Source organism: Nicotiana tomentosiformis, chromosome 7, assembly GCF_000390325.3.
Source record: "Nicotiana tomentosiformis chromosome 7, ASM39032v3, whole genome shotgun sequence".
NCBI classification, from domain to species: Eukaryota; Viridiplantae; Streptophyta; class Magnoliopsida; order Solanales; family Solanaceae; genus Nicotiana; species Nicotiana tomentosiformis.
The window spans coordinates 87,369,623-87,441,711 of record NC_090818.1 but is presented as its reverse complement, the minus strand read 5'-3'; the positions used below and the strand labels follow the sequence as shown (position 1 = coordinate 87,441,711).

Genomic DNA, 72,089 nt, shown 5'->3' with positions numbered 1-72,089 from the left:
GAAGAAGAAGAAGAAGAAGAAGAAGAAGAAGAAGAAGAAGAAGAAGAAGAAGAAGAAGAAGAAGAAGGAGGAGGAGGAGGAGGAGGAGGAGGAGGAGGAGGAGGAGATGGAGAAGGAGATGGAGAAGGAGAAGTATGATGAGGAGAAGCATAAGAAGAAGGAGGAGGAGGAGAAGGAGGAGGAGGAGGAGGAGGAGAAGGACGAGAAGGAGAAGAAGGAGGAGGAGGAGGAGGAGGAGGAGGAGGAGGAGGAGGAGGAGAAGCAGAAGGAGGAGGAGGAGGAGAAGAAGAAGAAGAATAAGATGATGATGACGATGATGATGATGTAATAGAACATAAAGATCACAAAGATCCATCCTTCATACCTTGATGCTTGCAATTAGGAGTGAAAATGAGGGAGTTTCAAAGTTGGGAGAGTGAAGAAGATACCAGTCGTTCAATTTTAGGGCCTCAAAAGATTTTTGGATTTTCTTCCAAGTGTTCAGCAAAACCCAATATAAGTGTCTCAGAGGTCGCAATTGTGACTGAGAGTTGGCAATTGCGAATAATAAAAAGTTAGTAGTGTTCGCAATTGCGACTGCTTCTTCGATTTTGCGGTGGCCTCCCAGTTCGCAAATGCAGACCTTTGTTCGTAATTGCGAAATCAGAGGCCTGGGCCTGATTTTTCTCACTGCCCAATCTCCCTACTCTGTGTCCCGAACACTTCCAAACTTCCTGAAACTTGGTAGATTGATCAAAAATAATACAATAAACTATTCTAAAGAGGAAATTTGAAAAACAAAAATAACAATTTTAAAAATGACAAAGAAATTGAAAACGATGGGTTGTTTCCCACCAAGTGCTGCATTTAACGTCGTGGCACGACGCCAATCAACTTTACCACTTTTCTCTCCACTTAGAGGATATGAATTGGGTACCTAACTTCGAATCAAAATTGTTACCACGAGCGATGGGGGGTTGTAAGTAGATGATCAAGCCAAATGCCATTTGCTTCATTTTGCATTTCTTGGCTTTCATGTGAGGAATGTCATTTTGCCTTCTTGTACATTCAAATTGTACGATGTATGGACCTTGCCTCTCCTCTTCGCAATCCCTCATTGACTCGTGTAGTTCAATTTCCATATCACCACACAATTCCAATGTTGAGAAATTCTTAGAATGTGACATCAAGCCTCCAAATTGCAATTCTTTCCACATCATCTTGGTCCCCCGAATTAGGGTCAAATTCAACCATCTTTTCAACTACACCGGTTGAATATAATTTCATATTTTTCTTGGTATCACCAACAAGCATGGAGTCGGTTGGCGGATGTTCAATTCTTAATTTCTCAAAATAAAGCTCACTTTCTTCCTCGAAGTTGGACTCTTCTTGACTTCTTTCCATACTCTCAAGTTGGTGGGCATAGTGAGACTCAACCAATATTTTTATCTGATCTTCCAGAGTGCAGATATTCTCATTATTTTGAGTCTAAACGTATTTCAAGTCCTCGAGTGCCAAGTTTTGCTTCTCCTTATTTTCAGGAATGGCCTCCAACATGAGCAACATCCTCTCATTTTGAGCATTTGAGAGTTCTTCTTGGTTTTGATCAAGTGCTAAAGAAGGATTTTCGGCTTCAACCTCTAAGGAAGGTTTTTGGCTATCATTCACTTCCGAGGCGTTTTGGACCTCTAAAGCTTCAAGCATTTCTCTCATTTGTAAGTTCAACCTTTCAAGCGCCAGATCATTTTGGAGACTATTTTTCAAAATCTCCTCCAAGGCATTTTGCTCTTTGTTTCCTCCTTCAAATAGGCATTCCACCATGAGCTTGAACTCTCCATTTTGACCATGTTCAATTTCTTCCACTTCCATATCCCTATAATTATTATCACAAAAAGTAGAATCATCATAGCGGGTGTTTGGGGAAGGGAAGGATAAATAAGCACAATTATCCCAATAGCCATTTTGACAACAACACTTATTACATATACTCCACTCATGGGTTCGAGATAGTGCGCACAATTCTCCCCCGGGAGAATTTAAACAATTTTGCCACGAGTATGGTCCTCCATAATAAGGACAAGGGTCATCAAAGTATGAAAAATTACCATCCGACCAAGTAAATAACTAATTGCGAAAATGTAAACTAACCTAGAAAGCAAGTAAAATGATCAATGGCTACAAGTATGGATGCATTAGAAATTACACGCAAGTAACGATCCAATGTATTTTACCATTTTACAAATATATGCGAGTTTATGTTAATTAACCTCGGGTAATAATTCTATATTAGCTTCTTCCAAATACTAACAAGACTTCCTAATTGAATTATCCCTAAAAAAATTAAGAGATTAAGCACACCCGAATATGGATGCAAGTAGTTCAATCCTATCCCTAGGTAGAATATATAAAGTGAGTGTTAACGCTTCAAGTTCTTGTTAATTAATCTTTCCCAACCCCAAATTATATTTCCCAAAATTAATTTGAAGTGAATGGGCGAGTCCTAGGGTTAGCTAATCCCTTTGGAGACATTAAAGAACAAGAATAATTAAAGAAACAATAACTCACTTCAGAATAAATAAAAATCGTTCAATACATAAGCACAACAAGATATTTAGTCCACACTTTTAATATAAATATTCCCATAACCAAATTCACGTGATGGAAAAAATATTACACACTTAGATATTCAATACAAAGCAAGGAAATGAAGAAATGAACATAAATGGGTAAGAAATTCTCAACCAAAAGCTTCAAATATTTAAGACCCAAGTGTGTGTGCAAGAACCCTAGCTATAAAACTTGTGTTCTCTAGTCAAGTGATGTCAACGATATCTTTCCAATAAGCTAGGTCGTGTATTAAAGGGTTTGGGATAAAAAAATGTAAAATTATAGAAATGCCTAGAACTGAAGCGTGACCTTCGCATTTGCAAAGGAATGTCCGCATTTGCAAACCTTGGATTTTCTGCTGAAGATCGCATTTGCGATGGGGGCTTCGCATTTGCGAAGGTTGACTGTCTGGTTTGACTTCGCATTTGCGGCCTTCATTTCGCATTTGCGAACATTGATTGACTTGGTTGACTTCGCAATTGCGAGCTGCTGCTCGTATTTGCGAACGTTGACTGGCATGGTTGACTTCGCAATTGCGAGCTTCTGAGGCCAATTTCCATATTTGTGCTTGTGAGCCCCTTTTTGACTTGTTTTTGCTTGGTTTCTTTCCGATCACTTTTAAATCATATAAAAACCTGTTAAGTATAAGTAAACAATATTAAACACACTATTTTATAAATCAAACATAGCAAAAATTTAAGATTAAATACGAGATAAGTTGGTAAATTATCAGCTTATCACAAGCTCGCCGCGGTACGGACTTTTTGTGTTGTAGAATGCATTGAAGAGTTGGTGGAAATATTTTCCATAAGAAGGTGATTCTACGATCTAGTTCGCGACCGCAGAACCATTCCGCGGGCCGCATTGTAAGGCCTCATAAACTTTCGCCAAGGAATTTAAGGCATCGAGGTATTGGTGGGAAAATTTGCTGAAGGGCCAATTATTCAGTCAGATTCGCGACCGCAGATCCATTTTGCGGGCCACATACCCGTCGCAGAGTTGAACAGAAAAATTGTTGAATTTTGAGGGTCGTTTTACGGTCCATTATGCGATCGCATATCCATTTTGCGGTCCGTACTTCCATCGCAGATTTTGTATAAAGCATTTTGTTGGATGATTCTACGGTTGTATAAGTGGTCTGCGGACCGCAGACCTGTCGCAGACCGGTCCAGACCAGCCTAGTTCTTGGCATCATTTTTGTGACCCATTTTGCGGGCCGCATATCTATTATGTGGCCCATTCTGCAACCGCAGACCTGAGTTTGGAGGGTCCATTTTTCTATTTTTATAACCCAACCTCATTTTGATAAATAGCCTTAGGGGCTCATTTTGAAGCAAATGTATGATGATTTTAGCGAGGTAAGAGTATTTTAGAGAGAGAAGGAGGAAATCTAGCATTCTAATCACTCATTCTTGCACCAATATTCAAGAATTAAGGAAGTCAATCACTAGATTATCATCTATCCGGGTAAGTCCTACTCCTAAGCTTTCATGCAAAAGGTTATGAGTTCAAGTATATTGTGGGGATGGAAATAGGCCATGCATGTGACAATAGCTTGTAGTATGTGGGGTTAATGAACCATTTTGGTTAGTTTCTTGTTGACATTGGTTGAGAGAGGAAGGGATTAGCATTATAGAGCTTTGTAGTCTATTTTGCATACTGGGTGTTTGGAAAAATTCTTAAGAGAGTTACACCATGAGAATCCTTCTAATTATTAACTGATTTTCGCAATCTTCCTATAGATTGTTATTGCTAGACGTGTTGGGGTGTTGTAGTAACTTAAGGAAAGCTCAAACAAGGTATGGTGTCTAAACTTCTCTTTTAGAATCGACTTCCATGATGTTCCCATAAGTTTCTTATGTGGTTGGCCCAAGTTCCTAATTCCCATGTTCCGAGTTGTTCCTAATAATTTTGATTATCCCAAGTAAGCGTTATGTTGAAAGATGTACATACTAAAAATGTGTCCCAACTATTCCTATCTCATTATGATTTCCTTCGGGAATGTGTTCGAGTGTGGTTTAGGTGTTAAAATGTTATAACTTCAATTCATCTTTCAAATGAAAGTTTACTATGCTCAATTTGGAAAGAAAACTCAATGTGCTAAGACTCTTATTGTTATATACACATTAAATATCGATTTCCAAGTGTCCTTATTGTTGATAAATCATGACTAAGTTTGGAAGTGGAAGAAGTAAGAGTGAGGTATAAAATGTGGCTATGGTTGTTGTAACTAGAGCACTTGAAATGAATTTTTGTTTCAATCGTAAATCGCCATGCTCTCCTATATAAGTAATTCTAATGTGACTCGAGTTCTCACCTACCCAGGAGCTGAAATTATGTATTGCCCTTTTGGAAAAAAGTATTTTAAAAATAAATGGTGTATTGCTGGTTTATGATTTTAACGTGTGTTTCTATTGTTGGTCTGTTTACCCCATTCTTTGGGAAGAAACCTATTGTGTTTAAAGTTTCCATTATTAATGAATTTGAAGTTATGTTTCTGGAATATTCTATATGCTGATGTTGAGATGATGATCCTTGAAAGTAATGAAATGAAAGTATGGAACACGAGTTACAGCCATCGTGCCTTGAATGGGGAATCATATGAATGTGGTTGAAATTATTAATAAAACTATATATGGTGTGAGTATTAATAAAACTATATATGGTGTGAAAGGTCATGAGGTGAATGTCTTCGTATTTCTATTTCCTTTGTGTGCAAAACAAAATGTTCTTTTTGGGAGTATCGTTAGCCATCGAGGAAGGGTAGTTGACATAACCAAACCTCGGAATACACCTCCACCCGCACACATTGGGGTGAGGCGGCAGGGCCGCTTTGTATAGAGATTGTGATTGTGAATACACCCCCACTCGCATACATTGAGGTGAGGTGGCAGGGCAGCTTTGTGTAGAGATTGTGATTGTGAATACACCTCCACCGGCATACATTGGGGTAAGGCGGTAGGGCCGCTTTGTGTAGAGATTGTGATTGTGAATAAACCTCCACCCGCATATATTGGGGTGAGACGGCAAGGCCACTTTGTGTAGAGATTGTGATTGTGAATACACCTCCACCCGCATATATTGGGGTGAGGCGGTAGTGCTACTTTGTGTAGAGATTGTGATTGTGAATACGCCTTCACCCGCATACATTGGGGTGAGGCGGAAAGGCCTCTTTGTGTAGAGATTGTAACTGTGAATACACCTCCACCCACATACATTGGTGTAAGGCAGCAGGGCTGCTTTGTGTAGAAATTGTGATTGTGAATAAACCTCAACCTGCATACATTGGGGTGAGGTGGCAGGGCCGCTTTGTGTAGAAATTATGATTGTGAATACATCTCCACCTGCATAGATTGGGGTGAGGCGGCATGGCCACTTTGTGTAGAGATTGTGATTGTGATTACACCTCCACCTGCACACATTGGGGTGAGGCGCCGAGGCCGCTTTGTGTAGATTGAATGTCTTTGGGTGAGACGGCCTAACTAATTGGGTTGTGATCGGACTCCGTGCTAAAACACGGTGGTATATCAGTACTAATGATCTCCCAACCAAAAATATATATTATATCCGTATTTTGAAAATTGTTATGTTTTAAACTTGGCATTTGGATATTGTTGATTGTTACTTGTTGTTTCCATAGTTTTTCCCCCTTCTTATATTCGCATTCTATTTTGAAAGAGGACATTTTAGCTTTTCATACTAGTACTATTCCATATGTACTAATGTTCTTTTTGCCGGGGGCGCTGCATCTTCAGTGGATGAAGGTTGTTCATCAGCGGGCGGTCGTGATCCTCATTTGTAGTTACTCTCTACTGAGCAGGTTTTGGTGAGCCCTACTCTGTTCTGAGCTTTATGTCATTTAATGTTCTATTTTATGCTTTGAGGTATAGCCGGGGCCTTGTTGCCGGCACATCCATTCATCACTTCCATTATACTTAGAGTCTCCGTAGACAGGTTGTGGGTGGTGTCTGTTGTTGGGAGTTGAACTAGAAGTGTTGGTATTTGGCAAACCTGTTTTTTATCATATCAATAAACTTGTAATATTTTGGAAATCGTAAATGGATATCTTTTGAGTAATGGGTAAAGAATGTGGAACACTTTATTCACCTCATGTATATCTCTTGATGACGATTTATATTGGTCATGTGTAAGATTGGATAGAAGGCATCAAGTAGGTTTTCTTGACCGGGGTATCTCGGTTGAGCGTCGGTCGTGCTCCCCAAGGTCGGGGCGTGACACGCATACCCATCGCGGAGTTGAGCAGAAAAATTGTTGAATTTTGAAGGTCGCTTTGCGTTCCATTATGCGATCGCATATCCATTTCGCGGTTCTTACTTTCGTCGCAAATTTGGAATGAAGAGTATCATTGGGTGAATTTTCGGTCCATTATGCGATCGCATATCTATTTTGCGATTCGCACTTCCGTCACAGATTTGGCATGAAGAATATCATTGGGTGATTCTGCGATCCATTCTGTGACAGTATAACTAGTCTGCGGACCGCAGACCTGGCCGCAGGTTTGTTTAGGGCAGCCCAATTTTTTGAGGTCGATTTCATGGTCCATTATGCGGACCGCATACCTGTTCTGCGGTCCACTCTGTGGCCGCAGAGTTGAGTTCAGAGGGTCCATTTTTTATTTTTATAACCTGAACCCATTTTGATTAAAAGCCTTTGGGGCTCATTTTGAAGGCAAAATCTGATGTTTTTAGAGAGAAGTGAGAGTATCTTAGAGAGAGAGGCAGAAGACCTAGCAATTCTAATCATCAATCCTTGCCCCAATCTTGAAGATTTAAGGAAATTACTCACTAGACCATCATCAACCTGGGTAAGACCTTGTCCTAAAATCTCCATGCAATTGATATGGGTTTAAGTAGGTTATGGAGTTGGAGATAGGCCATGCATGAGACAATATGTGGTAGTATGTGAGGTTGTTGAACTATTTTGGGTAGTTTCTTGTTGAAATTGGTTGAGGGAGGAAGGGATTACCATTGTAGAGCTTTGTAGTCGATTTTGCATAATAGGTGTTTGACAAAATTCCCAAGAGAGTATATCATGAGAATCCTTCTAATTATTACACAATTTTTGCTATCTTTCCATATAGTGGTATTTCTAGAAGTATTGGGATGTTGTAGTAATCTAAGAAAAGCTCAAGAAAGGTATGTTGGCTAAACTCCTCTCTTAGAAATCGAATTCCATGATGTTCCCGTAAGTTTCAAGTATGGTTGGCCCAGGTTCCTAATTCCCATGTTCCGAGTTGTTCCTAATATTTTTTATTATCCCAAGTAAGCAAAGGGTCGAAAGATGTATATATTCCAAACATGTTCAAATTACTCCTATCTCATCATGATCTCCTTCGAGAATGTGTTCAAGTATGGTTTAGGTATCAAAATGATATAACTTCAATTCATGTTTGAAATGAAAGTTCTTTATGCTTAACTTGGAATGAAAACCCAAGATTCTTAAGACTCTTATAACTCATATAAATATCAAATCTCTATTTCCAAATGCCCTTATTGTTGATAAACTATGACGATGTTTGGAAGTGAAAGAAGTGAGAGTGAGATATAAAATGTAGTCATGGTTGTTGTAACTAGAGTGTATGATTTGAATTTGTGTTTCCATCATAAATCACCATGATCTCCTTTGTAAGAGTTTCCAACGTGTTTTGAGTTCTTATTTACCCATGAGTTGAAACTGCGCATTGCCTTTTTAGAAAAGTATTGCAAAACGAAATGGTGTATTACTCATTTATAATTTTTAACTTGTGTTACGATTGCAAGTCATTTTGCTCCATACTTTGGAAAGAAATCTATTGTATTTAAAGCCTTCATTACTAATGACCTTAATATTATGATTTTTCGAAATATTCTATATGTTGATGTTTATAATGATGATCCTTGAAAGTGAAGAAATGAAAGTGTGTAATATGAGATACGGCCATCGTGCCATGAATGAAGAATCATATGTATGGCCAAGAGAGTCAATGAGATAATGATATTGTGAGTGGTTGAAAGTACTAATGAAGTGATATATGGTGTGAAAGGTTACGAGGTGAATGTATTTGTATTTTTGTTTCCTTTGTGGGCAAAACAAAATGTTATTTTTAGGAGTATCATTAGCGAGCCGAGGAAGGGTGGGTCGTAAGGCCCACGCCCGAAACTACACGTGCTGGTATAGAATTAGATTGTGATTGTTGACGGCCAATTTTGACCTCCGTTTTAAAAATTAATTTATTTATACTTAATAATTTACAATAAATATTTTGAAAATATTTTCTATCAATAAATACCTATTTCTACAAATTAATTTAGTATTAGTTTTTGAAATTAATCACTTAGTATTAGTATTATGTAATTACAAATATATTTACTATTTTAGTATTATTAAAATAATTTCTATACGTAAGTTCTATAATTAATTTAATAAATTTCTCTTTAATTTCTGGTTAATTAGGTTACTTGGTTAATAATTTAAAATTTAGTGTTACAATCTAGAAAAACAAAGTATTGTTATAAGTAATTAATTACAATAATTAGTAGTGTATTTGATAATTATAATTTTTACTACATTTTATTGGAATAATTAAGTTTATTTAAATTAATTTCAAAAGGGATAAAGACTAAAAGGCTACGATTGCAACTCCTTAACTAATTACAAAGTGGCTATTAGTTAAATTATTTTTGCCTAAAAACAAAGCCCACTCCGGACCTCACCCAGTTCAAACACCCATCTCATTTGCCACCTTGGTGATCCGTGACATCTCTTTGAGAGCGCACCATGTCACTCGCCTCTCTCACTCACGGAACAAACACAAAGTCATCTGGGTCGTTCATTTCTTTGATCAATGCCCCACGACTTTCACTCCATTTTCTCTTTAATTGCTAAACACTCACACCATTTAATCCTAACCGTTGGATCACAGGAATCCAACGGACACCGAAATTCCCCACAAAGAATTTTTAAATCCCTAAATATCATAACCGTCGATCTAAAAGATCAACGGCCCAAAATAATTCCCTCATTCTTAACCTAGAGACCAACTGGTCTAACACCCAAAACCCTAATCATTCTCTATTGACCCTGCCGCCCCCCTCCCCCTCCCCTTTTCTTTTTTCTCTGTTCTTTCTCTCATCTTTCCAGCCTCCATCAATCACAAAACCTTGCACAAATCCGTGCAAGGTCAACAAATCAGCCATGAATTTGCTCATTTTGTCTTCCCCAACCGCGAATCTCACCGATTTCATTCCCATTTCATCACACAAATTCGAAATCCCCAAAGCTTAACCCTAGACTGAAAAATAAAAGTTCAGATCACCAGGGTTCTACTATGATCTTTAAAATCGGAGCCTGAAATTACCTTTTGCCTCCTGAAGTCCATGAATCATGCTGCAAATTTCCTTTTTCAATCACAAAATTCAAACATCTAAATCCTAAAACCCTAGACCGAAAGACGCAATATCAAATCTCTGATTTTCCTTCGTGTCTTGTCAAATCGGTGCATGTATGGAGTTCATTCTCAGAGTTCATCATGAGGATTTGATGTCGAAAGGTCAAACTCAGTGACCTCTAGACAATAGAGTTTAACCGATGGTCCTCTGCCTTCAACGATTCAATCTTCCTTCTCATATAAATATCATCACTATTTTTTCCTTTGTTCTCTTTCAATTTCACTCAATCACACTCATATCATCTAGTAATCATCACCTTCCACTATCTGATTTGAATTCCTTAAAACGCTAGAGCCTTAAATGGCACTATAAATAGGAGCCCTCAATGCTCTTACCTAACAACGAAAAAACATGAATCAACCACCTAACATTGAAGAGAGACACACACACAAACATTAAGAAGTTTAGGATTCCAACCCTTAGGTTTTCTTACTATTTGCTTTTCTTTTGTTAAGTACTATCGCTGGTCTAAACTTGAGATTTCTGGGGTCTTAAGCAACTGAAAAGAGCTCTCGTTCGGTCTGCTGCTCTAAAAAAGGTCAGCACATCTCTCATTTTTCTCTTTTGTTCATCTCTTTTGAATGCTACAAATATATTAGTTATATTCTGAGTATTACAGTTGTTTTATGGTGTTTAGTATGTTAATGCTTGTGTTCTATTAGTTTAATGGCTACTTGTGATTAGTTGTCTTGCTATGAGTCTTTAAATAATGATTGATTGAACTATTAATTGATTATTACTGATCTTATTTCCTGAGTTTCCAACAGTCTACATGTTTGAGTCATTCTCTGTTCATGTTCACATGAGTTTCATAGCCTTTTCATTGATCTGCAGTGATCTTTATCCTTATATGTTACATCTCTATAGTTTGTGAGTTTTGAAGTTGAGCCTATTATTCAATAACCATGACTGAATGAATCGGAAGGTGTTAAGTTTATATCATCTTTCCTTTAACCTTAAGCAGGAACCCTAAGTGTTTATATGCTTTCTTCTCTACTTATGTTTGTTAGACTGGTTTTGAGTTGCCACTATGGTCTTTCATTTTGTTTAGTTGTTGTTGTTTCTGTTGACCTAATCCTGTTTGAACTAAACCTCTCTTCTCTTTCGCAGTTGTCCTATTATAACACATTTGTTAAAGACTAATTTATCCTCCCTCGTGACACAATCATAATCCCGTTTCTTTTCCCTGATAAAAGACTGATAACTTGTTGGGATAATCTTAATGGTTTTCTTAATTAGTCAATGTCCTCAGTTGCATGCTTACTTGGTATCACGCTTATCTCTGATCTTCTATGGTTATCATTAATCTTTAAAAAGAGTGACATGCATTTTTATCTTTTAAGATTATTTTCCCTAAAATGACCTAGTTACTCTACTATAACCAGGTAATTACTTGTATAAACAAAAGAATGATCTTCCTTGTATTCATGTACTAACCTAGACTTAAGTTCGTGTTAAACCTGTCCTGATACAATGTCTTTCCCTTATCTGTAACTTTTGCTTGATCTAATTCTACAAAAATGTGTAAGGTTTCCCCTGTCTATATAAGATCATTATTGATCTATAATGTTTAAGCAGCTAACTGAATACTGCAAGCTCTTGCTCAGCTCCTGATTTTATATCTTATCCAAAACTATCCTAATCCTTGCTCTCCTAACAATTTTAAAACCACATCTAATCCCTAAGTCTCACAAAGATCCTTGCTAATACTATTTGAACTTAATGGTTTGTTTGAAGCTAACACTATTAGGAGCATGATTCTGTAGAAAACCTTAGGGATTCCATGTTACGGTATACAAACTTGCATACCTATTCAAAGGCTTGATCATGTCATAGATGCCTTTGACAACCTCTGTAAATGATTAAGTCATGACTGTGTTGCCTAAATATTCATTGTTGACTCTCTTTAAAAATGTTAAGATAGTAGTATCAACCTATGGATGTGGTGAAAGCAAAACCAATCATCTCACACTAGGTTTGCCACACATAAGAAACCTTTGTATATGATGAGTTGTTGATGTATAGCTTTTCCTTTCTTAGAATATTACTCTGCCCTAAATTTAGACCTTTGTAATATGCTTATGATGCTCACCTGTATGTGTTTCAGAATTAGATCTTTAGAACTCATGTGATATATGTTTGGTAATCCAGTATAGACTATATGTTCTTATGTTAGGTGGGAAAGTATATATTTTTTTGGTAGGTAATGCTATATCATTTAATTACATTGAAAGAGCCTCATTGTCATTTAAACCCGTAAGGAAAACATGTTGTTAGTATTTAAGGGTTTTTGGGAGTGGAATTCGACTCTAGGTTGGGTTGCTCTCCCCGACACAAACATTGCCCTGGGCCTTGAGTCCCTTGGGAACTTTGAAGTATCGGGGGATCCAAAGGGACCATCGACCTTGAGTGGAATTTCTTCTTAAGCCCTTAATTCATTGACACATTTAGTTCTTTGGGGGTTTAATGTTTAATGACAACGAAAGGTTTTTCAATGTGAATTATGTGCTAAGTAGAACCATCACATTAATATAATTTTGTAATGACCCAGCCGGTCGTTTTGAGAGTAATAGCCCCAATCCCCTATTAACTGCTTTTCCCCAAAAAAATTTTGCTATTGTGACTTGCCGGGATAATTGGTTTTGAGTTTCGGAGTATTTTGGGACACTTAGTCCCTAAATGAGAGCTTAAGCCTTAGGATTTCGACCATAGTCGAAACTATGTGAAGATGACTCCGGAATGGAATTTCGTCAGTTCCGTTAGCTCCGTTAGGTGATTTTGGGTTTAGGAGCGTGTCTAGATTGTGTTTTGGAGGTTCGTAGCTCATTTAGACTTGAAATGGCGAAAGTCAAATTTTTAGAGTTTTGGGCCGGTAGTAGAATTTTTGATATCAGGGTAGTTTTCTGATTCCGAAAGTTGAAGAAGGTCCATAATGTTGATTATGACTTGTGTGCAAAATTTGAGGTCAATCGGACGTGATTTGATAGGTTTCGGCATCTGTTGTAGAATTTTGAAGTTTCAAGTTCTTTAAGTTTGAATTGGAGGGTGATTCGTGATTTTAGCGTTGTTTGACGGGATTTGAGAGCTCGACTAAGTTTGTATGGTGTTTTAAGATTGGTTGGTATGTTTGGTCGAGGTCCCGGGGGCCTCGAGTGTGTTTCGGATGCTCAACGAGTCATCTTTGGACTTAGAGAAGTGGCAGATTTCTGGTGTTTTATTGCAGAAAAATCCTTCATCGCATTCGCGAGAGGTGCCTCGCGATCGTGTAGTGCATTTGGGAAAGGCAGCAAATTTGTTCTTCGCGTTCATGATATTGTTCCCGCGTTCGCGAAGGTGTGGGACCTTAAGCCTACGCGTTCACGATATGGTCCTCGCATTCGCGTAGAGGAACGGGGCAGAGGAAGCTTCGGGCATTAAGCTTACACGTTCGAGAAGAGGTTCCCGCGTTCGCGAAAGGTCCGTCAGCGGAAGGTACGCATTCGCGAGAGTCCCCTCGCATTCACGAAGGAGAAATTTTGGGCCAGTGGAAGATTTTTCATCACGTTCGCGATCGTGATGTCGCGTTCGTGGAGAAGAACGCACCTGGGCAGAATTTAAAGTTCAAAAACGAGGGTTGAGTTCATAACACAAAAATTTGATTGAGAGCTCGGTATGAGGCAAAATTTGGAGAGATTTTCTGAGGAAGTTTTTGGGTAATGATTCCTAACTCCTTTATGGTTATATTCCACTAATTTATGGTTGATTTCATCATTTAATTTCGGATTTGGGGTGAAAATAGAGAAAGATTCTTAGGCCGAATTTTGGGGTTTTGATCGAGATTTTGGTATTGGATTTGAGCAATTTTGATACGAGTAAACTCGTGAGTGAATGGGTGTTCATATTTTGCGACTTTTACCCGAATCCGAGATGTGGGCCCGGGAAGACTTTTTGGTTGTTTTTCCTAATTTCACGATTTAGCTTTGAATTAATTAGCTAAATTAGTTACTCGTAGTTATATTTACATTATGCAATTTATTTGAATAGATTTGGGCCATTTGGAGTCGGATACTCGTGGCAAGAACGTGTTTTCGAGGTGATTTGAGCGGTTCGAGGTAAGTGGCTTGCCTATCCTTGTGTTGGGGACTTCCCCCTTAGGATATCTTGATATTATTTGGTGTGTGGGCGCCGTGTACGTGAGGTGACGAGATGTACACGGGCTATTATTGCAAAAAAAAATCATGTTTAAGCTTTTTAAATCATAAATTGTTTCTCTTATTAAGTCGTACTAATATGTTTAATTGTGTAGTTTAGACTAGAAAAGCATGTTTACGTGTTTTAACTGCCTAATTGACATTTTGTGCATCACGTTTAGCTAAGTCCTCATTTTCCTTATCTGTGTCCAGTATAAACTGTATAACTCGATGTCATACCTCTCATTTCATCTTGCGTTGCATATTTACTTTGGGACTACAGACGTATTCCGGGAGACCCCCTGTACTGCATATTTACTTTGGGACTACGGACGTATTCCGAGAGATCCCCCTGTACTGCATATTCATTTGAAACTATAGGACGGTATCCCGAGAGATTTTCCCACTGTGTTTACCTTGTTTTCGGCCGAGGGCTCCCTTAACTGTTAAATTTTCGAGAATTTCTCTAACTATGTTACCGTAAATTTCACTTATATCTTTTACTGTTTAATTTATTATATTTACTCCGATAGGGCCTTGACCTGACCTCATCACTACTCGACCGAGGTTAGGCTTGGCACTTACTGGGTACCATTGTGGTGTACTCATGCCCTTCCCTGCACATGTTTTCATGTGCAGATCCAGGTGCGAGCTATCAGCCTCGGGGTTAGTACGTGCTGCTGATTCTAGGAGACTTCAAGGTACTTCTGCTTGCGTCCGCAGATCTTCGGAGTCCCCTTCTACTCCCTCGCCTAGATACTTTCTTTATTATCCTCAGACTTTTGTATAGAGCTACATAGATTATAGCAGCTTGTGACTTAGTGATATTCCAGGTCTTGGAAAATTATTTTGTATATGCCGAGTGGTACTACTCTTGGCTATTTATAATAGGTTGTTTATCTTTAAAATGTTGTGTTTCTTTATATTTTTCGCAATATTAGGCTTACCTAGTCATAAGGACGAGGTGCCATCACGACACCTTACGGAGGGATAATTTGGGGTCGTGACAAGTTGGTATCAGAGCACTAGGTTCGTAGGAGTCGCGAGTCACAAGCCGGTTTATCAGAGTCTCGCGAATCGGTGCGGAGACATCCGTACTTATCTTCGGGAGGCTATGTAACTGTTAAGAACAATCATATTTCTTGATTTTCTTGTCGTGCGAGTTATTGACACCAGAAATTCTAAGATTCTATTCTATTCTTTCTCACAGATGGTGAGGACCCGCAATGGGAGGACCGATGATCAGGCACCTGAGCCCCCTGCCAGAGCCGCCAGAGGCCGGGGTCGGGGTAGAGGACGACCATGCGGTGCAACCCGAGCACCTGCGAGAGCTGCGTCAGAGGAGCCCCTAGTAGCTCCAGCTGGAGGGCCAGCGTCGGAGATCCCTATTGCTACTCCAGCCCTCCAGGAGACTTTAGCTCAGTTCTTGAGCATGTTCAGCACTCTGGCTCAGGCTGGACTATTTCTGATAGCTCCCGCTACATCTAAGGCCGGGGGAGGGGCACAGACTCCCGCAGCCCGCACTCCTGAGTAGAGGGTCCAGGTTGATCACGCCCCAAAGTATATTCCTATACCCCCAGTGGCTCCGGTTCAGCATGAGATCAGGGTAGCTGCTTCTGAGGCAGAGCAGCTCAGACTTGAGAGGTACAAGAAGTACCACCCACCTACTTTCAGCGGACTAGCTTCAGATGATGCTCTAGGTTTTCTTGAGGAGTGTCATCGTATTCTCCGTACTAGGGGCATTGTGGAGACGAGTGGGGTTTCTTTTACCGCTTTCCAGCTGAGGGGAGCAGCATATCAGTGGTGGCGTGCCTATGAGCTGAGTAGTCCGGACGAGGAAGCCTCACTCACTTGGACTCAGTTTTCAGAGATGTTCTTGCGTGAGTATGTTCCTCAGAGCCTCAGGGATGCTTGGCGCGCAGAGTTTGAGCAGTTGCGTTAGGGTGTTATGACTGTGTCGGAGTATGCAGTCCGTTTCAATGAGTTAGCTCGCCATGCTCCGGCTCTGGTTGCTACAGTCAGAGAGAGGGTTCGTCGCTTCATTGAGGGACTCCACCCCAGTATTTAGACCAGTATGGCCAGGGAGTTGGAGATGGACATCACTTATCAGCAGGCAGTGAGCATTGCCAGGAGGGTGGAGGGCATGTTTGCCCGGGACAGAGAGGAGAGAGAGGCCAAGAGGTCTCGAGAGACTGGTCATTATTCAGGAGCTTGTGCACCAGCAGCACGCTATGGTAGGGGTTTTGTGAGTCGCCCTGTTCATTCAGCTCTTCTAATAGCCAGCAATGTTCCAACTCCTCCTAGACCTCAGGAGCCCTATTATGCACCGCTAGTATCCAGTATGCCTCCTACTCGAGGTGCTATTGTCGGCCAGTCCAGCAAGCCAGGTCCGAGTCAGTCTCAGCCGCCGCATCCTCCGAGAGGTTTTTTTGAGTGTGGTGACACTCGTCACCTGGTTAGAGATTGCCCCAGGGCCAGGAGGGGTGCACCTCCACAGACTTATCAGCCTCCATGTGCTCCACCGGGCCCCCCGGCCATTCTTTCAGCACCAGCTGCTACCCCACCTCCTCAGCCAGCTCGAGGTGGAGGTCAGGGAGGTCGAGGTCGCCCTAGAGGGGGAGGCCAAGCCAGGTACTATGCCCTTCCAGCCCATTCAGAGGCCGTTGCTTCAGATTTAGTCATCACAGGTATCGTCCCTGTCTGTCATAGGGATGCATCAGTATTATTTGACCCAGGCTCTACGTATTCATATGTGTCTTCTTATTTTGTTCCATATTTGGGGATATCTCGGGATTCTTTGAGTTCCCCTGTTTATGTATCTACTCCTGTGGGAGATTCTTGTCACGCCCCGAACCTAGGAGCGAGACAAGCACCCCGTGCCTCACCTAACCTGGCGTACCAAATTGCGACTAAGGGACTCTGAACACATAATGTCATACTGTGGCCATGGGGCCACCTTGCAAGACAATTTGCGAAGCAAAATATAAAACTGAATGGAAACTAGCACTAACTAAATATCAATATAAAGCTAGGCCGACAAGGCCGTCATAGCTACTACAGCTGACAAACCACCAATTTATACAAACCCAACATACTGCACTAACCAACAGGATATGCCTACAAGCCTCTACTGATAGATGTACTGTGATCGGAACAGGGCCCCGACCTACCCATAACATATATACAGATATACATAAGATGTACACAAAACTCTAGTCCTGGCAACTCCGAAAGACGTGGAGCTTACCGATCAGGCGGAACTCGGAAAACACCTACTGAGGAGGTCTACCCGTCTGTCTGTCTGAACCTGCACGCATGAAATGCAGCGCCCCCAAAAAGGGACGTCAGTACGAAATAATGTACCGAGTATGTAAGGCAATAAAATAACTGAAATCTGAAACTGAACTGATAATATGATAACTGAAATTAACTGGGAGTCAAAGATGATCTGGAGATATACTTACCTGCTGATACTGACTCAACTCCTTCAATATAGTAAGTAAAATAATTGTACGGCCTTATAAGGCTCGATATATATAACTGCTCTGCCATAGTAGGCTCGCTTATAGGCGCTCGGCCATACTAGGCTATGTATCTCGACCATGCTGGGCTCGCTCATAGGCGCTCGGCCACAGTAGGCTCGGTATATAACTTTTCATCTGATCAGAGGTTGCCCAATAGGGGCCTGCCCATCGATTATAGCTCGATGGTAATGAAAATACTGTAATACTGTATATATAGGCTTGCTGCTCTCTTGACTGGAAGAAGACAATACTAAAATTGAATATAGAGTCTCGATAAGGAATAATATTGTAACTTATGAGACTAGAATAGTGTGAATAAATTCATGAATATGAACTTCTCTTTTTGTCTCATTACTAACACATGTAGCTACGAGATCATGCCAAAATGAAGGAAGGCTTAGCCTTAACATACCTTATCACAATCTTTTCAATCACCAAGTTGAACTCACCTCTTCGCACCTTAATCTACAAGAATGATAATAATACTATCGTTAAGTTACGAAAGGTACAACTATCGCACAACGAACGACAAACCTATTTTGTATTAAAACGGGCAGCATCTCCCCTATAATATGCCCTTCCTCCAACTTCAAGATAACACCAACAATACAAGGACAGAACAATAACAACATATATACATCATTTTCCAGCCCTATATACACCATCAAATACTACAAAACAGCCCAACACACCCCAATCTCTTCGTACACAAAACGACCACTGTAGTAGTGTCAAACGACCCGAAAATGTTATGACGAACGACCAGCCAACCACCCTACATTTATATGGTGTTTATAAACCCCTTCCTCCTCCAAAACTCCACAAAATAGTAATAAAACACGCAGCCCAACAGCAACACAAAACAGTCCACAAAACAGTCCGCTACAAGTGAATAACTCGAACTCACGGCTTCCGATCACCATCCCGTGAGTTCTTACAAGTATAGAATGACTTACCATGAATTTACAGAAGAAAAAATGGATGAAAGAGAGCAGTAAACTCACCTTATTTGTTGGATAACTCAGCTCCTATCTTGGTTCTTCAAACTCTAAGTTTTACCTCCAATTGGAACTTGAAAGGGAGAGAAAATCAATTAGGGTTTGTGGGAAATTTTTGGGAGGATTCTTTGCAGAGCTTATGTCTGGTTATTATGCTCTATTTTGAGTCTAATATATGAAGAAAATAGGCCCTTAAAAGGCCTCTTTGGACGACCCGAAATGGCCCATTTTTGGGCTTTCATTTAAGCAAGTAGGTGACACACCTACTTGTCACCTAGCAGCTTGCGCAGTATCGCAAAAATGCACATATCTCTCTACTCCGATGTCGTATTGACAAATGGTTTAATGCGTTGGAAAATAGACTCATAGATCTTTAATTTGATGTGTGGAACACACCATAACTCTAAGTATATTGGGAGAAAATTGCAGTTACATTTGACCCAAAGTTTCAGTAAAACTTATGAATGTAACTTGTGATGACTTTCATCGACTTTTGTTCCACAACTCGCTTGACTTAAAAACATAACACACGGATGTAATACGACTAATATAAATCATAACATAATCTCTTTATCATGTTAATCACCCTAGTCTCACCCCAAAGGTACATGTTATAACATTCCCAACTTGTCGACTTTCGATGAAACATTGTTTTATTTAATTGCTTTAGCTTCTGAACTGTCCAACCCTCTTTGTACTTGTTGTTCATGATCTTCAATATTTGTAACCTCAGAGGTAACATGATTAACTTACTTTATATACTTTTAAATATTATCTCATTTTTTTGTCCTACATTAGTTTGCTTACGACGCATTTTTACATACGAAAATATAGGGTGTAACATCACTCCCCCTTGGGAACATTCGTCCTCGAATGTTTACTCTTGGAGACTTTGGAAACTTTTTCCAGAGTATCCTTCGTACACTAGGTTAAAACCAACCTGCACGTAGCCAGAAACATACTATGCATGCCACACATGGCCAATCTTTATAAATAGCAGCAATTTGCCTCTGACATAATCCTGTCTCGTAGCCCTGCTACATCTGGAACACACAAACGACCCTTGTATCTGAGAACCCCATCTCCCTTGAGCTCTAACAATGGCTTCTTCTGCTGCGGAACTCGCTCTCTCAACTCGACCAACTCTGGGTCCTCGTACTGCCTTTCCTTGACTTCAGCTATGAGGGATGATTTTGCAGTGTTTTGGATTACAACTCCACCATCCTCAGAATCTACTAACCGAACCCCCAACGAAGACAATTGATGAATCTCTCTAGCTAATTGTCTTTTCTCGGGCTCTACATGTGCTAAGCTACCCATAGATCGGCGACTTAATGCATCTGCTACAACATTAGCTTTCCCTGGATGGTAGAGAATGTTAACATCGTAATCTTTCAATAACTCAAGCCATCGCCTCTGTCGCAAATTCAACTCTTTCTGCTTGAAGATATATTGTAGGCTTTTATGATCAGTAAATACATCAACATGAACACCATATAAATAATGCCGCCATATCTTAAGTGCATGGACAACCGCAGCTAACTCGAGGTCGTGGGTCGGATAATTCCTCTCGTGCTTCCTCAACTGCCTTGAAGCATACGCAATTACCTTCCCATGTTGCATCAGGACACATCCTAACCCGACACCTGATGCATCACAATACACGGCATAACCCTCTAGACCCTCTGGAAGTGTTAGAACTAGAGCTGAGGTCAACCTGTTCTTAAGCTCTTGGAAACTCCGCTCATAAGCCTCTGTCCATTGAAACTTAGTTTCTTTCTGTGTCAACTTCGTCAATGGTGCCGAAAGGGAAGAAAAATCCTCTACGAACCTCCGATAGTATCCTGCTAAGCCTAGAAAGCTACGAACCTCTGTCGGAGTGGTAGGTCTAGGCCAAGATTTCACGGCCTCAATCTTTTGAGTGTCCACCTTTATCCCTTCATCTGATACAATATGCCCCAAGAATGCTACAGACTTCAACCAGAACTCACATTTAGAAAACTTAGCATACAACTTATGATCACGGAGGGTTTGGAGTACCGCTCGTAGGTGGTCCGCATGCTCATCCTCTGAACGGGAATAAACCAGAATATCATCAATAAATACTATCACGAACAGATCTAAAAATGGCCGGAATAGGCTATTCATCAAGTCCATAAATACAGCGGGTGCATTAGTCAACCCGAAGGACATGACAAGGAACTCGAAGTGGCCATATCGGGTCCTGAAGGCTGTCTTCGGAATATCTTTTTCCCGAACTCTGACCTGGTGGTACCCCGACCTCAAATCAATCTTGGAAAAGCATCTAGCTCCCTGCAACTGATCAAACAAGTCATCGATCCTTGGAAGTGGATACTTATTCTTAATAGTTACCTTGTTCAACTGCCTATAATCGATACACATCCTCAGCGAGCCGTCTTTCTTCCGCACAAATAGTACCGGTGCACCCCAAGGTGAGGTACTGGGCCTAATGTAACCTTTCTCCAGCAAATCTTTTAACTGCTCCTTCAACTCCTTCAATTCGGCAGGTGCCATTCTATACGGAGGGACGGATATTGGTTGAGTTCCTGGAAGCAAATCGATGCTAAAATCAATCTCTCGCTCTGGAGGAATACCTGGAAGCTCATCTGGAAACACATCTGCATACTCTTTGACTATGGGAATAGACTGAAGTGTAGGTATCTCAGCATCTGCATCTCTAACTCGCACAATATGATAAATGCACCCTTTTGCGATCATTTTCCTCGCCTTCAGATAGGAAATAAACCTACCTCTGGGTGTTGGTGTATTACCTACCCATTCAAGGACTGGCTCACCCGGAAAATGAAATTTGGCTACCTTTGCTCGGCAATCAACTGTGGCATAGCAAGCTGCCAACCAGTCCATGCCCATGATAGCATCAAAGTCCATCATCTCTAGCTCAACTAGGTCAGCTGAGGTCTGACGACTACAAATTGTCACCGTACAACCTCGGTAAACCCGTCTAGCAATAATCGATTCTCCGACCGGTGTAGATACCGCAAAAGGATCACTTAGTATTTCAGGCACTATACCAAACTTCCTCGCGACAAATGGGGTAATATACGATAAAGTAGATCCTGGGTCTATCAAAGCATAAGCATCGTGAGAGCAAATGGTTAATATACCTGTCACAACGTCTGGTGAAGACTCCTGGTCCTGTCGACCCGCTAAAGCATAGATACGGTTCTGATTACCACTTGAACTGGAACCTCTACCTCTGCCTCGACCTCTACCAGCCGAAGACTGAGACTCACGCCTTGAAGGATGCACGGACATAGACGATCCTGTTGCTGAACTCGCTGGTTGTGCCATTCCCCCAGAATCTCTATTTGGGCAATCTCGCATCATATGCCCCGGACGCCCACATGTATAACAAGCATCAGAACCTGCTCGGCATTGACCCAAGTGTCCTCTACCACAGATGTCACACCGCGGAGGAAATGACCATGTCTGCGCAGAACCTCGTTGTCGCTGCAAACCCGACGCCCGTGAGCTCTCACCTGGTCCTGACTGAGTATAGCGGTCATACCCGTAACCCTGTAACTGAGGTGGCGGAGGCCTAGGTGGCCGTCCGAAGTACTGGGTCCTATAACTACCCTGAGATTGCTCCTGAGACCTGGGAAATCTCATCCTCTTACGTTGCCCTTGCTCAGCCCTCTCTGTACCCTGCTGCCGACGCCTACCCCTTTCTATATTCTGGGCGAATGCCTGAATCCGGGAGATATCCATACTATCCTGCAATGCAGCGGTGGCACATGCCTCAGTTAACTCTGGGGCTAACCCTGCTATAAACCTGTGAATCCTGTCCCGCATAGTAGAAACTATGGATGGTGCATATCTGGCCAATGAGTCAAAACGGAGACTATACTCTCGAACACTCATATTACCCTGCTTGAGGGCTAGAAACTGATCGACTCGAGCCTGTCGGATCTCCCGTGGTAAGTACTGTTCAAGGAAGGCATCTGAAAAATTCTCCCAAATAGCTGGAGGTGCATCACGTCCCCTGGACCTCTCCCATCCCTCGTACCAAAGGATGGCTATATCTCGGAGTCGAAAAGCTGCTAGCTCAACTGCCTCTTTCTCCATGGCATGCATAACACGAAAGATCCTGTGAAGCTGATCTATAAAATCTTGCGGGTCCCCCCTCTGATCTGTCCCCGTGAACTCTGGGGGACTCAAAGCAATAAACTCTCGGACCCTTGAACTCCCAGACCCCTAAGAAGTTCCTGCACTAGCTGATGCCCTAGCCTGTTGCTGGGTAGCTACCAACTATGTCAATAAATGCACCGCACTCCTCAAGTCCTGATCTGATGGAAGTGGAGGGGGAACTGGATGTGCGGTTTCCCTAGGAATCTCCGTAGTTGGTGGAGGAGCCGGTAATGGCTGAGTAGCGGTCTCCCCTTGAGCCTCAGACTGGGCCCCATCTACTGGGGGTACCTTGTTGGTCCCCTCACCTACTACTGTATCTCTCCTCTGGCTAGCCGTAGTCTTCCTAGTCACCGTCATCTGTGCATGCAAACACCAACACATAAGTTTAATTCAAATTTCCTATAACTCAGTTCTATAGCACGATTTAGATTTCAAAGAAGTGTAACCAACTCCTAAATGCCCTGTAGTTCCTTGCTTATATAATGTGGTGCACAACACATCTATAAACAAGACCCTACTAGACACGGCTTGTAGACTCCCTAGGACAGAACTGCTCTGATACCAAGTTTGTCACGCCCCGAACCTAGGAGCGAGACAAGCACCCCGTGCCTCACCTAACCTGGCGTACCAAATTGCGACTAAGGGACTCTGAACACATAATGTCATACTGTGGCCATGGGGCCACCTTGCAAGACAATTTGCGAAGCAAAATATAAAACTGAATGGAAACTAGCACTAACTAAATATCAATATAAAGCTAGGCCGACAAGGCCGTCATAGCTACTACAGCTGACAAACCACCAATTTATACAAACCCAACATACTGCACTAACCAACAGGATATGCCTACAAGCCTCTACTGATAGATGTACTGTGATCGGAACAGGGCCCCGACCTACCCATAACATATATACAGATATACATAAGATGTACACAAAACTCTAGTCCTGGCAACTCCGAAAGACGTGGAGCTTACCGATCAGGCGGAACTCGGAAAACACCTACTGAGGAGGTCTACCCGTCTGTCTGTCTGAACCTGCACGCATGAAATGCAGCGCCCCCAAAAAAGGGACGTCAGTACGAAATAATGTACCGAGTATGTAAGGCAATAAAATAACTGAAATCTGAAACTGAACTGATAATATGATAACTGAAATTAACTGGGAGTCAAAGATGATCTGGAGATATACTTACCTGCTGATACTGACTCAACTCCTTCAATATAGTAAGTAAAATAATTGTACGGCCTTATAAGGCTCGATATATATAACTGCTCTGCCATAGTAGGCTCGCTTATAGGCGCTCGGCCATACTAGGCTATGTATCTCGACCATGCTGGGCTCGCTCATAGGCGCTCGGCCACAGTAGGCTCGGTATATAACTTTTCATCTGATCAGAGGTTGCCCAATAGGGGCCTGCCCATCGATTATAGCTCGATGGTAATGAAAATACTGTAATACTGTATATATAGGCTTGCTGCTCTCTTGACTGGAAGAAGACAATACTAAAATTGAATATAGAGTCTCGATAAGGAATAATATTGTAACTTATGAGACTAGAATAGTGTGAATAAATTCATGAATATGAACTTCTCTTTTTGTCTCATTACTAACACATGTAGCTACGAGATCATGCCAAAATGAAGGAAGGCTTAGCCTTAACATACCTTATCACAATCTTTTCAATCACCAAGTTGAACTCACCTCTTCGCACCTTAATCTACAAGAATGATAATAATACTATCGTTAAGTTACGAAAGGTACAACTATCGCACAACGAACGACAAACCTATTTTGTATTAAAACGGGCAGCATCTCCCCTATAATATGCCCTTCCTCCAACTTCAAGATAACACCAACAATACAAGGACAGAACAATAACAACATATATACATCATTTTCCAGCCCTATATACACCATCAAATACTACAAAACAGCCCAACACACCCCAATCTCTTCGTACACAAAACGACCACTGTAGTAGTGTCAAACGACCCGAAAATGTTATGACGAACGACCAGCCAACCACCCTACATTTATATGGTGTTTATAAACCCCTTCCTCCTCCAAAACTCCACAAAATAGTAATAAAACACGCAGCCCAACAGCAACACAAAACAGTCCACAAAACAGTCCGCTACAAGTGAATAACTCGAACTCACGGCTTCCGATCACCATCCCGTGAGTTCTTACAAGTATAGAATGACTTACCATGAATTTACAGAAGAAAAAATGGATGAAAGAGAGCAGTAAACTCACCTTATTTGTTGGATAACTCAGCTCCTATCTTGGTTCTTCAAACTCTAAGTTTTACCTCCAATTGGAACTTGAAAGGGAGAGAAAATCAATTAGGGTTTGTGGGAAATTTTTGGGAGGATTCTTTGCAGAGCTTATGTCTGGTTATTATGCTCTATTTTGAGTCTAATATATGAAGAAAATAGGCCCTTAAAAGGCCTCTTTGGACGACCCGAAATGGCCCATTTTTGGGCTTTCATTTAAGCAAGTAGGTGACACACCTACTTGTCACCTAGCAGCTTGCGCAGTATCGCAAAAATGCACATATCTCTCTACTCCGATGTCGTATTGACAAATGGTTTAATGCGTTGGAAAATAGACTCATAGATCTTTAATTTGATGTGTGGAACACACCATAACTCTAAGTATATTGGGAGAAAATTGCAGTTACATTTGACCCAAAGTTTCAGTAAAACTTATGAATGTAACTTGTGATGACTTTCATCGACTTTTGTTCCACAACTCGCTTGACTTAAAAACATAACACACGGATGTAATACGACTAATATAAATCATAACATAATCTCTTTATCATGTTAATCACCCTAGTCTCACCCCAAAGGTACATGTTATAACATTCCCAACTTGTCGACTTTCGATGAAACATTGTTTTATTTAATTGCTTTAGCTTCTGAACTGTCCAACCCTCTTTGTACTTGTTGTTCATGATCTTCAATATTTGTAACCTCAGAGGTAACATGATTAACTTACTTTATATACTTTTAAATATTATCTCATTTTTTTGTCCTACATTAGTTTGCTTACGACGCATTTTTACATACGAAAATATAGGGTGTAACAATTCTCTAGTTGTGAACGCGTATATCGGTCATGTTTGATTGCTCTTAGTGGTTTTGAGATCATAGCAGATTTGTTATTACTCTGTATGGTAGATTTTGATGTTATCTTAGGCATGGACTGGTTGTCGCCTCATTATGCTATTCTTGATTGTCACGCTAAGACCGTGATGCTGGCTATGCCAGGTTTGCCGAGATTATAGTGGAGAGGTACCTTAGAGTATACTCCCTGCAGGTTCATTTCACTTCTTAAGGCTCAGCGAATGGTTGAGAAGGGGTGTGATGCGTATTTGGCCTATGTGAGATACGTCAGTATTGATACCCCTACAGTTGAGTCGGTTCCAGTAGTGAGGGACTTCCCATATGTGTTTCCAGCTGATCTTTTGAGCATGCCGCCCGATAGAGATATTGATTTTGGCATTGATTTTTTGCCGGGCACTCAGCCCATCTGTATTCCTCCATACCGAATGGCTCCTCCTGAGTTGAAGGAGTTGAAGGAGTAGTTGCAGGAGTTGCTTGATAAGGGTTTCATCAGGCCCAGTGTATCACCTTGGGGTGCTCCGGTCTTGTTTGTGAAGAAGAAGGATGGTTCTATGCGTATGTGTATCAATTATCGGCAGCTGAACAAGGTTACAGTGAAGAACAAGTATCCTTTGCCTCACATTGATGATTTATTTGATCAGTTACAGGGTGCCAGGGTGTTTTCCAAGATTGACTTGCATTCTGGCTATCATCAGTTGAAGATTCGGGAGCCGGATATCCCGAAGACTGCTTTCAGGACCAGATATAGTCACTATGAGTTTCTTGTCATGTCATTTGGGCTGACTAATGCCCCAGCAGCCTGTATGCATTTCATACACAGTGTATTCCGGCCTTATCTTGATTCCTTCGTCATTGTGTTTATTGACGACATCCTGGTATATTCCCGGTCTCGGGAAGATCATAAGCAGCACCTGAGGACTGTGCTTCAGACTTTGAGGGAGAATAAATTGTATGCAAAATTTTCTAAGTGTGAATTCTGGCTTGATTCAGTGGCATTCTTGGGCCACATAGTATCTTGTGATGGGATCAAGGTAGATTCGAAGAAAGTGGGGGTAGTGCAGAGTTGGCCCAGACCGTCATCAGCTACAGAGATCCGCAGTTTCCTTGGTTTGGCGGGGTATTACCGTCATCCATTGCAGCACATATGACCAGGCTGACCCAGAAGGGTACTCCGTTCAGGTGGACCGAGGAGTGTGAGCAGAGCTTTCAGAAGCTCAAGACAGCTTTGACTACAGCCCCAGTATTAGTATTGCCTACAGGTTCGGGGTCCTACACTATCTATTGTGATGCCTCGAGGATTGGCCTTGGAGCGGTATTGATGCAGGACGGTAGGGTGATTGCCTACACGCCTAGAAAGTTGAAGGTGCATGAGAAGAATTATCCAGTTCATGATCTCGAGTTAGCAACTATTGTTCACGCCCTGAAGATCTGGCGTCATTATTTGTACGTTGTTCCCTGTGAGATTTACACTGACCACCAGAGTTTGCAGTACTTGTCCAGTCAGAAGGACCTTAATTTGCATCAGCGGAGGTGGTTAGAGCTACTTAAGGACTATGATATCACTATATTGTACCATCCGGGGAAGGCCAACGTAGTGGCCGATGCCTTGAGTCGCCGGGCAGAGAGTTTGGGGAGTTTGGCATATCTTCCGGCAACTGAGAGGCCCTTAGCCTTAGATGTTCAGGCCTTAGCCAACCAGTTCGTGAGATTGGATATTTCAGAGCCTAGCTGGGTATTAGCTTGTGTGGTTGCTCAGTCTTCTCTTTATGACCATATCAGGGAGCGTCAGTATGATGATCCTCATCTTCTAGTTCTTCAGGACAGGGTTCGGCGAGGTGATGCCAGAGATGTGACTATTGGTGATGACGGTGTGATGAGGATGTAGGGCCGAATCTGTGTGCCCAATGTAGATGGGCTTTGGGAGTTGATTCTCGAGGTGGCCCACAACTCGCGGTACTCCATTCATCCCGGTGCCGCGAAGATGTACCGGGATTTGAGACAGCACTACTGGTGGAGGAGGATGAAGAAGGATATAGTTGGGTTTGTGGCCAAGTGTCTCAACTGTCAGCAAGTCAAATATGAGCACCAGAGGCCGGGTGGATTACTTTAGAGGTTAGAGATCCCAGAGTGGAAGTGGGAGCGGATCACCATGGACTTTGTAGTTGGACTTCCACGGACTTTGAGAAGGTTCGATGTTATTTGGGTGATCATGGATCGGCTAACCAAGTTAGGCCATATTATTCCAGTGTTGACCACTTATTCTTCTGAGAGATTGGTTGAGATTTATATCACAGAGATTGTCCGCCTTCATGGTATTCCAGTATCCATCATTTCAGACAGAGGTACACAGTTCACATCCCGGTTTTGGAGAACCCTACAGTAGGAATTGGGTACTAGGGTGGAGTTGAGCACAACCTTTCACCCTCAGACAGACGGGCAGTCCGAGCGCACAATTCAGATTCTTGAGGATATGCTTTGTGCCTGTGTGATGGAGTTTGGAGGGTCATAGGACCGATACTTGCCACTTGCAGAGTTCGCTTACAACAACAGTTACCAGTCCAGCATTCAGATGGCACCGTATGAGGCTTTGTATGATAGGCGGTGCCGATCCCCAGTGGGATGGTTTGAGTCGGGCGATGCCCGATTATTGGGTACAGATTTGGTCCAGGATGCCCTGGATAAGGTGAAGGTGATTCAGGAGAGACTTCGCACAGCCCAGTCCAGGCAGAAGAGTTATGCAGACCGTAAGGTTTGTGATTTGGCATTTATGGTTGGTGAGCGGATCTTGCTTCGGGTATCGCCTATGAAGGATGTCATGAGGTTCGGGAAGAAGGGAAAGCTAAGCCCGAGGTTCATTGGTCCTTTTGAGATATTACGGCGAGTTGGGGAGGTTGCTTATGAGCTTGCCTTGCCTCCCAGCCTAGCAGGAGTTCACCTGGTATTCCACGTGTCTATAATCCGGAATTATCACGGTGATCCAACTCATGTATTGGATTTCAGCTCAGTCAGTTGGACAAAGATCTATCTTATGTTGAGGAGCCAGTAGCCATTTTGGACAGGCAGGTCAGAAAGCTCAGGTCAAAGAATATTGCTTCAGTAAAGATCCAGTGGAGGGGCAGCCGGTCGAGGAGGCGACTGGGGAGACCGAGCAGGATATGCGCAGCTAGTACCCTAATCTTTTCACAGTTTCAGGTATGTCTTTATACTCATTTGAGGATGAACGATTATTTTAAGAGGGGGAGGATGTAACGACCCGGTCGGTCATTTTGAGAGTAATAGCCCCATCCCCTATTAACTGTTTTTCCCCAAATCTTTTTCTGCTATTGTGACTTGCCGGGATGATTGGTTTTGAGTTTTAGAGTGTTTTGGGACACAGTCCCTAAATAAGAGCTTAAGCCTTAGGATTTGGACCGTAGTCGGAACTATGTGAAGACAACTCCGGAATGGTCTTCCGTCAGTTCCATTAGCTCCGTTAGGTTATTTTGGGTTTAGGAGCGTGTCCGGATTGTGTTTTGGAGGTTCGTAGCTAATTTAGGCTTGAAATGGCGAAAGTCAAATTTTTGGAGTTTTGGGCCGGTAGTGGAATTTTTGATATCGGGGTCGTTTTCCGATTTCGGAAGTTGGAGTAGGTCCCTAATGTTGATTATGACTTGTGCGCAAAATTTGAGGTCAATCGGACGTTATTTGATAGGTTTCGGCATCGGTTGTAGAATTTTGGAGTTTCAAGTTCTTTAAGTTTGAATTGGAGGGTAATTCGTGATTTTAGCATTGTTTGATGGGATTTCAGAGCTCGACTAAGTTCTTATGGTATTTTAGGATTGGTTGGTATGTTTGGTCGAGGTCCCGGAGGCCTCAGGTGTGTTTCGGATGCTCAACGAGTCATCTTTTGACTTAGAGAAGTGGCAAATTTGTGTTGTTTTATTGCAGAAAAATCCTTCATCGCGTTCGCAAGAGGTGCCTCGCGATCGCGTAGTGCATCTGGGAAAGGCAGTGAAGTTGTTCTTCACGTTCGCGATGTTGTTCCCGCGTTCGCGAAGGTGTGGGACCTTAAGCCTATGCGTTCGCGATATGGTCCTCACGTTCGCGGAGAGGAACGGTGTAGAGGAAGCTTCGGGCATTAACCCTACGCATTCGCGAAGAGGTTCCCGCGTTCGCGAAGGGTCCGTTAGCGGAAGGTACACGTTCGCGTGAGTCCCCTCATGTTCGCGAAAGAGGAATTTGGGGCCAGTGGAAGATTGATCATCGCATTCGCGATCGTGATGTCGCAATCGCGAAGAAGAACGCACCTGGGCTGAATTTAAGGTTCAAAAATGAGGGTTGAGTTCATAACACAAAAATTTGATTGAGAGCTCGGTAGGAGGCGAAATTTGGAGAGATTTTCAGAGGAAGTTTTTGGGTAATGATTTCTAACTCCTTTATGGTTATATTCCACTAATCTATGGTTGATTTCATCATTTAATTTCGGATTTGGGATGAAAATTTGAGAAAGATTCTTAGGCCGAATTTTGGGGTTTTGATCGAGATTTTGGTATTGGATTTGAGCAATTTTGGTACGAGTAGGCTCGTGAGTGAATGGGTGTTCGTATTTTGCGACTTTTACCTGATTTTGAGACGTGGGCCCGGGTGACTTTTTGGGCGTTTTTCCTAATTTCACGCTTTAGCTTCGAATTAATTAGCTAAATTAGTCACTCGTAGTTATATTTACATTATGCAATTTATTTGAATAGATTCGGGCCATTTGGAGTCGGATACTCATGGCAAGAACGTGTTTTCGAGGTGATTTGAGCGGTTCGAGGTAAGTGGCTTGCCTATCCTTGTGTTGGGGACTTCCCCCTTAGGATATCTTGATATTATTTGGTGTGTGGGCGCTGTGTACGTGAGGTGACGAGTACGTACACGGGCTATTATTGCAAAAAAAATCATGTTTAACATTTTTAAATCATAAATTGTTTCTCTTATTAAGTCGTACTAATATGTTTAATTGTGTAGTTTAGACTAGAAAAGCATGTTTATGTGTTTTAACTGCCTAATTGACATTTTGTGCATCACGTTTAGCTAAGTTCTCATTTGCCTTATCTGTGTCCAGTATAAACTGTATAACTTGATATCATACATGCATTTCATCTTGCGTTGCATATTTACTTTGGGACTACCGACGTATTCCGGGAGACCCCCCTGTACTGCATATTTACTTTGGGACTACGGACGTATTCCGGGAGATCCCCTGTACTGCATATTCATTTCAAACTACGGGACGGTATCCCGAGAGATTTTCCCACTGTGTTTACCTTGTTTTGAGTCGAGGGCTCCCTTAACTATTAAATTTTCGAGAATTTCTCTAACTATGTTACCGTAAATTTCATTTACATCTTTTACTGTTTAATTTTTTATATTTACTTTGGTAGGGCCTTGACCTGACCTCGTCACTACTCGACCGAGGTTAGGCTTGGCACTTACTTGGTACCATTGTGGTGTACTCATGCCCTTCCCTGCACATGTTTTCATGTGCAGATCCAGGTGCGAGCTATCAGCCTCGGGGTTAGTACGTGCTGCTGATTCTAGGAGACTTCAAGGTACTTCTGCTTGCGTCCGCAGATCTTCGGAGTCCCCTTATACTCCCTCGCCTAGATACTTTCTTTATTATCCTCAGACTTTTGTATAGAGCTACATAGATTATAGCAGCTTGTGACTTAGTGATATTCCGGGTCTTGGTAAATTATTTTGTATATGCCGAGTGGTACTACTCTTGGCTATTTATAATAAGTTGTTTATCTTTAAAATGTTGTGTTTCTTTATATTTTTTGAAATATTAGGCTTACCTAGTCGTAAGGACTAGGTGCCATCACGACACCTTACGGAGGGATAATTTGGGTTCGTGCCAAATTTCCCACATAACCAATAACTCTTTGTTTCAATTATTTTTTCTCTATACATGTCATGTATATTTGAGAATGTGGGAATACTTCTAATGACCTTATTTTATTCTTTTTGGGCATGTATACATTTAGGCCTGCTGAGTTTCTAAGGAACTCATGCCCAAACAAGCTTTGCTGCATCTTTGAAGAGTCCAGTCCGCTATAGCCGCGCCTCTCAAATTGCTAGACCCACCTTATTGAGGCCCAATCATGAGAGTTCAGTCCTCTCTCCCTTACATCTTTCGTTACTGCTCATTATTTCCATAGCTTAGCTTACTGCTTTCATTATTTTTTGCTTACTGCCTTTGTTGCCTTATCGCATTTCATTATCGTGTATTCAACACTCATATATTAAATTATGTGCTTTATCTTCGTACTTTATATCATATGAAACATAGGCAAACCTTAACTAATATAGGACTTAAGGGAATCAATTGGTAATTAATCTTCGCCCATGTCAATTATAATTAGCTCATCTTGTATACTCACCTTTCTTAAAGATTTTTTGAAGCTCATGCCCATAATCGAATGACAGTCTATTTTCAAAGAGAAATTAGAAAAGAATCACTGGTTTTTACTAACAAGGAATGAAACCAGATTTTCATGAAAAGCAGTAATGAAATGCTCACCCAAATGAATTTTCGAAGACTCGCCTTCTTCAGAATTTTTAGAAAAACTGAGGTACATTTGGAGTCAATGTTCTTGTGTATATCTTCTAAAATTGTACAAGCATTTGTTCTTCAAAGGTAATCTCTCACTTAACTTAATAATTACAAGCATTAAAATATAAACCACTTTCAAAACTCGCTTAACCTTCGATAACTCTTTATAATCCCACACCCTTCTTAAGTCTTACACATATACATTCCCTTTAGTATATAGCCGTAGTAGTAATTAAGCATATTATAAATAATTGATTCCTTAAAATTAGTCTAAGTCCTATGGAGCTACCTCAGGTAGATTTTAAGGGGTGGCTAACATCTTCCCCGTAGAAGAAAAAAAACCCTTACATATAATCTCACTGGTTTGCTGACCTCAAATGAACATAACTTAGTAATTAAATAGGTAACCTAGTATACCTTTAAATATTAGGTGGCGACTCTCTTTCATCAATTACAGAGAAACCACAAGTTGAATCAGGTCTTGACTAATGCAAAATAGGGTGCAACAACATGGCGACTCTGCTGGGGACATCACCCTTAGGTAGTGACCTTAGCAGACTTAGACTAATTTGGCCTCTAGATTTATTTATACCTTGCTTTGATTATAGTTGAAATTACAATTACATGCTTACCTGCTTTTTTTGCTCTGTATAAATATTTGCTCTTTATGATCACCATGCTTATTTCCACTACACCTTTGTTTGTTACTTCTTTATACACATTGTCATCATATTTCTTCCAATCGAGTCTTAGCCTTACACTATCATACACAATGGCATGTGAGGGTTGTCTTTTACACCCCTCCGAACCTTCTTTTCAAAACTCTCTAGTTTCAGAGAATGGCTTTGTCAGGTCAACTGACATAACTTCTTGCAGCCTTCAGTCCAATTCAAAGTAGGAAACACTCTACTCTAGTAAAATAGGCCATACTGCATAAACCTTAGGTGAGTCGATCCGTTGTACCGACACACAATTTGGTAAGCCACTTTAATGTCAACAGGTCATGCACCCAATCACATAATTTCTATGGAAAGACAAACAAACATGACAAGACACTTAAGGATCCAAAGCAAACACTTACCCCAAATATCCTTCTTTTATCCACCTCATAAAATGGAAATCAACCAAAATATCCCTGAAATCAGCATGGTAATGGGAGCACCGCATAAGTTGAAATAGTGGTGGAAGAATATTCGTCGGGAACACAGAGATGAGGTTCAAACGCACCCAGGGGCATTATTTGCATTGATGGACATCCGAGCAGATAGGGTGCTCACTCGCCTGTTGATAGAATTTTCGAATCCGGCTAAGGTGGTGTTCAAATTTACCGACTGTGAGTTGGTACCGATATTGGAAGAAGTCACAAGTTTCACGGAGCTTCCATTCAATGGAAGAAAGCCAGTATCGCCAGTTACTATGCCCGGTTATTGGTTCTTGGATGCCTTAGGTCTTACCAAAAGCAGAAGCCTCAGAAGTATCGAGGACGGATGGGTGAGCCTCGACCAGATATTCGACAGATTTGGGCACCGTGAAAGCTACAAATGGTATTCAGGGGAGCCTCCAGTAACCCCCGCTAACCCACCAAATCCCCATATTCACACTCCTTATGTACCACAGTACACTCAGACATCACAGAACCCACCTATTACCACTAATGCAACTACCCCTCCTCGTGACGAAGTCACTTTCACCACTAACCAGCACATACCTGTGACACATACCGCCACCCACGAGTGGTACATTCCCCTGTATATGTCATTTCTAAACCTACCTTTACAGCACCTGTCACGGTCAGGGTGCCTTATGAGATTGACCAATACACTGAGATGGAGAATAAGCCATGCGTAAGGAATAAGAATCAGTATCTGAGCGTTGAGAAGGCAAATAAAAAGTCTCCAAGTTGCCTGGGGAAGCGAAAGTTTTTACTATGAGGACATGTGTATTCATCCAGATGTGGATATGCCTGCAGGGTACAAACCCCCAAAGTTTGATATCTTTGATGGGATGGGGGACAGTCACGCACATTTGAGGGCATATTGTGACAAGTTAGTCGGAGTGGGAAGGAATGAGAAGCTAAGGATGGAATTATTTATAAGAAGTTTAACGGGGGAGACACTCACCGTGTATACCCAACAGGATTCGCGAAATTGGAGAACATGGCAAGATATGGCGGAGGACTTAATGAATCATTTTCAATTCAATACCAAGATCACTCCTGATTGGTTCGTACTGGTGAACCTGCAGAAAAAATCATCTGAGTCATTCCAAGAATATGCACGATGGTGGAGGTCGGAGGCCGCCAGGGCACAACCTCCGCTGGACGATAGTGAACTAACCAAGTATTTCATCAGAGCCTAGGAGGGAATATACTTTGAGAAGATGATGGAATGATGGGTCAAAAGTTCCCCGAGCTGGTTAAGATGGGAGATTTCTTAGAAGAGGTCATAAAATCTAGTAAAGTACAATTCATGGCAGCACTGCAAGCGGCTAGCAAGGCCATCCAGTCAGGGTCAATCGGTAGCGGAAAGAAGAAGAAAGAGAAGGTCTCAGCAGTCGTCCCTTACTACCAAATCAACCCACCTCACGAAAGCACCTCTTTTTCCCCAAACAACCACTCACCACCACCCACTTACGCTCCAAACTGTAATACCCAGCCATATTACCACCCTCAACCACAATACAACCCTCCTCGAGCCAATAATAACCAAAACCCACAACGGCCATATGCTCCTTTACATACCACTACTCATCAGAACCGACATGTTTATGCACCACGCCCTCATCCCAACTTTGAAGAAAGGGGTCCTAACACTTATACCCTAATTGTTGAGCCTTTGGCCCAATTGTTTGAAAGGTTGAGAAGAGCAGGATTGATACACCAAATCGAGGGAAGGGTTCCTAAACATCCCTCCAAATATTTTCATGCCACTAAGAGATGCGTGTATCACTCCAATGTTCCTGGGCACGATACTAAATATTGTTTCAAGTTGAAAAATAAAATTGAAACCCTGATCAAGAACAGAGCCATTCAGTGCACTCTAGCACCACCTAATGTGAATCGCAACCCACTGCCAAATCATCGAAACCAGAGAGCTAACATGATCACATTAGATAAAGAGTATGACCTGAAGGGAACAATTGTCACTACAGGAAATGCAGAAGCCGCAAGGATCCCTCCTCAAAGGGCTCCAATCATTACAGTACAACTAAGGCCTATAGTGACGGTTCAAACCTATCCGCAGCAACCTGCCAATGCTGCTCGAGACGAAGAAGATTAAGAGTGCAAAACTGTCCCATGGACATACCAGCAAAAGGGAAAGGACAAAATGACAGACTCTATTGCAGCCCACGATATGAGTAGGTCTGGGAGATACTATACCCCTAAAAATGTCAATTGAGGAAATCCAGGGAGAGAACAAATTCCAAGGAGGAACATAACAGACCCAGAAGCCGCTGAGTTCTGGAAAAGAATGTCAAGCAAAAGAGTATTCTGTGGAAGAGCAGTTGAAAAAAACTCCGGCACAGATATTTATCATGGATCTATTAATGAGCTCTGACAGTTATAAGGATGCCCTGTTGAAAGTACTAAGTGGGGTAAGTGTACCGAGTAATACCACTAGCGAGGTGTTGGACGCGGCAATTGGGAAAATGGTGAAAGCAAACATGATCAATTTCATAAGAGACAAACTTCATGTTGAAGGTGCAAGTCACAACAAGGCTCTTCACATCTCTGTCAAATGCGGGGACAAAGTGGTGTCCCGGGTGCAGGTTGATGGAGGGTCAGGAGTCAACATGTGTCCGCTTTCCACCCTGCGGGAGTTAGGAATTCATTTGAGGGAAGTCAAGGAAAGCAACGTAAGGGTAAGAGCCTTTGATGGTTCGCAGAAGGATGTTATTGGAAAAATTTATATAGCTTTGCAAATCGGACCGACCGATTTTTCGGTGTTGTTCCAAGTGATGGACATTTCCTATTCCTACAACTTACTGCTGGGCAGGCCCAGGATACATATGGTAGGGGCCGTGCCATCTACTTTGCACCAATGCATAAAATTCGAGTGGGGATGCCAAGAGATCGTGATTCATGGCGAGTGGGGTCACTCCACCCATTTGGATTATGTTGTTCCATTCATTGAGGGCTGGACGGAGTTGCCTTCCACGCTGTGGAAATCATGCAGACTACTGAGATGGAGAAGACTGAACAAAATTTGGGAATGCAGTCGTATAGATCCAAGATGGCTATGAGGGAGATTATGAAATATGGATACAAGTCAGGAACAGGGTTGGGAGCCAAGTTAGATGGAATCACAGTGCCAATTGAACATAATTGACATAAAGGAAGGGCTGGCATAGGATATCAGCCGCCACAAGGGAAAGCTCGCACCGTTAGCTCCCGGAAAAAGGTCTTTGTGCTAGAGCATGTTGCAACTCCAGGAAAGAGTTCAGTACCCGAAGAAGATATCATAGATAGGGTGGGAAAACTGTTCGTGAATATAATTAAAGAATGTTGTGATGGAAATGACATAAAGACACCGACTATCAGGGATGTCGAACCAGGAGAAGAGCTACATAATTGGACCACCAGTCCATCCTTTGTTTGCCAGGAGTCTTGGTAGTATGGAACAATAAACATTTTCTTTTGAAAAGAGCATGGCCAATTGAGGCATGTACCGTGTATGTATCTTTTTTTCATTTGCCTCTTGCGAACACTTAAGGAGTTCCCCTTTTGATGAAATAAAAAGAATCATTTTCCTAAATATTGCAACTTTGTTTTACCGCTTTATTTATACATATTTTATCTTTTCAGTAATCAAACCGATAAAAAACCGCATTCCATGATTATGACATGTAACTAAACCGTTGAGCGCAACGACCCGAATTACGAGGAATATGACGAGAATATGACACCAGACAATCTCCCGCGGGAGATCGAATAGCTGAAGAGTCATAAAAAGCCCAACCTCAAAGAAACGGAAGTGGTCAATCTGGGAAATGAAGAAGACGTAAAAGAAACAAGAATCAGCATTCACCTAGAATTCGAGCTGAAGGAAAAAATGATCGAGCTCCCCCGATAGTACGTCGATGTGTTCGCATGGTAATATGATGACATGTCAGGACTAAGCACTGACATTGTCTCGCATCGACTGCCCACTGACCCTACCAGACCGTCGGTCAAGCTGAAGCCCAAAAAGTTCAAACCTGATTTAAGTGTGAGGATAAAGGATACCAAACAAATAGAAGACAATGTAGTAAGGGTCACCAACTATCTAAGATGGTTGGAAAACATCGTCCTAGTTCCCAAGAAGGACGGAAAGATTAGAATATGTGTGGACTACCGGGATCTCAACAAAGCTAGTCCAAAGGATGATTTCCCCCTGCCAAATATCCACATCCTCATCGACAATTGCGTGAAGCATGAACTGTAGTCGTTTGTGGATTGTTTCGTTGGATACCATCAAATCTTAATACACGAGGAAGACGCAGAGATGAAAGCTTTCGCCATGCCTTGGGGAGTCTACTGTTATAGAGTTATGTCGTTCAATCTCAAACGTCGGCACCACCTATATGAGGGCCATGACGACCCTCTTTCACGATATGATTCATAAGGAGATTGAAGTGTATGTGAATGACATCATCATAGAGTCTCGAAAGAGTTTAGAGCGCTTGGACGACTTGAGGAAACGTTTTGAATGCTTGCGAAACTATTGGGTTTCATTGTAAGCAAGAAAGGGATAGAACTGGATCCATCAAAAATCAAGGTTATCCAGGAATTACTGCCACCAAAGAGCAAGAAAGATGTCATGAGTTTCTTGGGAAGATTGAATTACCTCAGTCGTTTCATAGCCCAGTCCACGATAATCTATGAACGCATTTTCAAGCTGCTAAAGAAGGATGCCGCCACGAAATGGACGGAGGAGTGCTAGAAAGCCTTCGACAGGATTAAAGAGAATCTTTCAAACCCGCCAGTGTTGGTTCTCTCTAAACTAGGGAAACCATTGTTGCTCTATTCATCAGTCTTGGACAATGCCTTCGGCTGCGTGTTGGGGCAGCATGACGAAACTAGGAGAAAGGAGCAGGCCATCTACTACTTAAGCAAGAAGTTCACACCATGCGAGGACAAGTATACCTTGATAGCACGCACTTGATATGATCTGACTTGGATTACTCAGAAGCTAAGGCATTACATGTCAGCAAACATGACGCATCTGATATCTCGGCTCGACCCGCTCAAGTACATTTTTCAGAAGCCAATGCCTATCGTAAAGCTAGCTAAATGGCAAATTCTGCTCAGCGAATTTGACATTGTGTACATAACTCAGAAGGCTATCAAATGACAAGCTTTAGCCGACCACCTCACCGAGAATACAGTGGATGGAGATTATGAACCACTTACCATGTATTTCCCCGATAAAGAAGTACTATTTGCCGGGGAGGATATTACAGAATCATACCCTGGGTGAAGAATATTTTTCGATGGAGTAGCAAATTTCAAAGGAGTCGGAATTAGGCAGTCCTGATTTTGGAATCTGGATAGCACTACCCAGCATCGGCAAAGATAAGATTCCCTTGCACCAATAATATGGCTGAATATGAGGCGTGCATCCTTGGAATCAGAATTGCAGTCGACATGAACATCAAAGAACTTTTGATCATAGGAGATTCTGATTTGCTGATACACCAAGTTCAAAGAGAATGCTCCACCAAGAATGTTAAGGTACTGTCATACCTCCAGTACGTGAAGGAGTTGTGCAAGAAGTTCACAAAGATTGAGTTCAAGCACGTCCCTAGGATTCAGAACGAGTTCGATGACGACCTTGCAACCCTATCATTTATGATTCAGCATCCAGACAAGAACTACATCGACCCTATCGAGGTAGAGATCAAGGATCAACATGCATATTTCTTCCATGTAGATGAACAACCCGATGGTAAACCATGGTATCACGACATCAAGAGATTCCTTGAAACCACGAAATACCTGGATAATGCCACTAATGGTCAAAAGCAAGCCCTGAAGAGGTTGGCAAACCACTTTTTCCTCAACGGGGAAGTCTTGTACAGGATGACCCCCAGACTTAGATTTGCTGAGATGTGTAGACGCCGCTGAAGCAACCAGACTGTTGGAAGAAATACACACAGGGACATTCAGACCCCACATGAACGGGTTCACATTAGCCAAGAAATTTTGAGAGTTGGATACTTTTGGATGACTACAGAAAGCGATAGTATCCGCAACGTGCAGAAGTGTCACTACTGCCAGATTCATGAAGATTTCGTTCGGGTTCCACCAAATGAGTTAAACGTAATGGGTTCACCCTGGTCGTTCACCACCTGGGGCATGGATGTGATTGGAACCATAGAGCCTGCAGCATCAAACGGACATCATTTCAGATTGGTAGCTATCGACCAATTCACCAAATGGGTTGAGGCATCTACTTACAAGGCTGTCACAAAACGGTAGTGGCAGATTTTGTCCGAAACAACATCATTTGTAGATTTGGAGTACCGGAGTCCATCATAACTAACAATGCCACTAACCTCAACAGCGACCTCATGAGAGAAATCTGCGAGAAGTTCAGAATCATCCACCATAATTCCACAGCCTACAGACCGCAAATTAATGGGGCAGTCGAGGCAGCTAACAAGAATATCAAGAGGATTTTGGGAAAGATAGTGGAAAATCACAGACAATGGCATGAGAAGCTACCCTTCGCTTTATTAGATTATCGAACTACCATGAGAACATTCACTAGGGCAATGTCATACATTTTGGTATACGACACTGAAGCGGTGATACCCAAAAAATTCAAGATACTATCCTTAAAAGTCATTCAAGAGGCAAAATTAGACGACGCAAGGTGGATATGGATCAGGCAGGAACAACTCATGCTCATTTACGAGAGAAGAATGGATGCAGTATGTCATGGTCAATTACATCAGAACATGATGGCCAGTGCAGTTAACAAAAGAGTGAAGCCTCGTCAATTCACACCGGGGCAGTTAGTTCTAAAGAAAATCTTTCCTTGTCAAGAAGAAGCCAAAGGAAAGTTCGCACCAAATTGGAAAGGTCCTTACGTGGTTCACCGAACACTATCGGGTGGAGCTCTAATCTTGGCAAAAATGGATGGAAGAGTCAACACGAAGCCTATCAACTCAGACGCAATCAAGAGGTACTATGTCTGAAGACAAATAGGGTTAGATTTTTGAGGTAACAGAACTAAGTTAAACCTGACATCCCACGGAGGGATACGTAGGCAACCCACATAGGGTTCAGTTTCTCTCCCCTCTTTCTTTTGTAATAGATAAAACAAATATCACTTTTGTATGTTGTTCAGGAACTACGCCGACTTGATTTCCTTAGAAAGGAATACGTAGGCAATCCTCATCGAATTCAGTCATCCTTTATAATTGAACTACGTTCTGGCCTGATTCCACTTGGATACGTAGGCTGTCTGAGTCAGACTCAGCCATTTTCGTTCTTAATCTCATCATTTTGCATCTGTTAAAATCGAACTACGCTTCGACCTGATTCCATTTGGATAAGTAGGCTGCCAGAGTCAGGCTCGGTCATCTTCATCATATTTTATCATTATCCCTCAAACTACGTTCAGACCTGATTTTGTTTAGGTTACGTAGTCAACCTGAAAGGGTTCGGTCATAACCTTAGGAAAGCCTTTGTAACGCATTAGTTCAAATTAGGACGCAGTCACAACAACAAGTTGTCACGTTGTTAGGGACATCACGGGAGATCGACATTAGTATGATATATATATATATATATATATATATATATATATATATATATATATATGTGTGTGTGTGTGTGTGTGTGTGTGTGTGTGTGTGTGTGTAGTAATTTCTTCCATCTACTGAACTTCATAGCGCAATTATGTCAAAGGCTGGGGCAACCCAACACTGTGGTCAACACAAACCAACCCCCCCCCCCTAACTAAGGAGTTTTCTTTGAGTGTAGGGTCGACAGGGAATAAGGAAGCATTAGGACCACACTGGGGCAAATGACGGATCCACCACTTGCATAAGATTATCTCTCCTCCCTTTTTACTTAAAATTTTCTAGCACAGCTAAAGCTAACTCTTGAATCCTCTGAAAGCCTCGGAATCAGACAGCTGATACGGATATTTGTACATAGCAAATCGTCTGCTCATCTAATCGGAGCATCTTGTACAAAATGGATCGTCGGCTTCACCAATCGAAGTCCTGTATATAGCAAATTGTCATCTCAACCAATCGGAGCGCCTTGTACAAATCGAACGTCGACTTCGCCAACTAGAGCCTTGTATATAGCAAACTGCAAAATTTTCCAACAACAGCAATTCGCAACACCGCTCCGTCATCACTGACACCAGAATACACAATCGCAAACCTCGTCACCAACGTTCTGCCGATCGATGACCGCAACCTAGCTTCGCAGTCAAGAGTATCTCTTGGGCATGCTTTTGTTTCATTTGATATTACTTTGAATGTTTTAACATTTTGTTCGTGCAACTTTAGGAATGATTATGATTTTAATCAATCACTCCCAAAAGGAAATTACTTTACATTTCAGTGCAAAACTCTCCCAACAAGGGGAGACGTACTTTACAAATCAATCTCTCCCAACAAGCGCAGACATTTCTCAGTGCAAAGCTCTCCCAACAAGTGGAGACGCACTTTACAAATCAAGCTCTCCCAACAAGCGGAGACATTTCTCAGTGCAAAGCTCTCCCAACAAGCAGAGACGCACTTTACCAATCAATCTCTCCCAACAAACAGAGACAATTTTCAAATGCTCTGACAGTTGCGGAACGGTACACAACCCGACTAACAAATCGAGTCAGGATCATGTATCCCATCATCCGAATCCCAAACAACGGCTCGCCGGAAGCCAGGAATCATCATTCCTGCATCATTACATCGCATCTTAATATATTCTGCATTATAATATATTGATATGCGTGTATTTCATTTGTTTTGCAAGGACAAACACCGCAGCGTGTAACTTTTTCTTAGCAGCAGACCGAACTACAATGCTATAGGGATAGTCAACCCAGTAGCAGTCCTAAGATACCATCTCAAGACTATCAGCAAGCTCAAAACTTCGAATCATTCAAATCAGGTCATAAAATTCAAGCTACCATGAGTGACCAATCTTCCGTCTCGTTGTATCGTTGCAATACAATACTGGGACAGTTCCTATGAGTGCCGCTTTTCCCAAATCCCTACTCCAGAATTACATAAGGCCTGATCCTTGTTATGCCCGAGGTATGTAAGTAATTCAAAGCCAGAATGCGGCCCAATACTCCCAAATTTTTCTAGATTCTTCCTCAATTCAATCATGCAATTCACCATCCCCATTTCCTGCAATGCCTGCCTAAAGGTCGGGACAAAATTGGCTTTGGTTCAATTTCTTTGCCCGAAAACTCTTTCATCGTCTCCGATCAAAGATGGCCAGCTGTTGACGGCCAATTTTGACCATCCCTTTTAAATATTAATTTATTTATTCTTAATAATTTACAATAAATATTTTGAAAATATTTTCTATCAATAAATACCTGTTTCTACAAATTAATTCAGTATTAGTTTTTGAAATTAATCATTTGTATTAGTATTCTATAATTACAAATATATTTACTATTTTAGAATTATTAAAATAATTTCTATACGTAAGTTCTATAATTAATTTAGTAAATGGATCTTTAATTTCTGGTTAATTGGGTTACTATGCTAATAATTCAAAATTGGTATTACGATCTAGAGAAAAAAACAAAGTATTGTTACAAGTAATTAATTACAATAATTAGTAGTATATTTGATAATTATAATTTTTACTACATTTTATTGAAATAATTAAGTTTATTTAAATTAATTTCAAAAAGGATAAAGAATAAAAGGCTACGATTGCAATTCCTTAACTAATTACAAAGTGGTTATTAGTTAAATTATTTTAGCCCAAATACAAAGCCCAACCTGGACCTGACCCAGTCCCAACACCCTACTCATTTGCCACATTGGTGATCTGTGACATCCTCCCTTAGCCATGAGAGCGTGCCACGTTACTCACCTATCTCACTCACAGAACAAACACAAAGTCATCTGGGCTGTTCATTTCTTTGATCAATGGCCCACGATTTTCACTTCATTTTGTCTTTAATTGCTAAACACTCAAACCATTTAATCCTAATGTTGGATCACAGGAATCCAACGGACACCGAAATTCCCCATAAAGAATTGTTAAACCCCTAAATATCAGGACCGTCGATCTAAAAGATCAACGGCCCAAAACAATTCCCTCATTCTTAACCTAGAGACCACCCGTTCTAACACCCAAAACCCTAATCATTCTCCATTGACCCTACCGCCCCCCTTTCCCTTTTCTCTCTTCTTTCTCTCATCTTTCCTGCCTCCATCAATCACAAAACCTTGCACAAATCCGTGTAAGGTAAAAAAAAAACAGCCATGAATTCATTCATTTTGTCTTCCCCAACCGCGAATCTCGCCGATTTCATTCCTATTTCACCATACAAATTCGAAATCCCCAAAGGTTAACCCTAGACTCAAAAACGAAAGTTCAAATCACCTGGGCTCTGCTATGATCTTTCAAATCGGAGCCTGAAATTACCTTTTGCCTCCTGAAGTCCGATAAATCTGTTGTAAACTTCCTTTTTCAATGGCAAAATTCAAACATCTAAATCATGAAACCCTAGACCCAAAGACGCAATATCAAGTCTCGAATTTTCCTTTGTGTCTTGTCAAATTGGAGCATGCATGGAGTTCATTCTCAGAGTTCATCATGAGGATTCTATGTCCAGAGGTCAAACTCAGTGACCTCTGGACAACAGAGTTTAACCGATGGTCCTCTGCCTTCAATGATTCAATCTCCCTTCTCAGGTAAAGATCTTCACTATTTTTTCCTCTATTCTCTTTCAATTTCACTCAATCGTGCTTACATCATCTGGTAATCGTCACCTTCCACTATCTGATTTGAATTCTTTGAAATCTTAGAGCCTTAAATGGCACTATAAATAGGAGCCTTCATTTCCCTTACCTAGCAACCAAAAAACACGAATCAACTACCTAACACTGAAGAGAAAAAAAGACTTCCACCTACAGTGAGGTGACTAACTGCTACAGTACACAGACCCTCGTCCATGGCTACTGCATCTTCGTCTGGTGGTGCCAAGCCACCGGATAACCACCAAGAAAGGCCTAGCTTGATAACCCAAAAACCCCCAACAAAAACCTACTGCACATATCTACCCAGCAGCAATTGACTCGCAAAATGAGATTGGAGTCACTGCAACACCAAATACTCTGGGCAGTCCACCAACTACTTCTATCGATTCAATATTGAATCGACCAATGTCAAACACTAAAAATGCTTCTCCAGCTCAACATCAATATCCACACAACAATTTGGAGGATCGCACCATCCCTAATGTGAGCCTCGACCAGCTCAACTGCCCAGAAATGCACCAGTTGATCGAGAATGTATTACAGGAAGATCACATTGGCCAAGGCCAATGCCAATCGATTGGTAATGATGCAGGGATTGGTACTGAATTTTCCAAAGGCCATATCGCGGAACAAAATACAACAACAATACAAGAAAGAGTTGCAGCAGAATCACAACTACCAAATGCTTGACGAAATGCCACAGTCAATCATACCAATAATTTGATGCACATGCTTCTCAACATGTTATTGAAGGTACGCCTCAAGAAAATTCACACGGAAACCCAACAAAAAATGGTGATCATTTGGTGCCTACCTCATCAGCGGGGCTATTATCAGGGCATAGTCAACTACCTGATAAGGCCATTATGATTGACAAAAATACTACAACGCCTGCACAACTGCAAGAACAATATGTAAGGAAAGGCCAGTTATAAAAAAACTGCCCCACAGACACTTCCAGCTAGTAAAGCACCTAACCACACCAACTTTCCAAAGATATCATCCAACTTTGACAAGCACACATCCCAAAACCAAAAGATAGCAATAATCAATCCTCCAATTACTACCAAAATTAATTCAACACCGACGGATTCTAGTGTACAATTAAAAAAACCATCGACCAATCCAGCACCACCACCACCAACAGTTACACATTCATTAGCTACCAAATTAAGAGCTACACTACTTGGTGAGACGACACCAATTAGCTTTACCCCAACCAAGATCACCACTAAACAAGGCCAACCATCAGTCATATTCACCAGGAAGGATTACATGATCACCTTGGTTACCAGTTGCCAATACACGATCATTGGCAAGTTCCTACACACCATGCCAAGAATGGAACATATCAAGAGAAGCTTTATTACACAAACAAAACTGAAAGAAGGAGTGAAAATTGCTCATTTCAATGCTAGAACTGTCTATATTGACCTTGACAATGAGTATGATCATACCACTGTCTGTACAAAACAATTAATGTTCACAAAGGGGCAGAGAATGTAGCTCCAAGCATGGACTCCTAATTTTAAAACCAATTAAGACTCACCTATTGTGCCTACTTGGGTGATAGTACTAGAACTGCCTTGGCACCTATACTATATGGAGGTCCTCACAGTGTTGCTATCACCAGTGGGTAAAGTGCTGCATCTTGATCTTGCATCAATGTAGAAGACTAGGGGTAGTGTTGCAAAGTTGAGGGTGCAAATTGATCTGTCAAAACAAAGACCTCATCATGTCTGGCTTGGACTAGATGAACAACAAGATGAGAATGAGGATGGACAATGGCTTGAAGTAGAGTATGAGGATTTGCCGAATTACTACCTACACTGGAAACACCTTGGACATGCAATCCAATTCCCCCCCCCCCTCCCCCAAAAAAAAGAGAAGAAGAGGGAAAGAAAAAGGATGTTGATGATACAACAGATCACAACGACAACAAGAACCTTCACAATGATTCTGGGAGTACAGACATGCAGCACACGCAGATGAAAATGGGGAAAATGCAGAACAAGGACATAAAACTAAAGCAAAAACTGATCACATAGATGCATCTACAACATGAAGAATACTCCAGTTCTACCAAGAAAAGAGAAGAACAAGAAAAAATGAAAGCAGTACAAGAAACATCAAACAACACTGAAAACCATACTACAAACAGCCAGGAAAAGGCACCTACAACACAAATCAACAGGAGTAGATGTTACATGAGCAAAACAAGATTCAAAATTCCAAACAACAGATGGGGGAGCAAGACCAAACAAAGAATCAACAAGAAAGATTAAACCAAAAGACTGTAGTACACCAACCAACAAGGGATAACCAGTCCAAGGATCAATAGCACAATCAAAAGAAGAAGCATTTCAGGGGTCTAAACCAAAGAAGAAGGCAACAGAAATTAAAACATTCTACTGAACAAGTGGTTGCTACATAAGTGACTAAGCCACAATAGACATCATGTATAAATCATGTGCAAAAACTGTTCCCCTAATTGCTCTGAAGATTATCAAAGATATCATTCGAGATCCTAATGTTACTAATGCTGAAGTTAATGGAGAAAATGTTACTCTAACTGTTCCCCCACTTACTCTGATTACTATCTCTGATGGCAAAGAAAAAGACAAAAACAAAGCTCAACAGCAAAAGCAACACAGATTGGAATCCAATATTAATCAGTAGATGCAATAGGGGTGCGGCTACAAAGGAAAGGACTATTGACTGGGTTCAAAGGATATTCGGAATACACAAGGAAGCTCTTAATGTTACCCTAATCCACTCATGCCAGGAGATACCTTCCAAAACCTTTATGGAATCACCTAAGTCCACCAAAGCTACTAGGGGTAATAACCAACCATGGAGTGATGATGTATAGGATTTTGAGTGCAACCCTAAGCTAAATAAAAGTATAAGAATCTAACATCAAGGGGGAAACACACATCTAGAACAGACAGACAAAGAGAAGAACATGGCTATAGTGAACCATACTACAAATGGGGAGATTATATCCAACATTGAAGGTGTTCTGGTAGGTTCTATAGATAGGAAGCAAGTTAATAATGATGATGCATACTTACTTTAAGATAAAGAGTGGTCAGACATCCAACATGATGGTGGAAAGCTTCTTGACTCCAATGGAATAGTAGATTCTGCAAACAATTCAACAATCAAACCTAGTCTGTAATCCATTTACGATTTACATTTCAGGCTGTTACAGAAATCTTTGGGAGCTAGAGAGCAGAATGCAATCGTGATGAAGGAGACAAATGGAGTTGAGCAACATCATGCTATGGTACCTCATCAAGTAGATGCAATTGAGGCAAGTCCTATGGCTTGTGATCCTTTGACTAGGCAACCACTTTATATTCAGCTACACATTCCATTAAGGTCTCCAATACAAGTGTTGCATGATTCGGTAACACACAATGCAACACCACTAGAGATTCAGGAAGCATCAGGTGATCATGACAAATGTGAAGAAGAAGGTGATGAAGAATCAATAGCAGGAAACATCAAGGCAGTAGTAAGGGAAGCAGATTTATCTCCTAGAGCTAGACATAAGAGTGGTAAAAAAGGAAGGAAACAAGGCCAAAACAAAGAGATCCCTCAACCAAAAAGAATTTTTCCTAGAAGGGCAGCCTCACAAACTAAATGATGATCAAGACATTCATTTGGAATATTAGGTCTGTGAATACTCAGCAGGCCTTTTCTAGGGTGATCAAAATGCAAAGGGAGCACAACTTCTGTGTGATAGCACTAATGGAGTCTTTACAGAATATGGGGCATATACAAAGATATAGGAGAAGGCTGAATATGGAGAGTGCCTTCTCAAATTCTAATAGGAAGATATGGTTGTTTTTTTATGTTGTGGTAGAATGGGATCTTGTGACTAAAACTGCTCAACAAGTTACCTATAAAGGTGTTCCACCATGATATTGGGTAGCACATTATGATGACCTTTGTGTATACAAAGTGCTCATCTGTGGAGAGATTGGAACTGTGGGTTACATTGTATCACATGGCAAGTGACTTAGAATTACCTTGGCTAGTAGGAGGTGACTTTAATATGGTGTTACATGAAGATGAGAAGATAGGAGGGCTACCACTACATCCTTCTGAATATGACGACTTTGCTTTTTGTGTAAACTCATATGGTTTGTTTGATCAATAGTTTAAAGGAAGCCCATTTACATGGTGGAATGGGAGACCTAATACTGAATGTATCTTTAATAGATTGGACAGGATCTTAGTGAATTTTTCATTTAAGAATTTATTTCCAACAATTGAAGTGGAACACTTGATCAGAACTGGATAAGATCATGCACCATTACTCATGACTTGTGGAGAGCAGGTCACAAACCATGTCAAGCCATTCAGATTTTTAAACTTCTGACCAGACATTGTTAAGGTGAAGGATTTTTTGTTTCAAGACGAGCCTATAATTGAGAACATGATCATTCTTCATAAAGCCTAATCAGAATTGAAGAAGTACCTGAGCATAGAGGAGCAATACTGGAAGCAAAAAACTAGAATGAAATGGTTTGCTGAGGGTGATAGGAACACTAGTTTCTTTCATAACCATGTTAATGGTAAGAGGAAGAAACTACAATTGAAAAGAATTCTAAATGAAGATGGGGTTTGGCTAGAAGATCGGGATCAAATGGCTACTGCATCAGTTGAACTCTATTAAGGGCAATTCACAAAAGAGAGGGACCCTACTGATTTTTCTATGCTGGACAATGTACCAACTATGGTTTCCTTGGAACAGAACTTGGAATTATGTAGATTCCCAACATTAGAAGAGGTCAAGGATGTAGTATTTGAGTTAAGTGGAGAAAGTGTCAGTGATCCAGATAGATTTACTGGCCTTTTTTATCAGGGTTGTTGGGAGGTGATCTGCTATGATATACACAATATGGTGCTACATTTCTATGCAAGTGCAACTTTGACAAAGTCAATCACTCACACCAATTTAGTGTTACTACTAAAGAAGCCAAGAGTACAAACATATTCAGACTTAAGACCTATAAGTTTGTGTAATTTCATTAACAAGATCATCTCTAGGGTTCTTCATGACAGGCTGGAAAAGTTTCTGCCAAAATATATCTCTCCTAATCAGCCTGGATTTGTGAAAGGAAGGAGTATTTTTGAAAATGTCCTACTTACACAAGAGATTGTAACTGACATAAGGAGGAGAGGAAAACCTGCTAATGTAGTGATTAAACTTGATATGGCAAAGGCATATGACAGAGTTTCCTGGAAGTTCTTGATGCATGTAGTGAGAAGGATGGGATTTGCAGAACACTTTATCAACATGGTCTGGAACCTTATCTCTAATAACTGGTATTCAGTCTTGATTAATGGGCAATCCTTGGGTTTCTTCAAGTCCTCAAGAGGTGTAAAGCAAGGAGATCCTTTGTCTCCTGCTTTATTCATTCTGACAGCTGAAGTATTAACTAGATCCATGAATAAACTGTTTGAAGATAAGACATTCGCAGGATTTGGCATGCCCAAATGGTCTGATCCACTGAACCACTTGGCTTATGCTGATGACACCATAATTTTTGCTTCAGCTCACACTCCTTCATTGAGTAAGATCATGGCAGTAATAGAGGGTTATGAACAAGTCTGTCAATCAAGTTGTTGAAGGAAAGATTGTATGCCTGAAGATCCGCTCATCTACTAAATCATGTCACTAAAGGAAAGTTATCACTCTCCATGGTTGAAGGATTAATCGATGGAAGCTCCGCACTTATCCTTGAAAAGAATCATCAATCAAGATTTATTCCAAGGATCAATTCCTTTGGGTTGCCAATATCTCAAGATCCCCTTCAATCAAGAATCAAAGCAGATCCCTCAAGTTGTATATATATAGTCGGAGGTCAAGGAGAAGATATATACTTTGATCGAACCAACCTCAAGCTCTTTGTTCTACTCTAAACAAGCAACGTAGTCTGTAATAGAACTATGTAACTAGTGAAGAGAAGAAAGAGAGAAAACAATATTATTTAGGCATTGTATCAAAACATTGAGAGTTTTCTTAAGTTCTGAGAGTAGTTGGTGTGTGCTCAATACATCAACACACTTGTAAGAAGCATTTCAGGGTGCTTTGAAGATAGAACCCTCTTTCAATACAAGGAGACTGGACTAGGATTCACATTGAATCTGAACCAGTATAAAAATATTCAGCGTCATTTATTTTCAGCATTTGCTATTTACCCTCGCTCTAATTTCTAGTCGAGTAACTGGTAAACTAGTTAACTAATTAGCTATGAACAAGAAAGGACGAGAATTCACCCCTCCCCCTCTTGTACTTTTAATTGGTATCAGAGCAGGTCTCACACTTTCATTTTGCTTAACAGCTCATGAGAAAAGATCATGTCAAATCAAGTTATTGTCGGAGCAATATTCCAAGAAGGGACATCACAGGCAAGGCCTCCATATTTCAATAGATATCACTTCTCACACTAGAAGGTTTGCATGGAAATATATGAGAAATCCTATGATGTCAAAGTGTGGCGTGTAATCAAAAAGAGAGATTATCTAATTCCGGCAACAAAGTCTGACAAGAAGACATATGGACAAACATTTATCGATCTAGTGGATATAGATGACTATTTTGATGAACAAGTAGCAGTAAATACAGGTAAATGCCAAAGTAAGAAATCTTCTATACAACGCTGTAAGCGAAGGATAATATGAAAAGATCTCAAGCTCTGATACAACCAAAAAAATATGGGATAAGCTGGAAGTCACTTGAAAGGGCCAGGCAAAGTCAAGAAAATAAGAATAAATCTGTTGATCCATGACTATGAACTCTTTCATATGAAAGAAGGTGAATCCATTGAGGAAATATTTGCTCGGTTCAGTAAAATCATTGGAGATCTGAAGGCTTTTGGAAGACCATACTCAAGTGGTGAACAGGTTCAAATAATTCTAAGAAGTTTACCTACTGCATGGCAAACAAAAGTAATTGCACTTAGTCTCAAGATCTAGACAAATTATCCTATGATGAACTTCGTGGAGATCTCACTCCATTCGAGAAAACGCATCTCAAAAAATGAGGATAGGAGGAAAAGAAAAAAACAGTGGCTTTCAAAACCTCCATTGAAGGATTTGAAGATGATAATGACAATAAAGTGGAGACTCTAGAAGAAGAATTGCTTGGTATCCAAAACTATGAATGGACTGATAAGAAGATATAGGAACACCAAAAGGGAAAGAATGTCTTCCAGAAGAACTAGACAGTACAATGAACAAGATAAGAACGATGAAAAATATTTTGAATGTGGAAAATATGGTCAGGTACAAGCTGAATGCCCAGACCTCAAAAGAAAAGCCTCTAGAGGATTTCACAAAAACAAATCCTTTGGAAGTTGGAGTGACGAAGACATTACTGAACATGAAGAAATCGACAATCTCTGCTTCATGACTATATTAAAAAATGATATGATCAAGTTCTTAGGTTGCTAGACCAATGAACACATATCAGATGATGATAGCAAGGAAACGACAGATAATTGCTTCATAGCCCATGGTGAATCTAGCGAGGTAAGACCTTATGAATGTGATAGATGCAATAAATTACAAGATATTTTTGATCTCACCCTAAAAGAGTCTCAAACAATTCTTGTTGAATTAAAGAGACTAAATAAGGAGAAGAAAGACTGGAAACTTAAACTTGAAGTCTGTGAACTCGAACGAGATGACTTCCAGGAACAAGTTCAGGAATTGCAACTGCAAATTAATGTCATGCGCAAATCCACCAGTCACAATTGCATCAAGTCTAACCGGTCGACTTATAAGTCAATTGGAAAAAGACCTGTTGGCAATAATCTACAAGCAATGACACCACTCGAAGATCTACTACAAATGAAAAATCCACTCCCATATGTCATTATTGCAATAAAACTGGTCATAAGTATTCTTCCTATAGATTTCGTCATTCAAATGTTATGGGATGGATCTGGAAGCCCAAAAATAGTCCTGATCTCACTAGAACTAACCAAAAAGGACCCAAGCAAGCTTGGGTACCTAAATGAAGACAATAATTCCATTTACAGGAACACCACTGAAAAAGTCGAAAAGAAAAATGGTATCTCGACAGTGCGTGTTTTAGTCACATGACGGGAGACAAAAGACTATTCAAAGAAGTTACAAAAATAAATGGAGAAAATGTCAGATTCGGTGATGATTCAAAGGGAAAAATTGTTGGTACCAGAACAGTCCCATTCAACAATTATTGTAATATCACAGAAGTGTATATTGTGGATGGACTCAACTACAACCTGCTGAGCATAAGTCCACTATGTGACTCTGGATATGAAGCAAAATTTAAGAAAATAGGTTGCGCCATAAAAAATGAGCCAGGTAAAATCATTCTTCCAGGAAAGAGGTATGGAAATGTTTATATTCTAGACTGCATTGAAAACTTAGACAATCATATTTGTTTAGCATCCATCTCTGATGATCCCTGGCTTTGGCATAGAAACGTGGCCATGCAAGTATGCCCCTGATTGAAAAACTGTATAGACATGACCTAGTCATTGGTCTCCCCAAACTCATTTTTTCTAGGAACCATGTGTGTGATGTATGTCAACTTGGTAAGCAAACTACAACTTCCTTTAAGCCCAAAGATATTGTCTCCACATCCAAGCCTTTATAGTTATTGCATATCGACTTATTTGGCCCTACTAGAACTGCTAGCATTAGAGGAAAACGATATGCATTTGTTATTGTTGATGATTATTCACGTTTTATATAATATTTCTGGCTCATAAAGATGAAGCTTTAAAGAATTTTGCGATCTTTTGCAAAAGGGTTGAGGTGAGCTTCTCTAGAAGCATGAACAAGAATAAAGTATAGAGTAGAAAGAATGTTAATAAAATGAAAGTAAGTTTAGCTTTTTTTGCATACAAGTATTTCGTGTCTATAATGAGTATAAATTCTTATATTTATAGCTAAATTCAGGGAGACAATATTCCCAAATCAAGCTCCTCTTTAATATGAATAAAGACCCCTCTTGATGGCTACATAACGGTTGAGTATAAATGAAAAGATTCTTTGTAACGGCCGCTCGTTCAATGCTGCCTTCTTCAACCGATATCTTCCTTTCAAACTTTCATCCCTGGTTCTAATGTCTTCGGAATTCACACAACACCGGTCACATGCTCGTAACCGGTGCCAGCTATTTGCTGACACATATTATACCTGTCTTTACTGTCACGTGTCAACTCGATGAGTATCCACCTGTCATTTATTAATTTTACCCCGTACAAGTGTACCAATCAGGATTGTAGTAATTTCCTTGTTTTCAACCAGGCTTCCTGGACACAACATCAAATGGGAAAACCTCTTCTATTCTGTTTCTGGAACATCTACCTAACTAAGAACAACAAACTGTTTAATAAAAATAATGATCCTATTTCAGCCCAGATTACCATTAACAAAGTTGTTGAATACTACTATGTGGTAGAAAAACAGAATGGAGCCCAGAGAACTACTATCCAATTGAAGTGTGATCCTCCTGTTATAGGGATGTTAAAGCTGAATACGAATGGTTCCTCTCTAGGCAATCTAGGAGTAGGATTATTTCATGGTGGGTTATATGAAAAGCATTCCTCACACAACGAACACCCAGACAACATTACTAGCACTCATGCATGGTTTGAAGCTTGCTTTAGACCAGAATCTCATACCCTTAAAATTGCTTCTGACTCATTAGAGGTTATCAAAATAATTAGTAATGGACATTTCGCTTATAACACCATTATTTTTTAATGCAGATCATTGATGGCACATATGAAAAATTCAGCTGTCAGCCATAGTTACAGGGAGTAGAATATGGAGGCAGATCTCCTCGATGAACAATAGTATGCTGAACAATATATACACACACACTTACTCGTTTAGAGTAAGATATTGCCTAAATTTAGAATGTATAACATATTCTTTGGACAAATGGGTAATTTAAAGTTTATTGGACGTAAATTTCTAAATCAGTGATTATTAATAATTAAAAAATCAGTGATTAATAGTTGACACATTTTGGTTCGTGTCTTTGTGATAATGCCAAGTCAATTGAAAAAGTGGCACTTGAAATAGTAATTTGTAAAACCTTCCCATTAACTTCGAACCGGCGGGCACGTAACTGAATCCTCACTCCAGAAACCCTAAAATTTCCGTTTTCATTCTGGAATTTTCTGCCCTTGCCCGCTCGCCATTGCAGTCAAACATTCAACATTTTACCGCGTGTCAAACGTTTAGTTTAGAATTCTGGTGTAGTTCTAATCCCTTAAAATAACCCTTTCATTGAATTAACAGTTAGTTGGAAAAAATAAAACAATTGTGGGGGGTTTGATTTCATGTTTTACCAATGGATATGGACATATCACGTTGGATTTTGGAGTTTGTTCTTTGGAAACCTCTCGAAGACACCATCTTTAACGCTCTAATTGGCGTTCTTCCTCTGCCTAACGAAGATTCTCGGCTCAAGAAGGCCCTAATCCTCCGAAAAATACAGTCCGAGATTTCGAATGGGTCCGTTTCTGAGAAAATCCTCGAATTTCTCGAGGTAATGGAAGAACTGTATACTCAAGAAGGAATTGAATCTTCAGAAGCAATGAAAGCCGCTTATTGTGCGGTGGCAGTGGATTGTACAGTGAGGTTTTTGAATAATAAAAGTGAAAAAGTGAATTACTTTGAAGCAGTTAAGAGGATATGGAAACAGAGAATCAATAAAATGGAGAAAGTGGAGAATGTGGGCGTGGTATCGGAAGAATTATGGAAGTGGAGGGATGAGATTGAAGCTGCGTTATGGGAAGACAGGCGTTGCGAAAATGTGATAATGCGGAGTAAAAGCATTTCAGCTGTTGTGGCAGTCAAGGTTTTTGTTACAGAAGCTAAGGAGAGAATTGGGCCTCCTTTTCTCGAGGTTGTAGCGGAGACTTTGAGGCGCGATGATGCAGTGAAGGCTTATTTAGGTTTGGAAAACAAAGAAGAGCGTGGTGAGAGGATAGAGAGTTTATCAATCGCGGGTCAGGACTTGACTTGTAGTAACCATGATAAAGGTAATCTTGACACTATGGATGTATATGGCAAATATGTTGGGGGTTGCTCTTCTAAAAAAGTGTTGGAGGTTGATATGTTACATTGTTTTATTACAGTATGTATGGACATGCATATATGTGTCTCTTAGGTTGTTATATGCCTAAATGTTTCTGTACGGTATGACAACACCTATGCCTCGGATTATAAACTAGTTGGGGTTGGTTATACGAATTTTCTATATGCATTCTGCTTTGTTTGGGTCCATTTCGTTCAATCTCAGCAATTTGTCTAAGGTTCTCTGAGAACTAGGGATTCCTTAAATCTTTATGATATGATGCAAAAACACTTTGCCTGCCTACACCATATGTAATTTCCTGTAATTTGGTTGCTGCTCTACTTCAGTGGGTGGTTGTAACTTCCGGATTCTGGTGTTAAAAGCTATGTTGCTCGGACACTCCAAAAATGTCGCCGGATGTGTGTCGGATCCTTCAAAAGTAGTGCATTTTTGGAGGATCCCATACCGGTGTGGCAACAACTTTGGAGAGTCCACGATAAAAGGTTGAATTTTGTTGTATCTTAATTATTGTGTAGTCCATATGGTCACCCTTATGGAGGGAAAAAACAATACAATTCTAAACATTTTGTATGTTGGACTTGGACATATATTAAATCAATTAGGTTATGTATCTACTCCTTGCAGAGGCAAGCAAGAGAAATGCATTGCGTAGGCGCAAGCATGTTGCTTTCAAGCGCACAAGAGGAACAGCACCAGCTGGAGTTTGCAAAGGTGTCAAAATTGCTGATTCTGCTGAGCCGGGAGTTGAGGCATCACGTGTACAGGAAGATTTACTGCATACTCCGAAAATTGACATAGCACAGGAAGCACTAAAGTTGAGTTCCTTGGAGTTGCGTGCAGGGGTGAAGGACCCTCTCCCTGAGGCACTGGAACTAGCTGAGGCTCTGATGTCCTTGGGCAGGGATAGTAGTGCTCAGCAACCTGCAGAAAATGAAAACGGAAGAGCCCCTCATCTTGTGGTTGATAGTAATGGAGTGGTTCAAGCTAATGGCGGGAATGAAGATGACCAGATCATTGGTCTTCAAAATGCTGCACCCAAGCCAAGCTTAATGGTTCGAAACAGCACTGCTCATACATTTGAGGTATATACTAACGTATAGTTTTTTTTTTTTTTTGTCTTTTGTTGTGTAGAATTAATTGATTAGAATGTGTTTCTTGTCCCATTTAATGCACGATCTCTTAAGTAGGCTATTAATTGTGTATACGTGATTGTAGAATAAAATATGGATGTATTTAGTATCACCCTGTACTGAAATATCTTGAAGATGACTTATGCAAAATGTTAATGAAAACATTTTTTTACATATGATGCAAGATGGTCTTGGTATAAATCGATCAACTACGTCTCTATCCTGAATTAGTTGGGTATGAGTTTTCGATATTCATCCTGCTATATTCAGATCAAATATTCAAGGGATTCACTATTATTAGATTTGTACTGGCTGTCAACCTACTCAATCCTCATTTTTACTAGGCCAAAGTGGAATTACTATTTATTAATGAATTTAATTTATAGTGATAAAGAAAATCCTTCAAGATTTTGTGAATGTGACAATTGATATCAGGGCCTTTATTTAGGTTTGTTGCTAGGCTACAGTCCGATAAACCGTTGTTGATTGATGTATCCATGAAGTGTGATAGCTTTATTTTTCCCTAGACAAAGTTTTAGAATAGGATTTTCTTAAATGGAAACTTAAGGACATATGTTATCCTATCCTTGGTTAAAGTTCAAGTAAGAGAAAGAAATAGAAGAAAAGCAGACTCCTAGTGATCACCGCTGTTGAAAATTTTAACTCAGTTGTCTGAAGAACTCTGTAGTAAACAAATACTAGCTGGAAATAGTAGTGTTTTCATGTATGATGCTGCTTATGACAAGAATTCTTCATATCCTCATAATGAAGATGGAAACTAAAAACAAATATCCTTCGTTTACTTACAGCTGTTAATCAGACTTGTCTTTTCAATATCCTACTCCTTTACATCATGCAAGGAGAGCATTACTTTTAGTAAATAAGCATGCAGGAAAGTTTTGGATAGTTAGCGTGATATTATCAACCAGTTACTAACCAAGGAGGAAAATAGTCTTTAAGTCTCATTTCCAAGTGAGTTTGGAGCGAAATCTCTTATTATTAAGCTAAACAATCTGTAAATTGATACGTAATCCCTTGAACTTTTTCTTTTTAATTATGTAACCCTTCAACCTTCCAGATTTTCCTTGTAATGGCACTTGATCAAGCTAACAAGAACCTTATCCAACTCTTTAAGTTGTTAACTTCTTCTCATTCTACCTCCTATAATCTGTATTGTGTCTTCCTTGATTCTGCCTCAAACTAGCTTTGATGCATGTAACTTTGATTTAACCCTAGCTGCATGCTATACAACCTTTTTATTGTTCAACTTTTTGCCAATTCCTAGTATTTTCTATTGGTTGGGAGAAGTTGGGCGGTGGGGTGGGGTGGGGGTTTCTGAATCATTTAAATATTAGTGCATGATATCAGTATTTTATATTTAGCAAGGATTATTCCACCTTATCTTGAATTATCATTTTGCTCTGAATATCTTTGCTACTTGTATTATTTGTGACGCTTGGTACTGTTGATGATACCGTATTAATGCTATAAATGTTTCAGACAGAGAACCCAAACAGGCTCCGTTGGCATAGCCTAGAAACTAAATGACTTTTTGTTTTTTTTAGAACGGTGATCTCCGAGACAGCTTACGCTTATCTCGACTATTCCACAGGGTACCTGTTGTCTCCTACCACACAGGTACCGGATAACTCTACCTATCAAGGCTTGGGCGAATGGGAAGAAATCACGCCTTGTTTTTTGCATCGGGTGAGAAGAAACTAAATGGATCATTTGTCAAATCATAGGTTAGATCAGAGGTTTCTAAAGCTTTTGTTTTGGCAAAGGATCTGTGCCGTGATTAGGTAGAGATATGATTTTTTGCCGTTCATTTGACAATGTACAGATTTCTTGAACTGTGTTATTGAGGTTCCTTAGAAGAGAATCCTGGTAGATTATCTGGAATCATTTCGATATGAGAACTAGAAATATTTGGAAATTATTGCTGAAAAAGTTTGTTCTACATACAACAGATCTTGTTTTGGAAATTATTATATAATGATACAGGATTGGCAGTTTAATTTTTACTTATGAGAACAATTTCTTAAATGTAACAGTGGAACGATTCAATCGATAACTTAAGCGAAGGATCACCAAGTAGTGGGAGGAGGTTTACGTTACCTACCCCCAGGAGGACGAAGGTTTCCCCCCTGAAGAAGTATGGATTTAAAAAAGTTACAAAGAGGAGGAAATCCAAGAGATGGAGTACGATTGAAGAAGAAACTTTGAGGTCCGGTGTGCAGAAGTATGTGTTTACTTGAATCTATTCTATAGAAGTTTTTCATGGTAAAGAAATATGGACACAAGTTTTATCTCTTAATTTAAGTCTTTTTCTCTTGAAGGTATGGTGTCGGAAACTGGAGGCTCATCTTTGATACTAATCATGAAATATTCGAAGATAGGACTCCGGTAAGTGCATTTCATATTAATCTTATAACACAATATATAATACTCCTACCTATGAAGCCTCGGACATTTTTGTTCAGGTTGACTTGAAGGACAAATGGAGAAACTTGACATCCTAGCGAGAAATTTGAAGAGATCTGGTAATGTATGGACGTCCCTTTTTTTCTTAGGATGTAAATTGTTGTATAACGTTTTCATCGTGTAAATGCAAGCTGCCTTGAGGGATCTTGCTTGATGTATTGTATACTCTAGATGAACTTTGATGTTTGACATGTCGTCCCTCTAGACGAAGCTGTGGAACATGTTTGTATTATTTGATATGATGTAAATAGAGTTGTCATAATCATTACAAGAGCTTTGAGAAAAGAGGTAATAGATGTGGCTCACAATTTTGTCATGGACCTCAAAATACTTTTCTACATTTCAGATGATTGCCCTGTCAACTACACTAATCAACTTGTTTTATGAATTCGAAAACACACCCGGGCTCCTCTCTGGTCTTCATTTTTATGGCATTATTAATTGTGCTTTTGGTATGTGCTTTCTCAGTATTTGTTTGATACAGAATTCATTAGTTGCAATTTGCGATTTTAGGCTTCATGTTTGAGAGCCAAATTAATTGTCCTTGGTCATTGACTGTGAGCTGCAACTGGAACACTTGCCTTGCAGTGCTTATCTGTCCTCGTCGTACTTGGTTGGTTGGCATCACTAATAGGGTTATGCTCACATGGATATGTTAAAAAGCTTCCGATTCCACGTGTTACGTCTACCATTGTTCTTGTCATTCCGCTCTTGCATAAACAAGATGCTTGTATTCAACATAGTATTTGAATGCTCAACTTCTATGCAGTAGAAAGTTTTTACATGCACGCCAAACTCTGTTGCTTTACCTGAAAGGCTTATCAGGACTGTTTTGTGATATCGAAGCCAGAGGAATTGGCCAATACTTGGATGTATTAATATGGCCACTGATTTCTCTAATCCCAAATTTTAGGTCTGATGTATAGGTTGCAGTGAATATGTTCTTGCTTTATTATATCATTAAACTTATTAGGATATGGGTCAAAATTTACTCTTCGTTATATCTTTTCTATCCTTATGGCAACACGTCTCGTATTTGCACTTGATTCTAATGAGCTTCAACTTGAAGTATAACGATGTATTTTTAAATCATAGTCAAAAGTAGAGGGATAAATTTGGATCTTTTTCTGAAATATTTAACACGTGGAATGGAATATGTCCAATTCACATTAGAGCTACATCAAAGTCAAGGACAAATATGAGATGATTTGCTAACTACAAAGGTTTAAATAGCTCCAAAGTAATAAGGGATAAAACTAAGATATATTTCATGTAATAGGAGTAAAATTGAATCATTTCCGGACACAGTTAGTAAGTTACGTATCTACTCTATCATTTCTGATTTTAGTTTGCTTAGTTAATAATTACTCTAAGTCCTTGTGGATTCGACATCCGACTTTCAAGTCACTTTATTACTTGACGACCACGTATACCTGCGTGTACTTGAGGAACCAACACTATTCGCATGAAGAAAACAATTCGAATCCTGAATCATATCATATAATTCATATTGGAATTTTCCGCACTCTACAAAAGGCTTGTATAAATAAATAAAAATGTTGAGCTCCAGAACAGACATGCATGATGCACACCTTGTCGACTCGAAGCTGAAGTTACCTATATATTCTTCTTTTTTATTCTCCTTTATTTTCAGGACGAAGAGGATGCCAGATGAGTGAAGGTGGAGTACGATGATCCCGTTGTACAAGAACAAAGGGGATATCCAGAATTGTAACAACTATAGGGGTATTAAGTTACTAAGTCATACCATAAAAGTTTGGGAAAAGGTGATGGAAGGGAGGGTAAGGAGGGTGGTGTCAATATCAGATAACCAGTTCGGGTTCATGCCAAGTCGTTCTACAACGGAAGCTATCCACCTTATCAGGAGGTTGGTGGAACAGTACAGAGATAAGAAGAGGGATTTGCACATGGTATTTATTGATCTAGAGAAGGCGTATGACAAGGTCCCTAGGGACGTTCTTTGGAGATGCCTGGAGGTGAAAGGTGTGCCGGTAGCTTATATTAGTGCAATAAAGGATTTGTATGATGGAGCTAAGACTCGGGTAAGGACAATGGAAGGGGACTCAGAGCCTTTTTCGGTGGTTATGGGGTTACACCAAGGATTTGCGCTCAGCCCGTTTTTATTTGCTCTGGTAATGGATGCACTGACACACCATATTCAAGGGGAGGTGCCATGGTGTATGTTGTTCGCTGATGATATAGTTCTGATTGATGAGACGAAAGGCGGCGTGAATGAGAGACTGGAGGTATGAAGGCAAGCCCTGGAGTCTAAAGGTTTCAAGTTGAATAGGACCAAGACGGAATATTTGGAGTGTCAGTTCAGCGAGGGGTCGGGGGAAGCGGGCGTGGAGGTGACGCTTGACTCGTAAGTCATCCCTAAGAGAGAGAGTTTCAACTATCTAGGGTCAATTATCCAGGGAGACGGGGAGATCGGCGGGGATGTCACGCACCGTATCGGGGTGGGGTAGATGAAATAGAGGTTAGCGTCTGGAGTCCTGTGCGACAAGAAGGTGCCACTGAAACTTAAAGGTAAGTTTTATAGAGCGGTGGTTAGACCGGCCATGTTGTATGGAGCTGAGTGTTGGCCTGTCAAGAGTTCTCATATCCAGAAGATGAAAGTAGCCGAAATGAGGATGTTGAGATGGATGTGTGGGCACACTAGGCTGGATAAGATTAGGAATGAAGATATTCAGGAGAGGGTGGGCGCGACTCCCATGGACGTCAAGATGCGGGAAGCGAGGCTTAGATGGTTCGGGTACGTGCGGAGGAGGAGCCTAGAGGCCCCGATTAGGAGGTGTGAACGGTTGACTTTGACAGGTACGAGAAGAGGTAGAGAGCGACCTAAGAAGTATTGGGGCGAGGTGATCAGGCAAGACATGGTGTAACTTCAGATTTCCGAGGACATGGCCCTGGATAGGGAGGTGTGGAGATCGAGCATTAGGGGTGTAGGTTAGGGGGTAGTCGAGCATTTTTTCAGCTAGTCTGATAGAGTTTGGTCTAGGTCTGTTAGCGGTTGTTGTTCATCACACAGCGGGATCATCGTACTCCACCTCCACTCATCTGGCATCCTCTTCGTCCTGAACATAAAGGAGAATAAAAAAGAAGAATATATAGGTAACTTCAGCTTCGAGTCGACAAGGTGTGCATCATGCATGTCTGTTGTGGAGCTCAACGTTTTTATTTATTTATACAAGCCTTTTGTATAGTGCGGAAAATTCCAATATGAATTATATGATATGATTCAGGATTCGAATTGTTTTCTTCATGCGAATAGTGTTGATTCCCCAAGTACACGCAAGTGTACGTGGTCGTCAAGTAATAAAGTGACTAGAAAGTCGGATGTCGAATCCACAAGGACTTAGAGTAATTATTAACTAAGCAAACTAAAATCAATTTACTGTCCAAGGTAATCAAAAGTGTTAGTTTTTTCTATTACAACTATTGTTGCGAAATTTAAACACGTAACTAAATTAATAAGAAGCAATTGTGATTGGATTTTAATCAAAGGAGATAAAGATTCCAGGGTTGTGGTCAGTTTATCTATCATATTGAGTTCGTAATTACACATGTTAATCCGAATTATCTATGGTTGCTAGTTGACCGGATCGTTTATATAAATAGCATGTTCCAACATTACTATCCGTCTATCCACAATATATTAACCCTATATTCTTATGGTATTGAATCTATCATGAACGTAGAAAATACAGTATTCAATTAAGCAAGACCGTTAGGTATATTCCTATCCTAAATGCGAAATCCTTCCACGAGCCATGGGTTTAGAAACAAGCTCTCTTTAATTCCTCTCTCATCTAAACATGACTTTTCCAAGCATAACAAATTAAGATAGTAGGAAAAATTGGTGGCCGCTCAATTCACAAATTGAAACTAGAATTAGAGAAACAACCAAAGATGATAATTAGAATCAATAAAGACGTAGTTAATAAACGTCAATATTCATGACAACCACAACCCTAGAACGCGAAGTTTAGCTCCACATAGACATGGTAGCCAAACAACATATCATCCGAAGAAATATAAAAATTACTAAATTTGATGGAAGAAAGTTTGACGGTGGCTCTGTGCTCTCCCTTGGTCAAAAATTGTGTAAAATCGTGTCTAATGACTGTTTATAGGTATAGAAAAACCCCTAGACGTAATAACCAAATCCAAAACCAAAAAGAAGACAAAATAGCTTCGGACCTGGACCCGCGCCTCGCGCATAAAATTTGCCGCGCCAAGTAGTGTGTAATGCGAGGCAGAACCCCGCGTTGGATGATGCGTCGCGAGGCTTGTGGCAAAGGAGTTTGGTCCGCATCGCAACTGCTTGTCTTCATGCTCTTGAGACATGACTTCACTGTTTGCCAAGTAAGCTTTCTCTCTTATTTTTCTACAATGTCTTTTGTCTTCCCCGTAAACATCTTATTAATTGTATAGGGAAAAATACGACATGACACGTGGCCGATTAAAGGAAGGACACGTGGAACAAAAGACGGGGATTGCCGCCGAACATAGCTATTCCGCTTGTCACCGGAAGGAATAACGATCATAAAGGGAGTATTAAATGCTTTGCGTCCGGTAACATTTAATACAAAATGTTTTGCAGCATTAAGGTTGATGGCCCGTTACAAGGAATTTGGCATTTATTTCTAACGTTACATCTTCATCAATGACCCTCATAATTGACATTAAAGAAGGGCATGATCCTAGGACCTCCTTTTCTAGACGTAGCTATAAATAGTTAGCTCTATTATTATTGTAAAAGGACGAATTTTCTGGCTAACTTATACTACATTCTATACAGCATTTTAATATAATTTTATTCTCTCGCTTTTGATCTTATCATTGTTGTGCCCGGAAACCCTGTTCCCGGACTCATTAGCTCTGCCGTTCCATCTACATTCTAAGGCTAAGTATTTTATATTTCATCAGTTATTTCATTACTTTGTGGATCAAATTAATTCACTTGTCTAGAAACCACAAACAAATTCAACTATACCATTTTTCGGGTAAACAGTTTGGCGCCCACCGTGGGGCCTAGACAGTCGTGCAGCTAAATTGATCCTTGCCTTTTTTTCTAACGTATTTGATTATTTTGTCTTAGCAAAAATCACAAAAGAAATGGCAGATAACACTGTTAATGGCACACGCAACCCTAAAATTCAAGGGGAGCAGCCTCATTTCGAGGATTCAACCAATGACACTCGCAATGAGAGGAATGGCACCACACCAGCGCATGACGGGTGGTACCCTCGACAGGTTCCGGAGATGACTCCTGATGATGCTGATGAGGAGCATGTAGCGGATGCAGTGAGGGTCCTGCAAGAGCAACAAGAAATCATTCTAGGCCATCTCACGCGGCAGGATCAGGTTATGACGGAACTAAAGCAGGCACTATCAGGTGCTTCAAATAATGCACACAAGCGAGATCAAGTTCCTCCCGATATTCCCGCAAATCAAATGACGTAGAGAGTCGACAACAACACTCCCAGGACAAAGTTGGCTCCGACAGGGCCGGGGGGAGTAAATGCGGTCTCAACAACGGTAACGATCCATTCAAGGAGGAACTTTTGTGGTTCATGAAGGAAGTAAACGCCCGTATTAATCAAATCCTGGGCGCGCCACTAGTATTGAAAGGCCCGAACTCGAAGAAGTATATTCAATTACTGTACAAGCTGAGTGCGGCCCCGGAATTAATTTCGAAGTGGTTTAAAATGCTCGAAGTGTCGAAGTATGACGGAACTTCAAATCCACGGGATCACATTACCACCTACACAACAACGGTGAAAGGAAATGATTTGGCTCCTCACGAAATTGAGTCTGTGTTGCTAAAGAAATTTGGTGAGACTCTCGCGAGGGGAGCTTTAATGTGGTATTCATTATTGCCCGAGCATTCCATAGATTCCTTTGAGATGCTCGTGAATTCTTTTATCAAGGCTCATGCATGTGCCAGAAAGGTACAAGCCCAAAAGGCCGACATATTCAGGATCGCGCAGGGAGAATTTGAGTTATTACGAGAGTTCATTACCCAGTTCCAAAAGGAAAGGATGTTACTACCAGTAGTCCCGGATGAATGGGAACCTAAAGCGTTCACCAAAGGTTTAAATCTGAGAATTTCGGACACTTCCCGAAAGTTGAAAGAAAGTGTGCTCGAGTTCCAAGCGACGACTTGGGCGGATGTCCACAACCGGTACGAGTAGAAAATAAGGATCGAAAACGATCAGGTGGGCTTTCCATTATCGACCAAAGGACGAGAGAAGAATAGAGAAAAAATGAAAGATGATATTGACACGGATAGACGGACTTCGAAGGGCCGATTTTTGCCCTACGAACAGACAAAAGGTCGTGGCTGGAGCTTCTAGACAACAGACAAGTTCACCGTTGATAGAAGGACTGATCGTGGCCTTAAACAACAGATCGCTGCACGATAAAGAAATCTGGGGGTCGCGAGATTCTTCTTACCCAAAGTTATCAGAGTATAACTTCAATGTCAGTGTAGTAGAGTTGGTGTCGGCCATGAGGAATATCAAAGAGGCATGATTCCCAAGACCTATGAAATATGATCCGAGCCAGAGGGATCCCAATTTATAGTGTGAATACCACGACACTATTAGCCACCAGACTGGGGACTGTCGATACCTCCGGGAAGAAGTGGCAACACTGTTAAAGAATGGTCACCTCAGAGAATTCTTGAGTGACCGAGCTAAAAACAACTATGGTCGGAACAGGGGTGATGCCGAAACCTCGAAAGCAGGAGAGGAACCTCCACACCAAACGATCAACATGATCTTCGGAGGGAATGAGATTAATGGAATCACCTTTTCGGCAGCAAAGAAGACAAAAGTATCGATAACTCATAGTAAAAGGCTCTGGGAAGACGATATCACATTTACGAACGTAGATGCAGACGGATTACTACTACCGCACAATGACACACTAGTAATTTCTTTAAATGTGTTAGATTTTAAAATTAAACGTGTTTTAGTGGATCCAGGAAGTTCAGCTAATATCATACAATGGAGAGTACTGGAGCAAGCTAAACTCACCGAAAGCATTATCCCGGCAACCAAACTCCTCGCTAGATTCAACCTCGCAAGCGTGACAACCATGGGAGAAATTGTTCTACTCACGAACGATGAGGGAGTAATGAAGACAACTCTCTTCGAAGTGGTAGATGGAGACATGGGGTATAACATCATCTTGGAAAGACCATGGCTGCACGAGATGAAAGTTGTGCCTTCAACATATCACCAATTGTTAAAGTTTCTGACACCCAAGGGGATCAAACACATAATGGGTGATCAACCAGCAGCGAGAGAGATGAATGCAATTTTGGTCTCCAGTAGAAAAGGAAAGGAACGTATGGCATAGCAATTACTGGAACTGGCAAATGCCCCCGAACCAGAGGAAGTTAGCCTAGGGACAGAAAAGTCGGAACAATATCAGGTACCAAGGTATTTTTAAGTACCAAAAGAGACGAACGCGACGAAGTCCACGACAGAAAAACTGGAGCAGGTTGCGTTGTTCGAAGAATTCCTAGAAAAGAAATTCCATTTGGGACAGGACTGCACCCAGAGCACAAGTCTGCTTTTATCGAATTCCTTAAAATTAACGCTGATTATTTTGCATGGTAGTACGAGGATATGACAGGAATCCCGACGGAGGTAGCCGTACACAAGTTAAGCTTGGATCCCAACATACCTCTGGTAAGGAAAAAGAAGCACCCTATTGCTGAAGCAAGGAATAAATTCGTCAAAGAAGAGGTAACCCGTTTACTTAATATTGGTTCAATCCGAGAGGTATGATATTCGGACTGGTTAGCCAATGTAGTAGTAGTTCCTAAGAAAAATAATAAATTTCGCATGTGCATAGATTATAAGGATCTTAATAAGGCGTGCCCGAAAGACTCATTCCCATTGCCAAATATCGATCAAATGATTGATGCCACGACCGAGCACGAGTTAATGAGTTTCCTCGATGCTTATTATAGTACAATCAAATCAATATGAACCTAGAAGACTATGAAAAGACTTCGTTTATAACGAAATTTGGTACATATTGTTACAATGTGATGCCCTTCGGGTTAAGAAATGCCAGAGCCCCTTATCAACAGCTCGTGAATAAGATGTTCGAAAAACAAATTGGAAAGACTATGGAAGTATATATAGATGATATGCTTGTTAAGTCTTTGAATGTAGGTGACCACCTGAAGCATTTGCAAGAAACACTCGACATCCTGAGGGAGCATAATATAAAGATTAATCCCGAGAAGTGTGCTTTCGGGGTCAATTCGGGTAAGTTCTAATGGGATCGGGCCGTTCGCCTCGGCAGAATTTATGTACCACACTCTTATGGGATCGGGCCGTTCGCCTCGACAGAATTTATGTACCACACTCTTATGGGATGGGGCCGTTCACCTCGGCAGAATTTATGTACCATACTTTCATGGGAGTGGGCTGTTCGCCTCGGCAGGTTAATAAATGCATCTATGGTTCATGCCGTTCGACCCTCGGCAGTGCACAGATTAAATATATATATGTTGGATCGGGCCGTACGCCTCGGCATTTCCTATAACACATCCTTATGGAATCGTGCGTAATATTTGGCAAGAAGCCAGTGTATCTGTGAGTTTTCCCTGATTTGAATTATGACAATTTATTTGATGAGATCCGCTATATCTATATATAGGCTCCTGTTAAGGAGGAAATTTCTAATGGAGAGCTTGAGTTCATCGTAAAGAGGAGGAGAATTCGTACCACGTATTTTATACTTGTTTATTTCATTTATTTACTCCGCCTTGTATTTATTTACCTCTTTACTGTACCTGATATTATTAGACTACTAGTGAGTATCGATGTCGACCCTCGTCACTATTCTTCCAGGGTTAGGCTAGATACTTACCGGGTACACGTGAATTTACGTACTCATACTACACTTGCTGCACATTTTTGTGCAGGTACATATATGTCTGAAGGCCTTGTGAGAGCACAGGCGTGTATACACGCAGGGACTTAGGTGAGCTACATTCCATATGTCGACCCGCAACCAGCAGAGTCTCCTTTAGAGTATTTATATTTTTCTGTCCAATTTGTATTCCAGACAGATGCTGTATTTTATTTTACATTCCTAGTTGATGCTCATGCACTTGTGACACCGGGTTTTGGGGTGACTATGGGTTGTTCTTTAGTGAAATTGGTAAAAATATTATTATTTACTCTCTAAATTCCATCTTTTACTATTTAATTGAAAGAAATATGATTTCATAAATATTAAAAAAAATAAGATTCAAATTAAGTATTTATTGTTGGCTTACCTGACAGTGGTGTCTAGCGCCATCACGACCTTAAATGGAGTTTTGGGTCGTGACAACAAGAACCACTATTATTGATCCAACTAAGGTCACAAAAAGGCAAGTAGACAAGTAGGTGATAAAAATGAAGGCAAATGTTGGCTGACTTCTACCAGTTTTGAGCAACAGGACATGCTCTGCTTGGATGATCTGTGATGATAGGGAGACATGAGAATTCGTCCAAGTCCTTTGGCAAATTAGTTATTGTGAAAGATTCCCATGTTGTCAATCCTGAAATCTGACAGGCAATATGGGAAACAGTTTGATCAAAAGTCAAAGTTTGATTGATGAATCCATAGTAATAAAAATGGTTGAATGTCGTAGTAATGCTGATGTGAAAATTTGTGGCTAAGATGTCGCTTAGCAACTGGAAAGTCACTCATCTTTTAGACAGGGAGGAGTCTTGGTAGCTTGTTTTGCCATCTTTTCTGTTATCTGGGTTATCTAGGGTTGCAAGCCAGATTTCAGTTTGTTTGTCTTGTCGTCAAATCCTTCCATCTGTTATTCAATGAAATACAGTTTGTCCTTTTGTGTTATTCTATGCTTAGTTCTTTCGCCGCTAGATCTAGTGACATGAAATGCATACGGAATTTTTGGCCAGATCCTAGAAAACTGATTTAGTCTTGAACTGGATAACTGAGAAAAAGATATTTTGAGGATGAATAAAGAGTCGAAACACTTTGGAATTAAGCTCGAGTAAAATTCACATGGAACTAGAATTGTAATACCTGTGGAGGTTAATGATCTTTACCTTCAAATCATTGTGAAAGTCGGGTTTGAGGAAGAATAAATTGAAGTTTGGTGGAAAGTTTGACATCAATGGATGGGAAGTGTCTTACGACCACGACAAACCAAGAAGACAGATATGTTCATCAATGTTGTGATCACGAAAGGATACTATGTTTGGCGTTCTCGGGGCTGGGAGGCCCTTTTTCTGCTATCCAAACACTTTATACCCTTCGTTACCCCTTTAGAGTTTGTGTTTTTTTCTTTGACCACCCTCTTTTGGAATCAAGTTTGGAGTTAAAATTCCAAAAAAATCAAGTGAAAAAAGAAGAAGAAGAAAAGAATAGTTAAAAGTCCATGCCCCCAGAAAATAAAAGCTGGGGTAACTTGTTTTGAAAACAAAAGCAAAAAAAGAAAAGAAGAAAAATAAAAGACAAAGAAGAGAAAATAAAAAAAATATAGTTAGGTCAGATGTTTGAACTATGTTAGATGTGGTTCCTTAAAAAAGAAGGATATGTAGGCAGCCTTACACGGTTCGGTCCAACCAAATAAGAATTCAAAAATAAAATAAAATTCCAGTATTTAAAACTGGGGCATGAGTTTGTTTTAGTTTTTTGAAAGAGTCGATTTGAAGAGTTGTAAGTGTACAACACATCATATTGAGTCTACTTTGAGCCTTCATGCTGTCCTTTATTTCGAACCCTATCCAAAAACCTTCCCAATAAGACCTCTCGATAAGCCTTCAAGAATGCCAAGAGAAGCATGCAACGAGCAACAGTTGTCACACGCATAGAAACATTGTCAAGTTGCTTCCACAAGAAAAAAAAAAAGAACAAAAAAAAATTTAGAAAGAAAACGATAGAGTCTTACTGGTGAAAACCTTCACAGACACTTTAAGGCGATGATAAGTAGAGATAAATAAATGAGAGAGACTTGTTGGTGAAAATCCCTTGGGGCACCACTAGTCGAAGGTGAGTTGTGAGTCTGGTGCAAATATTTGGCACAGAGATGCTCGACTTGAAAGCTCGAAGGAATGACAAGAGTAAAGGTTAGATTGATTTGAAAGATCAGGCCGCTAAGTCCAAAATGCATGTCATGATCATTAATGCTAGCTGCCCAAAAAATAATCCTTCTTTCCTTCCCGACAGGGGCATTTCCTCTTAATATTGTTTCTTCACATCATTATGTCCTTTGCTTTGAGTCAGTCCTCATCAAAACAATCAAGAAAGGATTTCAAAATTTGCTACCAGCTTTTCAGTTGCACAAAGTAAATTCTGGCCAGAACATTCAAGATAACACTGTCCAGGGAGTAATATGCACTCAGTTATTGCAATCGACATGTGTTGAGGTTTCGTACAGTACGAAGGTTCCCTTAAAAGATACTTTTGTCGGCCTACTTGTCTAAAGCAAGCAAAGAAAAGACTGTGAGGTTAATCAGGTATTCTCTGTAGTACTAAACAAGGACTATGAAGTCTGCACATCATGCACAAGGTAAATACCAATTGCAATTCGCTCTGACAGACAAATTACTCCTAAAGCAAAAAGTCATTCAAGATATCAAAAAAGATTATTTAAGGAAAGAAATCTTTTTTTTAGACAAGGCTGATTAAGCCACAAAACACAAATGGTACTGAGAGCGAAACAATTAGGGTTGATACAGAAAACAAATCTCTCTTGAAAGCAACAACAAAGTCTTCCAGCAGTGTAGCCAACTACCAATACAGTCGGTCTTCCAGAAGCGAATGGGCGCAAGTCTAAGCTGCCAAAGACATCAAGACCACAAACATCAAGACCACAAACCGACCACCACTTTTTGAAACTCACAAAAACTTTCTTTGTTTGAAATAGAAATAAAGCAGTGCAAGGAAAGTGGTTCAAAAAAAAAGGAAAGAAGATGAAAAATGAAAAAAAAAGAAGAAAAGAAAAGAAACAGAAAAGAAGAGAAGAGCCAACAAAGGGAAGTTTCTCATATCTTTGCCTTTATTTGTTTTGCTAGTGTGCATAAAATCTTTCCATTGCTCTTCACATTTTTTCCTCCTAGGATAATACATCCTAGTCTGATGGATTTTTCTCCCAATAAAAAATTTTAGTCTGATGAATCTTTCTCCTAAGATAAATAAATAAAATGCCCTAGTCTGATGAACTTTCTCCTAGGATCGACGTCTTAGTCTTATGAATTTTACTCCTAAGATAAGAAAACCTAATCTGATGAATTTTCTCCTAGAATAAAAATCTTAGTCTGATGAATCTTTCTCCTAAGATAAATAAATAAAATGCCCTAGTCTGATAAACTTTCTCTTAGGATCGAAGTCTTAGTCTTATAAATTTTACTCCTAAGATAAGAAAACCTAGTCTGATGAATTTTCTCCTAGGATAGAAATCTTAGTGTGATAAATCTTTCTCCTAAGATAACAAAAAAAAATCTAGTCTAATGAACTTTCTCCTGGGATCAAAATCTTAGTCTGATGAATTTTTTTCCTAAGATAAGAAAACCTAGTTTGATGAATTTTCTCCTAGGATAGAAATCTTAGTCTAATGAATCTTTCTCCTAAGATAACAAAAAAAAACCTAGTCTGATGAATCTTTCTCCTAGGATAAACGTCTTAGTCTAATGAATCTTATATATATATATATATATATATATATATATATATATATATATATATATAGACCTAGTATGATAAATTTTCTCCTAGGATC

General features: G+C 40.5%; 3 protein-coding genes across 9 annotated transcripts; all 3 read left to right on the top strand.

Annotated features, from left to right (window-relative positions):
* The first annotated feature begins 34,540 nt into the window (after positions 1–34,540).
* LOC117274018 (uncharacterized) lies at positions 34,541–34,963 on the top strand. Its single transcript, XM_033653230.1, has one exon. It carries the CDS (start codon positions 34,541–34,543, stop codon positions 34,961–34,963), a length of 423 nt encoding a protein of 140 aa, XP_033509121.1.
* A 19,680-nt stretch (positions 34,964–54,643) lies between these two features.
* LOC104085504 (uncharacterized) lies at positions 54,644–60,270 on the top strand. 7 transcript variants are annotated; one of them, XR_004504081.1, is made up of 6 exons: positions 54,646–55,623; positions 56,304–56,761; positions 58,864–59,051; positions 59,133–59,215; positions 59,293–59,352; positions 59,882–60,270. XR_004504081.1 is itself a non-coding variant. In XM_009589554.3 (6 exons), the coding sequence occupies exons 1-5, from the start codon at positions 54,930–54,932 to the stop codon at positions 59,329–59,331; spliced, it is 1,446 nt and encodes a 481-aa protein (XP_009587849.1). In that variant the 5' UTR covers positions 54,647–54,929; the 3' UTR covers positions 59,332–59,352; positions 59,882–60,270. The 7 variants fall into 7 exon arrangements, 5 of the variants coding, with proteins under 5 accessions (XP_070037797.1, XP_033509124.1, XP_009587849.1 ...); XM_009589554.3 differs by having other exon boundaries at positions 54,647–55,623; positions 59,149–59,215; XM_009589555.3 differs by having other exon boundaries at positions 54,647–55,623; positions 59,149–59,215; positions 59,807–60,270.
* Positions 60,271–61,083: 813 nt separating this feature from the next.
* LOC138895941 (secreted RxLR effector protein 78-like) lies at positions 61,084–61,566 on the top strand. The gene has a single exon (XM_070180705.1). The coding sequence runs from the start codon at positions 61,084–61,086 to the stop codon at positions 61,564–61,566; it is 483 nt and encodes a 160-aa protein (XP_070036806.1).
* Positions 61,567–72,089: the final 10,523 nt, after the last annotated feature.

What these genes read in the sequence shown, in the direction of transcription:
- LOC117274018 (XM_033653230.1), top strand. Translation starts at nt 34,541, where the DNA reads ATGTGTATTCATCCAGATGTGGATATGCCTGCAGGGTACAAACCCCCA.
- LOC104085504 (XM_009589554.3), top strand. Translation starts at nt 54,930, where the DNA reads ATGGATATGGACATATCACGTTGGATTTTGGAGTTTGTTCTTTGGAAA. An exon ending in GCACTGCTCATACATTTGAG is followed by an intron (nt 56,762 to 58,863) that starts GTATATACTAAC and finishes TAAATGTAACAG; the next exon opens with TGGAACGATTCAATCGATAA. An exon ending in TATTCGAAGATAGGACTCCG is followed by an intron (nt 59,216 to 59,292) that starts GTAAGTGCATTT and finishes ATTTTTGTTCAG; the next exon opens with GTTGACTTGAAGGACAAATG.
- LOC138895941 (XM_070180705.1), top strand. Translation starts at nt 61,084, where the DNA reads ATGGAAGGGAGGGTAAGGAGGGTGGTGTCAATATCAGATAACCAGTTC.